We start from the raw sequence: 72,089 nt of genomic DNA on the forward strand, positions 1-72,089 counted from the left end.
CCCCCACCCTACCTGTTCTTCCATTTTACCTCTACTACTATCCTACTTCCACCCCACCCCCACCCTACCTGTTCTTCCATTTTACCTCTACTGCAATCCTTCCTCTACTACCATCCTACGTCAACCCCCACCCTACCCCTTCTTCCATTCTACCTCTACTACCATCCTACATCCACCCCACCCCCACCCTACCTGTTCTTCCATTCTACCTATACTACCACCCTACGGCTACCCCTACCTTACCCACTCTACCATCTTACCTCTACTACTATCCTACATCTACCCCATCCTATGTCTACCCTATCCTACGTCTACCTTCTACTTGTTTTCCCAGCCTACCTCTACTACCACCCTACCTGTTCTTCCATTCTACCTCTACTACCATCTTATGTCCACCCCCCACTCTACCCCCACCCTACCCGTTCTTCCATTCTACTCTACTACCATCCTTCCTCTACTACAATCCTACATCTACCCCACCCTCCCTGTTCTTCCATTTTACCTCTACTACCATCCTACATCCACCCCCACTCTACCCCACCCTACCCATTCTTCCATCCTACCTCTACTACCACCCTACCTGTTCTTTCATTCTACCTCTACTACCTCTACTAGATTCGTACATCCACCCCACCACCACCCTACCTGTTCTTCCATTTTACCTCTACTACCATCCTACCTCTACTACCTTCCTACATCCACCCCACCCCCCACCCTACCTGTTCTTCCATTTTACCTCTACTACAATCCTACCTCTACTACCATCCTACGTCCACCCCACTTTACCACCCTTCTTCCATTCTACCTCTACTACCATCCTACCTCTACTACCATCCTACCTCTACTACCATCCTACATCCACCCTACCCCACCCTACCTGTTCTTCCATTCTACCTCTACTACCATCCTACCTCTACTACCATCCTACATCCACCCTACCCCACCCTACCTGTTCTTCCATTTTACCTCTACTACTATCCTACTTCCACCCCACCCCCACCCTACCTGTTCTTCCATTTTACCTCTACTGCAATCCAGTCTACTACTATCCTACGTCCACCCCCACCCTACCCCTTCTTCCATTCTACCTCTACTACCATCCTACCTCTACTACCATCCTACATCCACCTGATTCCCACCCTACCTGTTCTTCCATTTTACCTCTACTACCATCCTACATCCACTCCACCCCCACCCTACCCATATACCCACCCTACGTCCACCCCCACCCTACCCATTCTACCATGATACCTCTACTACCATCCTACGTCCATCCCCCACTCTACCCCCACCCTACCCCTTCTTCCATTCTACTCTACTACCATCCTACCTCTACTACCACCCTACCTGTTCTTCCATTCTACCTCTACTATCATCCTTCCTCTACTACCATCCTACATCTACCCCACCCTCCCTGTTCTTCCATTTTACCTCTACTACCATCCTACGTCCACCCCCACTCTACCCCCACCCGACCCCTTCTTCCATTGTACCTCTACTGCCATCCTACCTCTACTACCATCCTACATCCACCCTTCCCCCACCCTACCTGTTCTTCCATTTTATCTCTACTACCATCCTACCTCTACTACCATCCTACATCCACCCCACCCCCACCCTACCTGTTCTTCCATTTTACCTCTACTACAATCCTATCTCTACTACCATCCTTCCCCCACCCTACCCCTTCTTCCATTGTACCTCTACTGCCATCCTACCTCTACTACCATCCTACTTCCACCCCACCCCCAACCTATACCTGTTCTTCCATTTTACCTCTACTGCAATCCTACCTCTACTACCATCCTACGTCCACCCCCACCCTACCCCTTCTTCCATTCTACCTCTACTACCATCCTACATCCACCCCACCCTACCTGTTCTTCCATTTTACCTCTACTACCATCCTACAGCTACCCCTACCTTACCCATTCTACCATCTTACCTCTACTACCATCCTACGTCCACCCCCCCCCCACTCTACCCCCACCTTACCCGTTCTACCTCCCTACGTCTACTACCACCCTTTCTGTTCTTCCATTCTACCTCTACTACCATCCTACATCCACCCCACCCCCACCCTACCCATTCACCCATCCTACGTCCACCCCCACCCTACCCATTCTACCATCCTACCTCTACTACCATCCTACATCCACCCCATTCCCACCCTACCTGTTCTTCCATTTTACCTCTACTACCATCCTACATCCACTCCACCGCCACCCTACCCATTCACCCATCCTACGTCCACCCCCACCCTACCCATTCTACCATGATACCTCTACTACCATCCTACGTCCATCCCCCACTCTACCCCCACCCTACCCCTTCTTCCATTCTACTCTACTACCATCCTACCTCTACTACCACCCTACCTGTTCTTCCATTCTACCTCTACTATCATCCTTCCTCTACTACCATCCTACATCTACCCCACCCTCCCTGTTCTTCCATTTTACCTCTACTACCATCCTACGTCCACCCCCACTCTACCCCCACCCGACCCCTTCTTCCATTGTACCTCTACTGCCATCCTACCTCTACTACCATCCTACATCCTACCTTCCCCCACCCTACCTGTTCTTCCATTTTATCTCTACTACCATCCTACCTCTACTACCATCCTACATCCACCCCACCCCCACCCTACCTGTTCTTCCATTTTACCTCTACTACAATCCTATCTCTACTACCATCCTACCCCCACCCTACCCCTTCTTCCATTGTACCTCTACTGCCATCCTACCTCTACTACCATCCTACTTCCACCCCACCCCCAACCTATACCTGTTCTTCCATTTTACCTCTACTGCAATCCTACCTCTACTACCATCCTACGTCCACCCCCACCCTACCCCTTCTTCCATTCTACCTCTACTACCATCCTACATCCACCCCACCCTACCTGTTCTTCCATTTTACCTCTACTACCATCCTACAGCTACCCCTACCTTACCCATTCTACCATCTTACCTCTACTACCATCCTACATCCACCCCACCCCCACCCTACCTGTTCTTCCATTTTACCTCTACTACAATCCTATCTCTACTACCATCCTTCCCCCACCCTACCCTTCTTCCATTGTACCTCTACTGCCATCCTACCTCTACTACCATCCTACTTCCACCCACCCCCAACCTATACCTGTTCTTCCATTTTACCTCTACTGCAATCCTACCTCTACTACCATCCTACGTCCACCCCCACCCTACCCCTTCTTCCATTCTACCTCTACTACCATCCTACATCCACCCCACCCTACCTGTTCTTCCATTTTACCTCTACTACCATCCTACAGCTACCCCTACCTTACCCATTCTACCATCTTACCTCTACTACCATCCTACGTCCACCCCCCCCCCCCACTCTACCCCCACCTTACCCGTTCTACCTCCCTACGTCTACTACCACCCTTTCTGTTCTTCCATTCTACCTCTACTACCATCCTACATCCACCCCACCCCCACCCTACCCATTCACCCATCCTACGTCCACCCCCACCCTACCCATTCTACCATCCTACCTCTACTACCATCCTACATCCACCCCATTCCCACCCTACCTGTTCTTCCATTTTACCTCTACTACCATCCTACATCCACTCCACCGCCACCCTACCCATTCACCCATCCTACGTCCACCCCCACCCTACCCATTCTACCATGATACCTCTACTACCATCCTACGTCCATCCCCCACTCTACCCCCACCCTACCCCTTCTTCCATTCTACTCTACTACCATCCTACCTCTACTACCACCCTACCTGTTCTTCCATTCTACCTCTACTATCATCCTTCCTCTACTACCATCCTACATCTACCCCACCCTCCCTGTTCTTCCATTTTACCTCTACTACCATCCTACGTCCACCCCCACTCTACCCCCACCCTACCCGTTCTTCCATTCTACTCTACTACCATCCTACCTCTACTACCATCCTACATCCACCCTACCCCTACCCTACCTGTTCTTCCATTTTACCTCTACTACTATCCTACTTCCACCCCACCCCCACCCTACCTGTTCTTCCATTTTACCTCTACTGCAATCCTTCCTCTACTACCATCCTACGTCAACCCCCACCCTACCCCTTCTTCCATTCTACCTCTACTACCATCCTACATCCACCCCACCCCCACCCTACCTGTTCTTCCATTCTACCTATACTACCACCCTACGGCTACCCCTACCTTACCCACTCTACCATCTTACCTCTACTACTATCCTACATCTACCCCATCCTATGTCTACCCTATCCTACGTCTACCTTCTACTTGTTTTCCCAGCCTACCTCTACTACCACCCTACCTGTTCTTCCATTCTACCTCTACTACCATCTTATGTCCACCCCCCACTCTACCCCCACCCTACCCGTTCTTCCATTCTACTCTACTACCATCCTTCCTCTACTACAATCCTACATCTACCCCACCCTCCCTGTTCTTCCATTTTACCTCTACTACCATCCTACATCCACCCCCACTCTACCCCACCCTACCCATTCTTCCATCCTACCTCTACTACCACCCTACCTGTTCTTTCATTCTACCTCTACTACCTCTACTAGATTCGTACATCCACCCCACCACCACCCTACCTGTTCTTCCATTTTACCTCTACTACCATCCTACCTCTACTACCTTCCTACATCCACCCCACCCCCCACCCTACCTGTTCTTCCATTTTACCTCTACTACAATCCTACCTCTACTACCATCCTACGTCCACCCCACTTTACCACCCTTCTTCCATTCTACCTCTACTACCATCCTACCTCTACTACCATCCTACCTCTACTACCATCCTACATCCACCCTACCCCACCCTACCTGTTCTTCCATTCTACCTCTACTACCATCCTACCTCTACTACCATCCTACATCCACCCTACCCCACCCTACCTGTTCTTCCATTTTACCTCTACTACTATCCTACTTCCACCCCACCCCCACCCTACCTGTTCTTCCATTTTACCTCTACTGCAATCCAGTCTACTACTATCCTACGTCCACCCCCACCCTACCCCTTCTTCCATTCTACCTCTACTACCATCCTACCTCTACTACCATCCTACATCCACCTGATTCCCACCCTACCTGTTCTTCCATTTTACCTCTACTACCATCCTACATCCACTCCACCCCCACCCTACCCATATACCCACCCTACGTCCACCCCCACCCTACCCATTCTACCATGATACCTCTACTACCATCCTACGTCCATCCCCCACTCTACCCCCACCCTACCCCTTCTTCCATTCTACTCTACTACCATCCTACCTACTACTACCCTACCTGTTCTTCCATTCTACCTCTTCTCCATCCTTACCTCTACTATCATCCTTACCTCTACCATCCACCCACCCTCCCTGTTCTTCCATTTTACCTCTACTACCATCCTACGTCCACCCCCACTCTACCCCCACCCGACCCCTTCTTCCATTGTACCTCTACTGCCATCCTACCTCTACTACCATCCTACATCCACCCTTCCCCCACCCTACCTGTTCTTCCATTTTATCTCTACTACCATCCTACCTCTACTACCATCCTACATCCACCCCACCCCCACCCTACCTGTTCTTCCATTTTACCTCTACTACAATCCTATCTCTACTACCATCCTTCCCCCACCCTACCCCTTCTTCCATTGTACCTCTACTGCCATCCTACCTCTACTACCATCCTACTTCCACCCCACCCCCAACCTATACCTGTTCTTCCATTTTACCTCTACTGCAATCCTACCTCTACTACCATCCTACGTCCACCCCCACCCTACCCCTTCTTCCATTCTACCTCTACTACCATCCTACATCCACCCCACCCTACCTGTTCTTCCATTTTACCTCTACTACCATCCTACAGCTACCCCTACCTTACCCATTCTACCATCTTACCTCTACTACCATCCTACGTCCACCCCCCCCCCCACTCTACCCCCACCTTACCCGTTCTACCTCCCTACGTCTACTACCACCCTTTCTGTTCTTCCATTCTACCTCTACTACCATCCTACATCCACCCCACCCCCACCCTACCCATTCACCCATCCTACGTCCACCCCCACCCTACCCATTCTACCATCCTACCTCTACTACCATCCTACATCCACCCCATTCCCACCCTACCTGTTCTTCCATTTTACCTCTACTACCATCCTACATCCACTCCACCGCCACCCTACCCATTCACCCATCCTACGTCCACCCCCACCCTACCCATTCTACCATGATACCTCTACTACCATCCTACGTCCATCCCCCACTCTACCCCCACCCTACCCCTTCTTCCATTCTACTCTACTACCATCCTACCTCTACTACCACCCTACCTGTTCTTCCATTCTACCTCTACTATCATCCTTCCTCTACTACCATCCTACATCTACCCCACCCTCCCTGTTCTTCCATTTTACCTCTACTACCATCCTACGTCCACCCCCACTCTACCCCCACCCGACCCCTTCTTCCATTGTACCTCTACTGCCATCCTACCTCTACTACCATCCTACATCCTACCTTCCCCCACCCTACCTGTTCTTCCATTTTATCTCTACTACCATCCTACCTCTACTACCATCCTACATCCACCCCACCCCCACCCTACCTGTTCTTCCATTTTACCTCTACTACAATCCTATCTCTACTACCATCCTACCCCCACCCTACCCCTTCTTCCATTGTACCTCTACTGCCATCCTACCTCTACTACCATCCTACTTCCACCCCACCCCCAACCTATACCTGTTCTTCCATTTTACCTCTACTGCAATCCTACCTCTACTACCATCCTACGTCCACCCCCACCCTACCCCTTCTTCCATTCTACCTCTACTACCATCCTACATCCACCCCACCCTACCTGTTCTTCCATTTTACCTCTACTACCATCCTACAGCTACCCCTACCTTACCCATTCTACCATCTTACCTCTACTACCATCCTACGTCCACCCCCCCCCCACTCTACCCCCACCTTACCCGTTCTACCTCCCTACGTCTACTACCACCCTTTCTGTTCTTCCATTCTACCTCTACTACCATCCTACATCCACCCCACCCCCACCCTACCCATTCACCCATCCTACGTCCACCCCCACCCTACCCATTCTACCATCCTACCTCTACTACCATCCTACATCCACCCCATTCCCACCCTACCTGTTCTTCCATTTTACCTCTACTACCATCCTACATCCACTCCACCGCCACCCTACCCATTCACCCATCCTACGTCCACCCCCACCCTACCCATTCTACCATGATACCTCTACTACCATCCTACGTCCATCCCCCACTCTACCCCCACCCTACCCCTTCTTCCATTCTACTCTACTACCATCCTACCTCTACTACCACCCTACCTGTTCTTCCATTCTACCTCTACTATCATCCTTCCTCTACTACCATCCTACATCTACCCCACCCTCCCTGTTCTTCCATTTTACCTCTACTACCATCCTACGTCCACCCCCACTCTACCCCTACCCGACCCCTTCTTCCATTGTACCTCTACTGCCATCCTACCTCTACTACCATCCTACATCCTACCTTCCCCCACCCTACCTGTTCTTCCATTTTATCTCTACTACCATCCTACCTCTACTACCATCCTACATCCACCCCACCCCCACCCTACCTGTTCTTCCATTTTACCTCTACTACAATCCTATCTCTACTACCATCCTACCCCCACCCTACCCCTTCTTCCATTGTACCTCTACTGCCATCCTACCTCTACTACCATCCTACTTCCACCCCACCCCCAACCTATACCTGTTCTTCCATTTTACCTCTACTGCAATCCTACCTCTACTACCATCCTACGTCCACCCCCACCCTACCCCTTCTTCCATTCTACCTCTACTACCATCCTACATCCACCCCACCCCACCCTACCTGTTCTTCCATTTTACCTCTACTACCATCCTACAGCTACCCCTACCTTACCCATTCTACCATCTTACCTCTACTACCATCCTACGTCCACCCCCCCCCCCACTCTACCCCCACCTTACCCGTTCTACCTCCCTACGTCTACTACCACCCTTTCTGTTCTTCCATTCTACCTCTACTACCATCCTACATCCACCCCACCCCCACCCTACCCATTCACCCATCCTACGTCCACCCCCACCCTACCCATTCTACCATCCTACCTCTACTACCATCCTACATCCACCCCATTCCCACCCTACCTGTTCTTCCATTTTACCTCTACTACCATCCTACATCCACTCCACTGCCACCCTACCCATTCACCCATCCTACGTCCACCCCCACCCTACCCATTCTACCATGATACCTCTACTACCATCCTACGTCCATCCCCCACTCTACCCCCACCCTACCCCTTCTTCCATTCTACTCTACTACCATCCTACCTCTACTACCACCCTACCTGTTCTTCCATTCTACCTCTACTATCATCCTTCCTCTACTACCATCCTACATCTACCCCACCCTCCCTGTTCTTCCATTTTACCTCTACTACCATCCTACGTCCACCCCCACTCTACCCCCACCCGACCCCTTCTTCCATTGTACCTCTACTGCCATCCTACCTCTACTACCATCCTACATCCTACCTTCCCCCACCCTACCTGTTCTTCCATTTTATCTCTACTACCATCCTACCTCTACTACCATCCTACATCCACCCCACCCCCACCCTACCTGTTCTTCCATTTTACCTCTACTACAATCCTATCTCTACTACCATCCTACCCCCACCCTACCCCTTCTTCCATTGTACCTCTACTGCCATCCTACCTCTACTACCATCCTACTTCCACTCCACCCCCAACCTATACCTGTTCTTCCATTTTATCTCTACTGCAATCCTACCTCTACTACCATCCTACGTCCACCCCCACCCTACCCCTTCTTCCATTCTACCTCTACTACCATCCTACATCCACCCCACCCCACCCTACCTGTTCTTCCATTTTACCTCTACTACCATCCTACAGCTACCCCTACCTTACCCATTCTACCATCTTACCTCTACTACCATCCTACGTCCACCCCCCCCCACTCTACCCCCACCTTACCCGTTCTACCTCCCTACGTCTACTACCACCCTTTCTGTTCTTCCATTCTACCTCTACTACCATCCTACATCCACCCCACCCCCACCCTACCCTTGATTTGTTTTCATTGGTTTGTTGGCAGCGGTGGGATATGATCAAATCATCCTCATCATTATCATGTCATTTTCATTGACACAGGAGGACTCGGTTTGAATGAGAAAGAGAGAGCAAGAGAGAGAAAGTGAGAGAAAGAGAGGGAGAAAGAGAGAAGAGCTAAAGAGAGAGAGAGAGAGAGAGGGGAAGTGCTTTTTAATGAGTTTTACCTCACCCAGTTTTAGAAGTTATTGTATTTTTTCCCCCATACATGTTATTCACAATATTATCAAGACCTCTATGGTGCGAGTTTAGTTTTTTTTTCATTGGTGAAGTGGCAGTAGTGGGATATGGCCACACTGTCAAAATGACTGGTGAATAAAAAATCCTTATCACCATGATAATCATCATCACTTTAACACATTTACTCTCCTCCTTTTCATGATCATGATCACCATCATATTTTCATCATCATTAGGATTACCACCATTGCTGCTAGATACCTCCTCCTCACCTTCTTGATCATATTCATCATCCTTTTCCTGCTTCTATTATCAGCATCACTTCAATCAACACCATCGTCATCATCTTCTTCCTCCTCCTACTCATCACCACCATCACCACCATTATCATAATCATCATCATCATCATAATCATTACCACCACACACATGATCACAATCATCATCATCATAATCATTACCACCACAACCATCATCCTCTTTATGTCCAAAGCTCACATCGCTCAAGCCATCCTCATCTCAACTCTTGACTTGCTTGTAGAAGACAAGGAAACCCTCGGACTCCAGTGATACAATGTTTATTATGTACATGACGTAACATTGTATCCTCACATGATAACTTTGGACTCCAGTTGAAATCACAGATAGCAGGTTTGCTATTAAAAAGGAAATAAAACACCAGCAAGGGGTGGATGGGGTGGAGCTAGCTCCATGAAACAAGAAAAGCCACATGTGAAGGAAGTTTCAATTCTTTAAGCTACCTTAAATAAAATTAAAACAAACTGGGCTATGAAAATTCCTGTAAATCACATTGCGAGAATGAATGTATTTTGGCAATTGAAATCAAGCTTACTCAACTAAGTCTTGACTGAATACTAAACTGGTATGTGTATATATCAGTGTCTAGAAACAATTAACGGCAAAGTATTTTTTTTTTACGGGCCAGTCATGTATTACTGATGATAACTGAAACTTTAAAATATTTTTTCGTAGAAAAGGTACTGGATCTGGGAAGAAGAAGAAAGAAAAAAACAGAATTGGAGGCATCATAGCATAAATCATTAAGCAACATCAATATCCAAAACCTTTTCTACATCAACAGATTTTAAAGTTAATATAATCATCTCCATTGTTATTGGCGACATATGACTGGCCCTTAAATTTGTACCCCACCCCCAACTTCATCTAGGGCGCCCTGTCCCGGAACTTCCTACTTACGTTTGGCACCTTAAATGGAGTCACATTAACAAAAACAAAATATTTATGAGCAGAAACAGAAGCAGTAACAATACATCACTGCTAATCATTTTTTTTTTCAGGATACAAAACATGATATTTTTTTTGTTTCAAAGCATGATGGATTTGTACAATGAAAGAGACACAATTAAGATGAATAAACGTTATTTCATATTTCTCACAAACCATCGTCAATATTTCGTCCGATACTTTACACCTTCTGTTTATAAAAAAAAATTGGCAAGGAGGTTATAAATAAAAAAATTGTTTAAGCCTTAAAATGTCCACTCTGTGAGGTCTTTCGAGCAACCAATGAATAGTCCTGGGGCTCAGTGACTTAAATAAGAATCCTCTTCAAAACATATATCCTGGTTTCTGAAATTTGTATGTACAATTGAAACCTGTCCAATAAAAGAACAGACAAAATTTCCTGAATTATTATTCTATAGTGAGAAAACATGGGAAAATAATCTAAATTAAAATAGCAACGATTTCCGCAAATTCGACAATTCCATGACCCCTTTTCTTGGTGCATTTTTACTTGAATTTGAATGTTCATTTCCTGATGCCCCTTAAGATTCAAAACAGGTTGAATAAATTAATAAAAAATATTTTCCCTGGTATGAAAGCCCAGAGAAATAAAATCCTGTCTTGATCTCGTTTAGAGGATCTAAAAAATAAAGAATATATTATCAATTCATCTTGCAACCAATGGTGAAAGATAAGAAATTCCTTTTAGCTACGAAAGGACTGAAATAAGATTAATGTTGTCTATTTAAAAAAAGATGGCGGAATGCCTTTACATACCCATTTTTTCGACATACACGATGTTGAGCTGAATATCTATTTACTTCGAAAGACATCATTGAAAACGAATGAAAGTCCATAACTCTTAGCTACAAATTCTTCACTTTGAAAGAAAATTAAATCATTTAAGATATTATGTACTACAAACAAAAAAAGGATTATGCTGCACATTTTAAAAGCTATTCATAAGTAGCTTTTGTGATATTGACTAATTGTTGCAAGGCTCCAACAAGCCTTCAGGAACTTCTGATACAAACAGTATTACATGATTTCAATAAATGGGTAAACTTGTCTAATACTGTCCAGTCTTGAAGTATTAGTATTTCTATTTTTTAAGTGAGTTTATTTTCTTTTACTTTAATAATTGCTTTTCAATTACATGTATCGTATTGTAGCATGGCGATGTGTATTTATTTGTCTATCAAGTACATCCCTTTCATGAAACATTGATTGATTTTTCTTTTGAATTATCAAAAATTCGGAAATGATGTATAGGTTATCTTGATGTTGACAGAAACTTACGACCATAGTTTCACTTTTCTGAAAAGAACATAATCAAAAGCAAATAATTGCTTGTCATTAGAAAAAGGCTCAATCTTGAAAACATTTTTAGGATCAGACAATGCATGATTTTTTTCTTTGCATTTTGGCACAGAAAAAGAAGCAAATGATGCTCCGTTAAAAAAAAATTGCGTAATATGTTTGAAGATCTGAATAAAATATCCAAATTGATTCTGACAAACAGCTGTAATCTGCATGCTACTTGAAAAAAAAAGAATAAATGAAGAAGTTAAGCTACCAAAGACTGAATACCAGGTACAGATTGTAATTGTTAAATTCAAAACATCCCTCGTAACATGTGGATATATGTCAAATAAAAACCTAGAAAGGGACACAGAGAGAGAGTGAAAGAGATACAAAAAAGAAAGTCCTCAAAATCTGTGGGTTTCACATTCTCTCCCAGTAGAGTCTCAGTGTTTACTACTGCTACGTGAATCCCGGCCGTCATCGAACGAAGCGCCCTCTATCGGCTGAATACTGAAGTCGAGGTTGGATTGTCCGCCAGCCCAGCTGGCACTCCCGTCCTCGTTGACGTTCCCGTTGCTGCTGCGGTCATCGCCCCCACCCCGGGGGGAGGTATGTTGGCTGTCGCTACCGCTACCCATACGGTCATGGGACCCGGTGTCCTGAGGGTGGGGAATGGGGGTAACGGAGTGGTATAGGGGTAGGGGATGGGGGCATCAGATTGGTATTGGGGGTGGGGTGGGATGTGTGGGTAAGGAACGTTTGAAAGGTGTGAGGTGGGGAGGGGGCGGGGGGCAAGAGAGGGGTGTAGAGTTGAAGAGGGGGCGTCAGAGTAGTAATGAGGGTGGGGAAGAGACATCAAAGTGGTATAGGGTGTGGGGGAAGAGGGTAAAAGAGTGGTAAAAGTAGTGGGGTGGGGTGAGATTAGGGTAGAAAAAAGGGAGTAACAAGTAAAGAAAGAGATGGGACAAGAATACAAGTTTAAAGCATTGGAGGCAAGATGATTGTGCGGGAGAGAGATATACATGAAGATTAAAGTTGGGAAGGGGGTATTGGTGTATAAAAAAAAGAAAAGAGCATTGTTGGGAAGGAAATGGTTGAGGGGTGTTTGGAAGGGGTAAATCAGAGGGATAGGGTAAGGGTCAGGGAGGGAGGGAGAGGTAGATATGATTAAGGTTATGCAGTAAGGGTGAAGAATGGAAAAAAAGTTCATATTGGACAGGGAGGCAGCAGAGTGAGAAAGGGAGGAGAAAGGGAGGAGGGGTGAGAAAGGGGGAGAAGGAGAAGGAGGAAGAGGAGAAGGAGGAGAAGGAGAAGGAGAAAGAGGAGAAGGAGGAGGAAGAGGAGGAGGAGAAGGAGGAGGAGGAAGAGGAGAAGGAGGAGAAGGAGAAGGAGAAAGAGGAGGAGGAGGAAGAGGAGAAGGAGGAGAAGGAGGAGGAGGAGGAGGAGGAGGAAAGGGTTGGAAAGGGGAGGATTGAGAGAACGAGAGAACAAGAGAAAACAGAGTAATGACATGTTTCAATAAATGAGCTCTTTTATCTTTTGAGGGCTACATACCGGTATAGGGGTATATCTAACCATACGATCCCATTTTAACAAAACAATACATGAAAATTAATTACCGTATGCTTGAGAATTGTACTACAAAATTAAAATTTCTTGACAAATTTCTCCCTCTTTACCTGAAAAAATAAGACCTAAAATTGAAAACAATTCCAAATTGAATTGATTTTCAATAGGGTGGATGGATGGATGGATGAATGATTAAATGATTGGTTGGGTAAATGGCACCAATTTCATGCATTTTAGGGGAAGAAAAGAACAAATTGTGTCCGTAAATAATGGACAGGATGGAACAAAAGCGGAGTGAACATGCAGTATAATTTGCAAAACATGCAGTCCTAAATTCTTTTAAAACTAATTCTTGAAAGAAGTCAGGGACTTAGAAACATCAATCCATGCATTGAATTGTGACTTCAGTATACCTCCGAAATATTGGAGGGGGCACATAGAAAGAAAAAAAAGGGGGGAGGGTTTTTAGAATGGGAGTGGTATCGTATCATGCAGACATGCAATATGAATGGAATGAGTGCTACTCGTATACAGTTAGAATCAAATGGGGATGGAGGTAAGAGCTCATTTATTGCATAACACATCATTACATCTATTCTCCTCCTCTCTCTACATCTCTCAAGAGGCCTATTTACATGATGATCAAAACATCACGATATTACTAACATCGCGATGTTACTTGCATAAAGGTTGCTAAGCAACTACACTTACTCTTCATTTTTTAAATATTTTTTTAATGTGTAGATGGATCTATTATTGTTTCCAAATCTTCTAACATGACAAGCTACCGGTAGCCTAAAGCTTTTCTTGGTTTATTATTAAACCTTCTTGATGAACAATTTGTTAACGACCACAATATTCTCATAGATGAATATTTTCAGTCTTTTCGGTTACTCGTTCCTGTATTTTCTTGTACTGTTGAGAATACTTTCATTCATAATTTCATTTTTTTGTTTTTGGTAATGAACTATCGAATATCATCTGTTGAAACCCAGAAGGGCATTGACGCATATTTTTGTTTACAGTCAATGTAAACAAACAATATATACACAAAGAATTGACTGCTAAAGAGAATTAAAGTGCAGGTAGTATAAAAAGAGAGAGGGAATAGTTTTGAAAAGGGGGAAAGAGGTTAGGGCATTAGTCAGGCCGTGGGAGTTAGAACACCATGCATAGAATATCGAAGCAGAAGTTTGGTTTCTTTTCTATCTTTAAAGAAATATTAACAGCAAATCATGTTCTGTGATGACTTGAATACAGAAAAATATTTAGTTGTAAATTGGAGGAAAAAAATTGACTGGAGAGCTAATTAAACATTTACTAGTTTGATGTGGAAAATAAAATCAATCTGATTATTATCATGAAAAAGGTTTTTAAATGATGTAATTGCTGTGTGTAGTGTAATTATTTCATATGTTGATAACTGGGAGGAATGTTATATATCAAGGATATTACTGCTATCTATATTAGAGGCAAACTACATGTTAATGACTGCATTAATCTGTTAAGGCAATGCTAGGTTATAATTCTAAATCTGTCTTAATGTAGGACGTTATAATGACACTTTTCTCCTTTCTAGGAATTTTTTTTCTAGTGAATCCAACTCCCGAGGGAGTATGGAAACACTGGGTATGAAAGCATTTCATTAATCAGGTTTCCATTTCTCCTCAGGATCTAGACATACATAATTAACTAGCGGTAAAGATCATTCTATGACAGCTATGATGATGATGATTGATGATAATGATGATGACGGTAAAATATTGATAAGCAGGTCAAAGGGCAACTCCCTCCTATTTAATATCAAGTTATTTCTAATGAAAGCAGAAAATAAAAGAAACGGATCATGTCATCCTGCTGAGAAAAAGCAAATAAATAATTAAGTAACTGATCTCTTTTTCCATGGAGGAAGATCATCGACAAACTGGCAACTTGGTTCCGCTAAAAAAAAGTTTTTTTTTTTTTTGAAGTCATAAAAATAAAGCAGTAAATTACAACTTAGTTGAAGTAACTTCATGTGTCACCCAATATCCACTTCTTCTTTCCGTAAAATGAGGAGAGAAAAAAAAGAACATTAATGTGGACAAACAAAATGGATATATTTGCCAGTTTGTCTCTGATATTCACAACATGAATTTTTTTTGGTGAAATCTTTTAACTAATTTTTCTCCAAAACTATTTAATTTCTTCTTATATTTTTTGCTTTCAATGAAATAACATTGATCTTACTGAAGGGATTTTATTATCAACAATTAACTGGTTTGGTAAACAATGTGTTGTGTTTTCAGGAGGGTTCCCCAAAACTTAAACGTTAGAATATATTTGACACAACGTGCTACTACTTGTATGACAATGAACACATTGTATGTTTTAAAGGAATTATTGCAAACAATCACATGTTTGTTAGCTACGAATCCATCACTGAATTAAAAATATGACGAGGGCTAGGCATCGTGTAAGAAGCACAAATCAAAAATGGCAGAGATTTTTCTTGGCACTGATTTTTGTTTTTATTTTTTTAGTTACATGTGCTGACCATTTACTATACAATATACATGTACACGGCATAAATACAAGTCAAAATCAAGAAAGAGAGAGAGAGAGAAAAAAAAGGAAAACAGGAATCACATATACAACAGCTGGAGGAGGGAAATCATAGTCCAATTACCAAGGAATAATCTTCATTTCTCGCAATATTTGATATTCACATATAGAATTATCGTCTGAAGCCCATCACATACCGGTACTTTACGATCCTAGTTTAATCTGATTTATTTGGAAAGAAATTGCAATATGACATATAAGAATTAAAACGTAAGATCTTCCAAATTTAGATTCCTAGTGGTCATATCAAAAGTGAAATTATAATCATGAGGAACTGTACTATTGTAGACCTTAAATATGGAGAAAAAAAATTATTGGCTTCTATTAAAGCGGTCTGATGTCAATATGATTTGCATCCAATAATTTTTGTTGTTCTCCTTCCAGAAGGCCCGCAATAACCCTGAATGTTTAAATTCCACTTTTATTCAAGTATTAAGAACCTCAAACTTCAAGGACATAACACATTTGAATTTTCATATTTAATGATATCGCAATTTCATTTCAACATCGAATTGTAATGGGATCGTGCAGTGTGTGATGGGCTTCATGATTAACATGTTGCAATGACAGGCATTGTCTTTCTCCACCAATAATTGCATAATGAAAAGAATGATACTGTTTTAGATATATATTATACAATTCATTTTCAAATTGACTTCATTGGAAGATACCACAACATTGCCTTTATCTTTTAATCAATTTTCTAATCCCTAAATTATTGGGATCAACGCTGATTAATAGGAATGTGCAGGTAATTTTAATTTTAAAAAGCTATAAATTACATTCCTAATAAAGATCTTGATAGATTATTTATCCAATAAAATAACAATGTCATAGGGCTCTAACAATGCATCAGGCATTGTTTGGGCTTGCTATATCGATAGTTATATCAAGAGTAAAATTGAGTTTATAAGTTAAATTTTCAAAATTGTAAATATTATGCATAAAGGTATAAGCTTTTAATTTGCAAAACTCATAGCTTGATAGAATCATCCAAATTCGATAATACTAATAATCAAGTCTTCCCTCTCAAAATTCATACATACTGTCATGATGATGGAGAAACTGTTCAATCAACGGTTTAATTTGTAGCACTTTCATGATTCCAATAGTGATCAAAATAATTGTCTATGCATCTTGACTAATTATGAAATCATCGTTACCATTTCTTTATGTTTACTCTTTCTCTATACCAAAAGGTATTTTGATATCTTATGATTAGTTCATGCATTAAAAATATGTTTTGGAATCCTATTACAACAAACTTCAGCCTGGTACAATGTTACACAAACCTAACTTCCTATCAAAGATCATAAAGTATAACTATAAACTATTCTCTTGAGAATCAAAGTTCTTTTTATTTTCTCTATGACAACAGCTATCTTTATGTCTTAAGTTGAAGTCATTACAAATAGGCAATTTTGTTATTCCCCTAAAGACAAATAAATAAATTTAAAAAGCGAGTTTCATAACTGAATTCCTAAGCTACATGCTGTACTGTTGTATAGCATAACTATAAATAGAGCAATAAAATATAATTATTCAAAATCTAATATGATGTTTAAAAAAACAAAAGAAGCTTCATTTCTCACTTGGAAGTCACCTGTGGACCCAGTTTCCAAATAAATATGGCAAAATAAAAGTAAAAATAAAAACATATTTTGAAAAAGTTTGAAAAATTGCCTAGTATTCATGCACCATTGATAAAATCAATCTGTTTGGCACAAATGCCTTACAAGGATATTTTGTGTGGACATACAAATGAATCTACCACAGTTATATATTTACATACATGTAAGACAAATTGTTGCTTTGAATCGTGGTGAACTCATTGGCACAAGAAGTTAAAAACAACAAATGAAATAATTCAATTATCGTTACTTTGCCTGGTTTTGCATTGCTTAAAGCCAGCATAAAAATAAGTAATGTGGGACTGCATTTAAAAAAAATGGCTGAGATAATCTAACTGGCATCTTTTTGGAATGGTAAAGACAGTTTGTTGGAAATCACTAGATTTTGGCTACAGGAGAAACAAAATTGTCTCATTCAAATAAAACTTATTCAAATTTAATTGGCACCAACTTTGCATTGCTGAAAATTAAAGTGGCTTTAAAAAAAAGGGACTTAAAAAAAAAAAAAAATTAATGCCATCAACCTAAAAACAAAAACAACACTTGTGCCAATGATTTCACTGATTATTTCTTGGCACTCTAAAAAAAACTGTGCCTCTTTCCCTTTTAAAGATTTACACTAAACTCTAGATCATTTGCGTCAAGATATCGGTGGTTAATATTTCCTATTGTACATGGTCTTGGGTTTGGCATAATTTACAATGGATTCAATGTTGCGTATGTATGACAGGAGCGGAATGGACCTCCTGGCACCCAATGTGTGGTATGAAGGGGTGGGGACTTGGGAGGGAGGGAATGCAGCGTTTAACAAAAGAGAAAGACAAAACAGCCCCGGGATGTTGATGGTTCTCAAGGAAATTGTGGAAGAGTGCTTCTCACAGAGATCCTCTATAGATTCGAATCATTCTCAATATTTCCATATTTTGGTAAACTGAAATTAGCAGTAAAATTGAACATCCCTAGCTTTTTTCTAGCTCACATTTGGTTCAAGCTTCCTGCCGATTTTTTTGCAGGGTCTTTGAAGTTCTGGCCTGACTATGACTTGAAGTTTTGTTTCCTTCACCCACATGATAGTGGGCCTGAGGTCTATTTTCTGATCAAATCATATGCTGAGGGCAAGAAGGGCATTACCTCCTATATATATCTACTTCAAAATAGAGTCGATGCCTTTCTTATTCTCATCAGACAATTAGAAGAAGAAAAATTTTATAGGTGGCAGGGGGAAAAACTTATTGTGGTCCTTACCCTTAAGATCCCTTGCAAGTGTCCACACATACAGGGAAACGTTCCATTGATACGATGCGTGCTAAAGGGATGGCACACAACGCAAACGGTATAAACGTTATTCAACTTGTCAGTGTTAACGAGACATAAACTGCTGCATCCCCTCCGACTTAAATCCCAACCCCTTTTGAAAGGTATCTGAAGTGTCATAGTAAGGGAGAGAGGTGGTGTCGTGAGGTTGCTGATGATGATGATGATGATGGTGGTGGTTATGATGACGATTACGATTGGGGGAAGGGGGAGAGAGAGGGGGGTCATGTTGCACCTACCATGTCCCCGCTTGCCCTCCCCGAGGGGTACTGCCCCAGGGATGAGGGGTTGTAGATGGACGGTGGCTGGGAGTGAGGGGGCAGGCTGTCGCTGTTGTAACTACCTGTCTGTGATATGACCTGTCTTAAGCTCGCCACCTGTAGGGGGTAGTGGAGGTGAGAGAGAGGGAGGGAGGGAAGGTGAAATAGGAAAGAGGTGTAAGAGGAAAAGGGAGGAAAAACAGAAGGGGTGAGAGAGAGAGAGAGAGAGAGAGAGAGAGAGAGAGAGAGAGAGAGAGAAAGGGGAGGGGAGGGGAGAAGAGATTAGAGTAGGGCAAGATAGGAGGCAGAAGAAGAGAGGGGAAGAAAGTGGGAGAGAACGAGAGTGAAAATGAAATTAGAAATGATTACCAAATGCTCATTAGGCATATATCATGATATCATATTTTAACAGATTTCAGCATTGTATCCCAGGCAGAGAGCCATTAGCAAGGGCATTCATAAGAATTTATTGTATTTTGAAACCCCAGCCAATGCCCTTCCTCTTCAGTTCATCTAGTCGTGTGTGAACGAGCCTTCAATGTGGGAGCAGACCCAAAGTCTTGACAAGTAGACCAACTAATTTGTAAAATTGTCTCAATTATTTTGCATGATAGAAATCAAAGGAAAGGTGAATATATATGTTGTACTCTCCTAAAAAAAAAAATCTTGTGAACGAATCTGTTAACTGTACAAGCAAGTTTATGAAATGATCAGTTTAAACTTCAGAGCTTCCACTGAAAGCAAGCAGTAAGAGTACATCCAATGAAACAACTTTTATAGTAAATAACAATGGTACAAGCCACAGTAAATTAGCTTGGGCATCTTTATCGTTGCCCGACTATTAAATTAAGTAACGGTTTATTTGTTACCATTCACAATGTACTACAAGAATTTTTAATTCAAATTACAAACATATTCAATGCATTCAATGAATTCAATGAAATACAAATAATAATTGTTCACTCATTCACACCACTCCATGCACACTTCAGAGAAATATCCCTTGCTAATTAGAATAAAATCTAGATCCTACGATTTCTATCCTAGACTTCCAATAAGATTAATTTTGTCTTTTTTTCATTCTATCCCCACATCAAGCAGCACACTTCCATTCACCCACCATCCAGCACTCTCAGTCCACCAAAAAAAATGATTAAGTTACCCCCCCCCCCAAAAAAAAAAAATAAATAAATAAAAATATGCCCCTCAATCCCAAGTCCCATCCTTAAATCTTTAGCTTAGAAATAAAGAAAACTCACTGCCTTGTAAGACAGAAAATATTTTGATGCCATAAGGAAATGCTTCACCTAATATTTCTGTCTGTAAGGATATAAAAGCATTTAGTATATTCTTTTCAAGGTAACATTGGTAGTGTCTTTGCACTCGAGTCTTTGGCTAATTGTACCCATAACCTTAAGAAGTTTGATAAAAAAGGGATAAAAAAAACTACCATATTAACCCCCCCCCCCCCCCCCACCCTTTTAAAATAAATTAATCTATCCTACCATCACCGCACACATCTCAATACCTGGGACTGAACGTTGGCACCCACTTGATTTGGCAGCTGGTAACTGTCGCCGTTCTGCATCCCCATGTACTCCCCTCCGCTCCCCATCATGCCCCCGCCCGATGACATGCCGTAGCCGCCGCCCCCGCCGCCCCCTCCCGAGCCCGAGGTGGGCGTGCCCGGTGACTGCCCCTCCTGGGAGCCGGCCGAGGCTTGTGATTGGCTGGACGGGTTGACACTGGAGACGGCCGAGGCGGCGTTCTTTGCAGCATAGAGGTTGGCCTCCTCCTGGGCCTTGCCGATGTTCTTCTTGTAGCGGATCCTCTTATTACCAAACCAATTGGATACCTAAAGAAACACATAATGTACATGTTAAAGGCATCATTTAACAATGTTAAATCTGAGATACATGGCCCTACGTGTTATCAGTGTTTGTGATATGGTGTAATATTGAAGCCCTAAAAAAAATTGCGCTTTAAAATGATCATGAAGTGCCTCAAAAACATAAAAATATTTGAGTGACCGGTTTTACCATATTCATTTTCCCCAGTAGACTGTAGTGTTCTATAAACCGTTAAGAAAACAAATTTTGGAATTTTGATTTCCAATCATAAATATCTTGATAATCAGACAGGCGATCGGCTTGTGAAAGTCATGGGGTTCCTGACTGACCTACAGGATTTTAATTATCATTGCAGCAGGTGTTAAATCGGTACCTGGTAGGATGCGATAGCTAATATGCTTAGTTTAGCAAGTGTGCGCTTGTAAAAATGATGCCTGGCTGGAATGCTCTCCAGGGAGTGGATTGTCCACTTATGCAAAGATACGATTACGCTAAATTTACAGCTTGAACAGTCCATACCTGTGCTACTGTGATGGCGCACTTTCTTGCTAGTTCTTCTTTTGCTTCTTCACTTGGGTATGGATTACTAAGATGGGAGTAGAAGTATTCGTTGAGGATCTCTGTTGCTTGCTTACTGAAGTTTCTTCGTTTTCTCCTGCAAAGACAAAGAGAGAAGATAAGACGAATTTATGAATGGTGGTCCTGGAACCTAGAGGTCTTGATTTATATGGAAGGGTAGTGAACCAAATGAAATAAATCCATGAATACATTAGTTGTTATTGACTATGTTGTATAGCCAGAAATTAAAAAAACTTTTCCAAAGTCTGAAATTCATCTTTAGAGTTTGAACAATGGTGTTATCCAAAGAAAAGAATATAAACTGAACCCTTGAAAAGTTGTGTGTGATAATAATCAAGCCCATTTTTAATAATGGTCCATCTTCTAAGATTTGATATAATGGCCAGTACAGTACAGCTGATTTCAATTAAAAACAAAAACAGGGTATCCTTGTACTTATGAGTTGATACTGACATATTTTTAATTTCTGGAAACAACTTTTAATGTGAAGACTTCATGGTCTCTGCGGTTTCAGCGTAGTGTCAAAATGGTGACTCCCATTTGAAAATGGCTAACAAGGACAATTTGGATAGTTTAATTTTGTTGCTATCTAATCAAACAGAAGTGGTTCAAAGTCTACTGCTCTTTCTTCTGAACCATTAAGTCTCAACATGCTGTTTTTCATAACTCAGAACCTTGAGGTTTGGGAATCTCTCAGATGACCTTACCTGGCATCAAGAAAACAAGATCGAGTCATGAAGGCCTCCTGGTTCAAAGACATCTCCTCATCGCTCTCACCTATTCAGTCTCAATAGAGTGACACACTGTCATTCTGAACACTGAACCCTGAGGTCTGAGATTCTTGAAGATGATCTTACCTGGCTTCTAAGGACCAAGAGAGAGTCACAGAGGTCTTCTGGTTTTAGGACATCTCTTTATTCCTCTGAACTATCGACTTTCAATAGAGTGACCCACTAGCATTCTAAGCACAAAACCCTGAGGTTTTGGAATCTCAAAGATGATCTTACCTGGCATCCAGAGACCAAGAGTGAGTTGTGAAGACCTTCTGGTTCAAAGACATCTTTTCATCCCTCTCACCAACTGAGTCTTAATAGAGTGGACATACTGTCATTCAAACACTAATCCCTGAGGTTTGGGATCTCACAGATGATCTTACCTGGCATCAAAGAGACAAGACTGAGCCATTAAGGCCTTCTGGCTCAAAGACATCTCTTCTTTCCTCTGATCTATTGAGTCTCGATAGAGTGACATACCATCATTCTCAACAAAAACCCCAGAGGTTTGAGAATCTCAAAGATGATCTTACCTGGCATCAAGAGACCAAGAGAGTTGTGAAGGCCTACTGGTTCAAAGACATCTCTTCATCCCTTTGGCCCATTGAGTCTCAACAGAGTGACGATAACATAACGTCATTCTCGACACAAAACCCTGAGATTCGGGAATCTTGAAGATGATCTTACCTGGCGTCCAGGAACCGTGAGCGTAGGATCATGGTTTAAAGAATCTCTTCATTCCGCTGAGTCTCTGACCCATTGAGTCTCAATATTGCAACAAATACTATCATTCTCAACACAAAACCCTGAGGTTTTGGAAACTTTAAGATGATCTTACCTGGCGTCCAAGAACCGTGAGCGTAGGATCATGACAGCCTCGCAAGTGCTCTGCTTCAGCTGAACCTGGATGGCGTTGAATTTGCGGTGGATGATACTGACCATGCGCTCGATCTCCTTGGGCGCGATGGGTCGCGTCCTGCTCTGTTCGCGGAGAAGGTTCATGACGTGCGTTGTGAACTCATTACAGGCCTGCTTGGGAGTCAGAAGAGGAGGGCATAAGTTGGTATGATAAATGTTACATAGTGTTCTTGTAAGAACAGTCATAGACCTACAAATGTACAACTCCAGAACCTTGTAAGTTGGTATGATATATGTTGGGTAGTGTTCTTGTGAGAACAGTCATAGACCTTTTACTCCAGAACCTTGTAAGCTGTTATGATAAATGTTGCGTAGTGTTCTGGTGAGAACACTCATAGACCTTTAACTCCAGAACCTTGTAAGTTGGTATGATACATGTTGCGTCATGTTCTGGTGAGAACATTACAGATAAGATGTTAAGAATAGCCAGTATGGGAACAATTCTGACTTGGCTACTTTGCAGACAACATGGATTATATCATCTGCTGAGTGCCAGAACGCTTGTTCATATTATTTTATGAATAGTTTAATGCCCTTCTAGCTGTCAGCATACGTCATCTTTTTTCCTTCCTATTTCTTCCGCTTTATCACATCTTTAAGCTGTGAACAAAGAAAATTAAGAAACGTCATGTCTTCTTGCTTTTTGCTACTGATAAGTTCTGCATCTTTGCTTCCAAGAGTAAAAAACAGTTACTTTTGCCATCTTTATTGGATGGTCGTTTCTGCGGGAAGAAACTTTCTTGAAATGCAAAGCTACAGTACTGAAATTTACACTATGTATCTTTAGATTATTGTGACCTCTCACAAAGTTCATATCCATTTTATCCACTTGGAAAGTTTGGTTTTCAAGGGGGGTGTTTCACAAAGGTCCTAAGTTTAACTCATCTCTAAGTTGGACTTAACATTATGGAGAACCATTTGTAGCCTTAAAATAAAATATTTTCAAAATAAAATATTTTCAAAAGCAAATATTGAAGTATTTTAGACTTTTCATAAATTCCACATCAAGAATATGAAATCTCCTTGATAATGGAAAATGTGAATGATTTGAATCAACATTTTATGCCTTTTAAAATAATTTTTACAAAATATTTTCAAAGATGCTAACGGCTTTCCATAATTGTTACGTCTAACTTAGAGTTAAGTTTAACTTAGGATCTTTGTGAAACACCCCCCTGGAACTGTAACCCAGAGACGGACAGCCCTGAAAGGATGAAGCCATTGGCTCCTCTTCATGATGTCTCACCTGCTCGTATTTCTCCAGCTCTGTGTGATAGATCTGCCTGATCTGAGCCAGCTTGGCCCTGTAGTCCGAGTGTTCAATGGCGTTCTCAGGTTGACCCAGTCCTCCGCCCGATGCCGCTGCCGCTGCTGCTGCCGCCGCTGATCCTCCGCCCTTCTCAGGCCCGGCCACACCCTCGGCTATGAGCATGTTGTCCAACCGCATCAGCTGTGGATCTGGTGGTTCCTCTTCTTGTGCACCCCTGATACTCAGAACTAGAGAAAACAAAACAAAAACAAACAAAAATAAGATTATATAGGATGAATATCTATTTACCGTTTTATAGTACATAAATATAATAATCCATATTTGTACAGAATGCAATATTTTCTGTGAAAGCCAGAAGATTGTTATGACAGAAAGACAGAAGAACAGTATATCTGGTCAAGAAAATGAAAAATAATGAATATCAATACCCAAGACTAGGAAATTGGAAGGAAGAGAGAGGAAAGGAAAAGGATGAAAGGAAGAGGAAAGGACAAGGATGAAAGGAAGAGGAGGAAGAGAGAAGGGGTGAATCTGGGAGAGATGATAAAGTAAAAATGTAAATTATGCAAGAGCATGGTGAAAGAGCCTCACCGCATCATTATAGTCTGGCTGGCGCAACGTGATGGATCACGCCTCATCAAGGCAAATCTTTATCCACTATATTATACAATCCCTCAAGAAGAAAAAAAGCCAACAATAAAAGAAACTCAAACAAATTAGGGGACGGGGAGAGAGGGGAAGAGAGAGAATCCCGCGAACACGAATGCAAGTCATTGGCGTCACCACTCTTCCCAAACTCGGCATTTTGAGCGATATCATGTAAGCAGTTTCTTCAGCTTTAGGGGATTGATAAAAGAAGGGGAAAAAATCAACCATGGGAAAAATATTTGAATATTTCGAGAGGGGTGAAGTGGGAGAGACTGGGGGAGATGGAGAGAGAGAATGGGGAAGAAATTGGAACGGTCCACAAATGGTTGCTATAACGATTGAGGGTTTAATTGATAGTGACAGGGGCTCTGAAAGCAGCCCCTTCCCCCCTCCCTTCTCAATAAGTGGGGTCCAATACAGAGAAGGGTCAATGCCCTACATTTCCATAAAAAAGTATCCATCAAGAAAAAAAAGGGGGGGGGGGTTTAATTGAATCATCGCCACAAGGTATGGGTTTTACATCAAAACTAGTCAAGTTTAATCCATCATAATACTCTAGCGATTTGATTTTGTTTCTCTCTTTCTCTCTCTTTTAGCAGTCTCCAACAATTTACTACAGTAACAAGCATTGGTTTTAAAAGCCACATGAACATTATAAAACACTAGAATTGATGAGGATAGGTCGTAGCTGCATTCAGAAATGAATGAATATAGCACTGATATTCTTAATTTAGGATGGATATGATGATAATGCTGACTGTTTAATTGACATTTATAAAAATGCAGCATCCCCCTCCTCTGTATCACCCATTCTCTCAATCTCTGTATAATAGCCCTCTTTTTACTTATTTCTCTCCTTCTCTCTCTCTCTCTCTCTCTCTCTCCAATCTCTCTCTCTCTCTCTCTCTTTCTGTCTTTCTCTATTACTCCCTCTATTCACCTCTCTCTCTCTCTCTCTCTTTTCACCTATTTATCTCCAAGACTGAATCTCTCATATCTTTCCATTTCATTCTCTCTCTCTCTCTCTCTCTCTCTCTCTCTCTCTCCAATCTCTCTCTCTCTCTCTCTCTTTCTGTCTTTCTCTATTACTCCCTCTATTCACCTCTCTCCCTCTCTCTCTCTCTCCCTCTCTCTCTCTTTTCACCTATTTATCTCCAAGACTGAATCTCTCATATCTTTCCATTTCATTCTCTCTCCCACTCTCTCTCTCTCTTCTACTCATTCCTTCTCTTCATCTCTTTCCTCATCCTCCCAAATCCCGACAGATAATCCAAGCAAAATTTAAAAGGGTCAAAATACCAAATGCTTTTACATCAGACCTTTTAATTCTGAAAATTCATAGAAAGAAGTCAGGAAGCAAACAGCAAATTTCATTAATACGACTCCCAACTCCTCTCCTCTTAACGACTCTGCTGACATATATCCCTGAGAAGCCAGCTTAATCAAGTGTAGCCCAAAGGGTCATCTAAACCGGAATCAAAAATCTGGGGGAGCTTCACCCAACACGCAAACAAAATTCAAATAAATAGACAGGAAAATGAACAGCAATCAAGAAAAAACCCTCTAAGATTATCAACAGGGATTTGCAACTTGTCAAAAATCATCTCCAAGTTGTCTGATTGTAGGACTTCATTTTTTTTTCCTTTTCTGTTTACTGATGAAGTTGTTTAATACAGAGATTAGGGTTGTGACACAAATAAGTCTACTTGGGGAATATGACAGCCAAATTTGAAATATTTGTATGAATATACAAAGATTTACCCTCCGGTATCTTAAAAACGTTTTACAGGATATTTATGATGCTTTGAGATGATGAAAGTATTACCGGTACTTTCTTTTTTTCTAACACAATTTTTTTAATAAGAAGAAACCCATTTCAGAGTCTTTTCCCCTATCAATGCAAATTCAGTATTGTAATGTATTCATATAGCCTGCCTATGGTTTATATAATAATATTTAAATCCTATTCATTTAATCATTCGCTACTCTCACCACATCTCTCTTTTTGCAAAAATCATCCTAAAATCATGAGAGGGGGGGGGGGGGGGGGTTCAGGACAGCCACATTAATGTGTGTATGCTTCAGTATGTACATATACATCATCATGAAAACAGACACATTACAAGGATATATCTGCCACAGGCATTTTACTCATAGCCCCCTCTAGTGACAAAAGAGGGAAAGCCTAAATAATTTGATGTGATGGCAAATTAGATATTACATGAGAAGTCGATATGGTACTAAGGACCTGCATGGAGCTACAAGTACAGAGTGTGTGAGAGTGTCTGAGTTACCAAAGAAGTATATTTTCACCTTCTTCAAACTCCTTTTTATTTACACAATTTACACATAAGTGAAATATATTCTAAAAAAACAGATTTTCCAAAATTCTACTTTATTCTTCATTACTGTCTCACGTACATAATTGGATACAAATTTAATAGTGTTTCAGAACAGTATAAGAAACATGTGCCTTTAACATATTACATCTATAAAGAGATGTTACAAGTGCTTTTTTTAAAGTAAACCCTCTTAATAAAAGCAATCTGTAAGGGAATAAAACACTTATAAGAGTCAAGAGAGGAAAATGGTCAAAAACAATCGAAGAAAGGGAACAAGATAAGAGACGACATGTGGAGAAGAAGGAACAAGAGATGATCAGAGAAGAAGAAAGAGAATAGAGAAATATAGAAGGAAGAGAGAAAAGAAGAGAGAAAAGGAAGAGAGATGAAAAAGGAATGGAACATAAATGATCACAGCAGAAGAAGGAGAAGAAAAAGGGGAGAAGAAGAAGAAGAAGAAGAAGAAGAAGAAGAGAAGAAGAAGAAGAAGAAGAAGAAGAAGAAGAAGAAGAAGAAGAAGAAGAAGAAGAAGAAGAAGAAGAAGAAGAAGAAGGGAAGAAGAAGAAGAAGAAGAAGAAGAAGAAGAAGAAGAAGAAGAAGAAGAAGAAGAAGAAGAAGAAGAAGAAGAAGAAGAAGAAGAAGAAGAAAGAAGAAGAAGAAGAAGAAGAAGAAGAAGAAGAAGAAGAAGAAGAAGAAGAAGAAGAAGAAGAAGAAGAGAAGAAGAAGAAGAAGAAGAAGAAGAAGAAGAAGAAGAAGAAGAAGAAGAAGAAGAAGAAGAAGAAGAAGAAGAAGAAGAAGAAGAAGAAGAAGAAGAAGAAGAAGAAGAAGAAGAAGAAGAAGAAGAAGAAGAAGAAGAAGAAGAAGAAGAAGAGAAGAAGAAGAAGAAGAAGAAGAAGAAGAAGAAGAAGAAGAAGAAGAAGAAGAAGAAGAAGAAGAAGAAGAAGAAGAAGAAGAAGAAGAAGAAGAAGAAGAAGAAGAAGAAGAGAAGAAGAAGAAGAAGAAAGCATGAAGTGAAAGAAAAGGAGGCAATCAGAGAAAGGGAAAAGGAAGAAAATTAGTTAATTAGAGAATAGGAGGGAAGATAAGATAGAAGAGAAGAAGAGGAGAGGAGGGAGCATTGGGATTTCTCTATTTATGCTCCAATAACCCTGAGATGAAGCAAGAGGCTAATGAGAGAGGACTACAGGCAGCTGGCTGGGGGTATCCTGCGACACCCAACCCCTCCATGCCTCGGAACCAGTCCAGCCAATCAACGATCATAAACTCAAGATCACAAACGGGAGGAGAACAAAACAACCTGAAGATTTTTAATAACTTATCACCTTCTTTCATTCATCAATGCCTAATTGTTAATTTACATATATTTATACAGATAACAGGAGATTAACTTAATGAAATGAGAATAACATTATGTTTTGACACTTGACACCAATACCTCCTAAAAGTACCTACCAAAGATCACAAACAGGAGAACATGGATACAGAATATGACATCAACCTGAAGATTTGTAATAACCTTTCAATGTCATCTTATCCCTTCATATTATCATAAATTTCAAATAGTTATGGGAATGAAGGAAATGATGATTGAGCAAATAAGAGTAAGACAATGTTCTAAAAATGAAAGTGTTTGAATATGGAAACCTACAATATACAAGAACCCATCTAAGCTGATTATCGATTGTAACCATATATCTGTACAATATATTGTAATCATCCTTTCCTCAGAAATTGTACCCTTCCTTTCACAATGAACTGTTATCACGATTTCCAAAGAAAATTGTAGAAGCGAATGGAAGACATGTCAATCATCATTCATGCCCCCTATCATGGAATCACCAAATCCTTTGATGACCTTGGTAAACCCAATTCCCTCCCTAAATGACCTCTTTGGTATTCCAAACTACAATAATATAAATATCCACTCTGTCCAATACCCCCTTTTCTTCTACCCTTCTTTGCATACCCTTCCCCACTATTCCTGTTGATGCAGTAGTTCGAAGTCCTATTCCCAACCATATCTACATGCCCTGTCCCACCTAAGCCCCTATGAGTAATTTTGAATTTTGGGAGACATTAAGAGATATTCCATCTACCATACCCCCCCCCCCAACATGACCTCTATCAATCTCACAACACAGCAATATAAAAACCCTGCCCCAACTCCTCAAGGATTCATTTTAAGAGGTACTGTATATCCCTGTCTTCTATCTTCCACACCCCCCCCCCCATTCAGATCAAAGGACCCATTCTTTTACATGCATTTACCTGCCCCCCCCCCCCCCCGGGTCCTCAACCCTCTCCCACCATACCCCCTTGTTGTCCCCTCATTTGTTTCACTGCTCTATTATTTCATGCCACAAATTCAAAGCCCTTCTTTCTTTGCCCACTTTATGACATCATATCAGCAAGAATGCTTATCTGGTTCCAATCAAGAAAACTCCTGGCCAATGAGGTTAACTATGCCCTCAGGCGCATTGACCCTCCACAGGGGTTTGTATTAGGACCTCTATTCTTCAAGCCTCCCCTCTTTTCCCCTTCTCCCTTCTTCTTCTTCTTCCCCAATTAGATTAAAGCTAAATACCACAGATTACTCACGATATATGAATTAATTTGCCCTGTGTATGACCAATTAGATTTTTTGTTTGCATCATTGTAATACCAAGAAAAGATAACAGCCACAACTGCAGAATGACTGATTTATTTTATGGATAAATAGGAAATTATATAAAATGAGAATGAATATTATCTGCATTAACAAGTTTTACAAAACTTTGTAACATGTTTAATTAAAACCTGCAAATATCAATGCTTGATGACACAGATGACATAGACTAATAAAACATGATTTCCAGGCAGAGATTTGAGTATATTAATTAAGATCCTCCTACCCTTGGACTCAAGCCAGGAAAAGGTTATCAAAGGCTCCTTTTTTTGAATGTCTTAACTTGAGCAGTCAAAAAAGGACATCTCATGAATCAATGAAATATTCTATACCACGGCATCCAAGTGAGTTTTCTTTTACAAACTGAACTTGATGCCGGCCCTTCTCCCTCTCTCCCTCTCTCCAGCCCCACTGAGTAATGGGATCGGTTTCATCTGTGTTATACCTTGGAATAATTCTCCATTATTCATCCACAGCTCATACAACCCCTCTCCCACAATCTTCTTCATTCCGCTATTTTACTTAATAATTAATAATCCCCTCACCAGCTCCCTATACCCCAGCGATATTTGTGTGTTAATCTCTGGCATTAGACATCAAATATTGCGATGGTTATATTTCCGCAAACGGGGCCTAGGGTTTTGGAGGGGGAGGACGGGCGTATCGGATTTCCAAGCTTTTGCGATATTGATATTCGCATCCCAAACGACTGCCTCGTGGCGATGAATATTAGGATGAATCCTTCTTTGACCCCCTGTGTATCTTTCCCCTTTGAAATCCTATCTTCCCCGCTTGTCAATACGTCAACGTAATACCGCTAATCATACGGGCCAATCGGATTTCCCGATGTATCGACTCTTCCGAAAAGATGACATCAACGTCTGACTCGAGCGGGGATCCCATCCACAAGAACACACATCATTTCTTCAAACATATTATGCGTAAATTTTTTATTTTGCGGGCTCACGGGGGACGGGTTGGCTTCGCGCCGGCTCCGAGCGCCGTGGCGACAAGAAATAACGTCGATAAACGACCCAAGGAGGGCGACGTTCGTGGCTGCAGCTTGTGCGTGAAATTCTAGCCCTCCCTTGATACTAATGTTACAGCACTGGGACCAATTACCACGGTAAGGTAACACATGACGGGGACATCCACACAGACTAAGGGTGCGGAAAGTAAGACGGTCGCGTGAGAAACGACACGGGGCGCCGCCGCAGCGCTGGGACGCATGCAGTATTGAAATCCTCTTTGGACGCGTACACCAAATTAACTCCAATGCTATACTATACCTTCAGGATAAACACTCTAATAACAAAGGAAGCCATATTATAGAGGGGAAGGAGAGTGGGCCAAGGCTGAACTTGAAACAATTATTAATCCTGGCAACCCTGTAATAATACATCTTACAAGGAATTAATAGATTTCCTCTCTTTGAATCTTAAACCTCAATTTATGCTTTTAACAGAGAAATGTCTCTGCTTTAAATAAGCCAAATAACAATTTTGGCTTACACTATTTAAGATTAAAGTCATAGCCAACACAAAAAGAATTTCTACAGTAGCTATGGCTTGGAAACACCATCATTCAGAAGTGCAATAAGGAAGGAGGACTTTATTTAAAATTGGCAAAGAGGAAGGAAAAATTGCTTGAAAATAGTCAAATAAGACTTTTGCCCTGCGATTGTTGTGATTCAAATGATGGTTGACAAAACAGCTTTGCGAAAAGCAATGACTGCAAAGATCATATTTCACATGTGCATTCAGGGTGGGGAACTTTCTTGAAGATATTTATAGGGACTCTGCTCTCAAAATGTTATCCATAACTCTATCGTTTCTATCATTTTCATTTCAGTGTTTGAATACTCCAGAACTGTTATAATTTTAATCTCCATAGAGATACATAATAAACACAATATTCCTCAAGTAATGTTCTATGTGCCCTGCCTACTACTGCCAGACAACTACTTGCCGTTTTTTTCCTGCTCTTAAAAATGTGAAATTTCTGGCCAATTATTTGCAGTCCCACTTTTAGCTGCAGTAATGATTAACCAAAGTCAAATATTGGCAGAGTAGAAAAGGCTGGCGTGCCTTGTCAGCTCGATAATGAACTGGATGAAGAAAAGAAAAAGGAAATGGTTTGAAGAAGAAAAGGAGAAAGGAGAGAGGGAGTAAGAGGCATACAGAGAAAGAGGGGGAGAAAGAGGATGAAGGGACAAAGAAGGGAGACAGAGGGAGGATTGAGAATGAGAGAGACAGAGAGAGGGGGAGAGGGAGGGAGAGAGAAACATGAGATAGAGGGAAACAGAGAAAGATTGAGAGATGGGGAAGAGATATAGAGTAATGGGGAAAATATCATATTTTGCCTGATGGGGGGAGGGGGGGGGGGGCTTAATTAATTCAAATGCTCCAGTAATAACACACTGGTTAGGTAATATAATATTTAGAATTTTCATTCATTTGTTTTCTCTCTATTCCATAGGCTAACACAAACATTAATTGTATATTAATAAATCCCATTGGTACAATGTACATTGTGATGAAATAATAACATTACAAATATTATATCCTATGACGTAAATATATGATTGATGAATGGAATATAACTCATTCATGTGTTTTAATACCATCATAAAATTGATCGATACAACCAACTCTTAACTGTGCACGTATGCCGGGTAATATCACTTTACTGTGTTTCAAAAGCTTAAGAAATGGAGTAAATTTCTTACAAGAAAAACGTTGTCATGAGAGAATGGTATTTACTGACAGAGGGATAAAGGCAGTAACTCCACGATAACTATTAAAGATAAACTCCAGTACTGGTAAAAAAAAAAAAAAAATTCTCACAGAATCAAACGAAACTTATGAGTAATGAGCATAGAAAGACAAGGAAATCAAGGTAGTACTAGCCCCGACACCATGTGTGTTGTCCCATGTATAGCTTTCTATGTGAGTGCTTGTTCCATTACCAAGGCTCGGTTAAATTTATTATGATTTTGATGACTCCAGAACCTTGTAGTGCACACCAATACTTACATGCTACATGATCAACTGTTTCTGATCCTTTCCACACCTTTTCTTTCACAATGCAATCGCATTACCAGTACTCAAGTTTATCTTTAATGTCTTTCTGGCTCTCTCTCATAATGCAGATATTTATTTGTTTAAAGTAAAAAGGGGAGCATTGTAATCATTTTCAAAGCCCATAAAGAAATAATCCCATAAAATATAGAGAGAAAAAAAACCTTACTGTTATCAGTAAGTTTATTTTCACTGAGTCAATTGTAAAACAATCTTATCACAAAAGAATAATATTGACTTGAACCAGTAGATAAAGATGTATTTACCCAGATATCAAATTAAAGGGGTATGCTTGAATGGGATCAGGATCTTGGACAGCATTTTTTGTTACATTTGGGAACAGTTAGGTCTGTAAGACTGTAATTAACTGAAATTAAACTGATGTTACTTTTTAGAAAAATCTTATACTACATTAAAAAATATAGACCAGAGATTTTTTTACGATGCTCTTAATTGAACATTTGACATGGCTATAACTTAAAGATAAAGGTAAGTTCTGGTCATCCGATTGCATTGTGAAAGAAAAGGTGTGGAATGGATCAGAAAAAGTTGATCATGTAGCATGTAAGTATTGGTGTGTACTGCAAGGTTCTGGAGTCATCAAAATCATAATAAATTTGGCCCAGTCTTGGTAAAGTAACAATCACTGTACATAGAAAGATGTATATGGGACTACACAAATGGTGTCGGGGCTACTAACCTTGATTTCCTAATTTTTCTATGCTCATTACTTAGCCAGTATACATTTTCTACCAAAATTGATTGGCAAATGACATTTATTTGTAATCTTGAACATTCAGTGTAAGTTTTGTTTGATACTGTGAGAATTCATTTTTTTTTTTTTTTACCAGAACTCACCTTTTATCTTTAAATAAAATTATTGATTGATAAATCTTAAAATTCAAGATGAAGGTGCTACGAAAAATTCACAATAAAGGTAAAAATAACTTTCAATATGAATAAGAGAACTTATATTTGTGCTAAGAATTAAATCATGTCCAATTTTAGATATATATTTCCTATAATCATTTGACAATTGTCCATGTCTTTGCAAATTTTGTAATGTGACTTGAAGGCCTATTTGCATTAGCAGCTTGTGCTTATTCTGCGATGAATCTGCAGTTAGTCAGCACCAAACCAAAACAAATAAAGATATAGGGCACACAAATGGTGACGGTTTCTATCAGTAAATGACGATTAAAAGTGTAAATTTTATTCACATTTCATGCTGACAAGTTTGATATATTTGATGGCTACATTATGATGCATCAGATGAAAATGAAGGCATGATAGGGCTTCTAATGGGACAGATTCTTCGTCCTCAAAAACGAGGGTAAAGGAGGGTGAACAAGAGAGAGATACAGAGTGGCAGACAGAGGGGAGATAGAGACAGAGACACAGAGAGAGAGAGAGAGAGAGAGGGGAGAGGGGGGAGAGGGGGGAGGGGTGGAACAGACAGCACTATCCAGACAGAGTGAGAGAGAAGAGGGAGGAAATAATGTGGATAAAAAGAAAGAGAAAGAGAGAACAAATAAACTCAGAGAAAACGATGCTGTGGAAGACAGGAACCATTATAAATACATACAAAAAAGCTCGTCTTGTGTTCCATGGTAGAATTTGAAAATCACAGAACAAGGACTGTCACTGACATAAGAAGTTCATTTTAAGCAGGCTTAATATCCTCATGAAAAAAAAACCAACTCTTTTTAATGCATTTAGATAATGAGTATGGCAAGGAACAACAACAAATGCACAATGTGCCTCCCCCCCCCCCACTCCTATCACTACCATAAACTTTGTTTCCAGAACACCAGAGACTTGATGCGATCTGTAAAATATACCATTGGCTTGAACTAGCCTGCCTGTCTGAGCACAGGGCTATTAGTACATTCCACGAAGCCGACGGCCCACTGATTTGTAAAAGTTGCCTTCGTTGCCCAGCTGTGCGGGGGAAAATACTCGCTCCCTGCCAAGCGATATTCCGCCATAAATTGAACCCCCACTGCAACAGGGTTGCAGTCAGGAGCCAAGGGCCAAGGTCAAAGGTCAATGCTCGGTAGAGTAAATGGAGGTGGGGGAGCTAGCCATTACTTGTACAGTTTGCGCAATGCATTTGGCTTAGCTCTAGACTGTATAATAATCATAGGGCTATCTATGGTCTCGTTATGTTGTGTTATTTATCGTTTCCACGTAGCCTGTATACATGAACATATTCCCAATGAATCATATTGATAGACTATCATCAAGCATATAGCTCTATGCTACTGCATTTGATCTTGAAATGGGGTCTGTTAAGTCAACTCTCATGGCATTATTGAAGTTCAAATATTATTTGGAAATATTTAGAAAAGATTTTGAGGAACTTCAACAACAACATAATTTGAATGCTTATTCATGAATCACAGAGAGTACAAACAAAATGATATTTAGGTCAATTAATATCTGGGCTATGATAAGAGTAAGAAGCAAGAGGGTTTTTCACTGTTTTTCTATTAAATTTCATAATTCATAATAGATTCAGGCCCTAAAGATACGTAACTCTTCACCGATCCTTCAGTGCTTATAGATGTATCATAATCAAATCCACTTTACTCTCAGCATCTAAAAATTAAAACCATACTTATTCTACCCTAAGCCACAAAAAATGCTGTTCCTGGTTTTTATAAACCTCATAAGGAACTTACTTCAGCGATTTGGTAAATACTTGATAAATACGGACCAGATGTGCGTGCGGTTCCCAATCCCATCGATGAAATTAACTGATAAAAACTTGAAATTTGGAAGTCATGTTAGCGATAATTGGCTTGCAAACTGATACAGGGAAAGACACAGAACTAGATTTCGTGAAAGTTGAAATTTCAGTCATTTCGTGTTGAAGCAAATTGAAAAGTTGTCTGCCACTATATCATAGAGGCATTAATACCCACTCAGCCATTTGGAAGAGCCCATACCTGTAGTAATTGCAAAATTCAAAAATTCATATAACCTTCTCATTTTTTGTCCAATTTCATTCAAACTTTAACCAGTCTACTTCTCTGATTTGTCTGCTTTCTTCTAGGTTACTTTGCGATCAAGGTAGGATATCCCTTTAATCCAAGTAGTTCAGTTTACATATTTTGAAAAACAAAGCTGTGATTTACTTCGTACATGCCCCATCCCCCTTGCATATCCCTGCTACTCATTAATTTTCATTGTGATCAATTCTCGAGTGTTTATCACGGCAATTCTCTGTCAGGGCTATAAAAAATTAACCTGTATTTTGCTCATTTGGTAGGTTCCAAACCACCCGGCTTGCATGCACGGACAGGGGCGAGGGAGGAAGTCGCGGAGAAGCGGAGGAGGGAGGGCAGGCAGGTCGGCGTATTTGTTTTGGCGAGTGGAGGTAACGTTTCTGAAAGCGTTTTGCCTACTGCCATCACCAACACTGAAAGGCCGAGTAATCAGACTGATGAGACTAAATGGAATCCAAGATAAACACTGCCCTCCCTCCCGCTTGCCACCGCCGCCACCGCGGACCTTGTCTCACTCACTCTCAGTCTGTTTTACCGTGACCTCCTGGGGTCATGCAGGGGTTGATGGGAAGGGCCATTTTCGGAATGACTAATGAGGTGGGCGGTATGATTTCTTCGCTAGTTACAGGACCCTGTTTCATAAAAATTGTTTATCAACAAGTTACAACAACTGTAATAAGCTACGGAAATCAAAGCATCCGATTGGCTGAGAGCAAGATTTATCATCCAAATTAAGCATTCATTGTTGATAACAAGGGCCCTGACTCAATGGTTCCATTATTTTATATAATATTAAATACCAGTTCAAACTATCTACAAGTCTGAAGATCTAATGATTTTTACACACCTTTTTTTCACAAGTATTAACCCCCCCCCCCCCCCCCTGCAAAAACAACAAACAAAAACAGTGGCTAATCACTAATTTCAATATATATTCCTTTACAGAATGTTTTGAAGGTGACAACCATAGCATTTGTATATGTGGTGATCATCTTAGAAAAAACATGTTTCATAAAAACTTAGGACTAGCTCTGTGAGGCCCACAGGGAAAAAAATTAACATGAAAAATCAATGGCATTGGGGAATTGAAGTAAACAAGAGCATTGAATCTGAAAATCAAGCTACCTAGAATGAGTTCCCTGCTAAATGTAAATCAATTTTATTCAGACTTTTTGAAAAACTACCTTCCTGACATATGACATAATTTCCTAGATCACTTCCTATGCTGACAGCAAATGGCTCGGTGAGGGGAGGGGGGGGGGGTGAAGCTTGTTTCGTCTAACAGGTATAGGTACTATCCCTCCTAATCCTAGGTCATCTACAAATTTACCCTACTTAGACTTTCAAGGAGATTGTTGGTGCCCCCAACACAGGGTTCCACAGTATTTTGTTGTCTCCCCCCCCCCCCCCCACCCCCTTTTTTATTTTTTATATATATATATTTTTATTTTATTTTTTTTTTTTTTGGGGGGGGGGGGGGGGTGGTCCAGACTGAAAGTTTAAGGTGTGTATGGGGGCCCTTGTTCAAAATTCCATCTTCTTACCCATTGGGAAGGGGGTAAGACCCCCATTAGTGTCGAACCCTGCACGACAGCAATGGGAACATGCCGAGTGGACAAGCGATGGGGGTACCTATACCCCTATAACTCGATGAAAAATGAGAACAGGAAAAGGCAAATTATGGGAGCAACTGCGAAATTCAAGGTGAACAGAATGAAACATTTCCTGTCGGAATTTGCACCCCTGTCGATGACGGCTAAGTTCATGGAGATTGGAAATAAAATCATAACATTTCATCCGATGAGAGTTAGAAGGGCGTTAACTCGTTTACTTTCACGCAGAGTTACGGCTCTTTTGCCTCTAAGCACACAATTTCAAAAGCTTTGGGCAAGTTTCCTACTCCGGGAGGAGAACTCATAGGGGTCATATCTAGGATCACTCTGTTTTCAGTGCAATCTACTCTTTCAAAAAAAGAACTTGGTTAAAGTTGAAAATTATTTCTACACATCTATTAATCGGGGAGCATTTTATGTTATTCTTTTCATGTAATATTCCAACTCATATTCATCCACACAGGATTAAAACAGAACAAAACAAAACGATGCTGGCTCACAACTTTTTGTTCAACCCTCTCCCATACTTGATACTCTTTTTATCTTCATTTCTCCCTGAATGCCCTTTTAAAAATCAATTTGACTGCATAGAAAAGAAATATTAAAGAAAATACATATCAAAGACAGGATATTCATAGCGTAATACAGGGACTTCATGATCAAGACTATGAACAGCCCAATTTTGGAGCTACTTGGCATTTAGTATTAATCATAATCTAAAAGGTCACGATCAAATTTTCAAAATCATGACTGTATAGATACTTAATTCCGACATAGACACAAAGACACAGAGACACAGATAGCTTTCTGTCTCCAGTAATCATTGTCACAGTGAAACATAGTTTGTTCAGAGCGAGGGAATTTTTACGCAATCTGAAATAATTTGTAACGACTAACAAAACAAAAGCCATGCAAATCTAGCTTTGCAATCGTATTAACAGATTATAGTGATATTCATCTTTTCTTCCTATCCGAAAGGGAAATTTATTACCAGAGTCTGAATTAGTAAATCAAATATACATGTAGAAAGAAAAGGTAAAATATATCTGGATTACAAAGCCAATTTTGTTGGGTGCTAGGCAGAACTCTAAGAGATCTATATTCTTTTCATGAGATACAATGGAATCTGATTTGAAATGGAAATCTTTTAAAATGATATGAATTGCACTTTCTAATGAAAATACAACTTGGAACATGACTAAAATGTGAAGATGAGAATCATGAAAAACAAGTACATTATCTACGTTAACATGCAAAATGAGCATCCCATAAGTAGTATGTTAGGAGGTCTACCCACTGTATATGGACTTAAATCTTTAGCTGGAAAAGAATGTGGTTTTCTATCCAATATTCTCATAGCGTCCCAAGTTGGCTGATACTGGTTCTTTATCAAGTTCTAGTCTAAAACAACGCTCAGAATGTGTTTCACTGCATCAATTTTTGTTAAAAATAGATTATTCTAAGTCACTATTTTCTAGTTAAAAAGTGCTTTCCTGTACAATACCCATATTGGAAAAATGAGTCAATAACATCTTAAAATGTATACAGCTATCAATTCAAAACATCATACTTTTTTCCAAGTCTGAATGGGGGGGGGGGGGTGTAGGACTTGATGTGTGAACACAACTGCTGACTTTTAGGAAGATCTCCTCTAACCCATCTTCATTTTCACTATCTCTATGTCTTTCTTCTTCTCTCACTCGCTATTCTGTCAACTTTTTCCCCGGCAAGTGAGAAGTTGGAGATAGAATCTCAGATTCCAACAAGTGTCAATTTCCCAATCCGGGATAATGTTAGCGTTCACATTCCTGACACTAAATCTATATACACTTCTCTTTTCGTCTGACGCGAGATGGAACGAAAGAAGAATCATTTTTGCAAACATACATCTGTAACTTTCTTTAGTATACAAAGTACATTATTAAAGTGCATGTATAATCCTAATTAAAAACATTTTTCCGGAAGGGCAGCGAGTGGAATTTTGGCAATTTTTTCTTGATAGAATTGTGAATGTGAGCTCAAGACAATTGCCCCCGTCAGATAATAAAGGCTCAAAGATAAGCAGAAGATGCTTGACAGATCCTGTGAGGAGTTGAGCGTCATTTAGCTTGGGTTATCCCCCGACGCTTGCAATGAAATTTGATAAAAATCCCTTGAAACAGAAGGGTAATCCTCCAGGACTCCGGCGTGAAAATGTGTGCATATTTCTATGAATGCTTCCAGGATGGTTCCTCTCTGTCGCCCTCTCCCTTTGACGCTCTTACATGCTTGGGGACGGGTAGAAAATAATGGAGAGGGACAAGTGGAGAAGATCTCCGCTGGGATGAGAGAGAGAGATCCAAGCCCGCCAGCTGAAAATGTCAATGTTGTTTTTCTGAGATTACCCCAACTTTCTGTGTTCATCCCACGACGGCCACGCCGTGAATATTAAGCAGGATGGGGAGGGTCTCATGAATTCACTTTTTATCCTGCCTTCTGCCGATCAATGTCACCAAAGGATACCCCAGGATTTAACCCACTCTACTTTCTAAAAAAAAAAAGCAAAGAGTCCAATTTCTCATGACTTTATCTAAGGGGATTTGTAGCCTTATACCCCTTCTATGTTATTTGTTCTAAACCTATTCAAAATGTTAGTCCAGAGACCAATACCCAACCAGTTATTCTTCCAACATCTGAAATTCAAGAGATCATTTTGCAGGCATTACAGTCAGCCTCGCGATCAAGATTGGTGTCGATGTCAAAGTCAATGTCGAACTCAATGTCAGACGCAATGATCTTTGACGACTTAAATACTAGTCATGTTCAAGTCTTTCTCAGCCGGCCCTAGCTGGCAAATCTTGTGTACAGCAATGATAAAATCACTATTCCATCTTTGTTTTTATTGTTGTTATCGTTATTATCATTATCATCATTGTTTTCATCATCATCATCACTATCATTATCATCATTGTTTTCATCATCGTCATTACAATCATCTTCTAATATTTTAATCACCTTCCTCATCAAGCCAAACATCAGTAATCATGCTATCAACATGCCCCAAAACAGCAACTGCATTAATCTTAATGGACTGTATAATGCTTTTACAATCAACTATCGCTTTGTAATCAAAACTGTACTGAATGCAATTTTAAAATCAACTATTCATTTTCATGTTAATAACTTTTAGGATTGTGATTTTTGTTTTCTTCCATCAAGTTTCTCATAACCAGTGAAAATGATGACAGTGATCGCTCATAAAGCTTGCCTAATTAATGAAGTCCTGAATCGAAATGACTAAAGCAAGGCGTAGGGACCCACCTAATGACTAATTACCATGGAAACAGCCTCTGCATAACACTGACTAAACATCAACAATGTACGGTGAAGAATAGAAATAGACAACTCTAATTTACTCAGCCCCAATAACATACCTTTTAATTTTAAGTGGATTATCAAACATCATATGATTTTATTAACAGGTAATATATCAGTATATTCCAAAAGCAATATACTTTGATCCTACAACTGCCAGTTAATTACATAACTACATTGACCAATTATATTCCTGCAATAACAAGTTATATTATCATATGTATTACTGTTACTGTTTCCCAAATGCACATACATATTATCTGTTGAATGTCAGAGGGGTGTTCACTATTATAGACTTATACTTCACAATTTTTAGCGCCCTTCTGGCTCTCGGCAAAAAAATTTCTTCTCAATCATATATCTAGCCGGACAGATGTTCGCTCTTGTTTTATAGGGTCCTTCTGGCACTCAGAAGACAATACAGTATCAGAACCATGTTCAGTTCCACAGCAAATATTATCTTTCGTTCAGTGCCAAAAGGGCATTAAGTCTGTGTTACTGTTAAACTACCTGTCTACGAGTTATCGCTCTATGGCTCTCAACAGAATGTATTTTTGTCACTTCTCCTTAATTCAAGCTGATGCAGAACAATGTGACCTACATCTCTACAACTCCATGAAAACCACACTGTCTTTTAGTCAATGAATTACAACTCTCCACCTCATAAAGCCACATACTATTCCCAACCCACAAACAAAATCTCAAGATATATTTTTAGCCATGACGTACACTTCCATTTAAATTTTGAATTAAAACCGTCCTACTCATCGTGCCAGGTACAATCTTTAACCAAAGAAACAAACTTTCCTCGATACATTTTTGGACATGATCTGTTCTTGGATTTGCACATAACCATGCATCCAAGGACACCATGTTTCCCCATCCTCCAATTAATAACACACCTCCACTCACGAATGTCTGTGGACCCTAGCAACGCTGGTATAACCATCCTAAAGCAAGTGGAGCGTAGAGCGTCAGCAAAGCGTTTCCCCCGTACCCAAGGGAAAAAAAAGAAACGGGAGAATGCAGCTGCTTTTGGAAAGCGATATATAAATTTGTAGCATCTTGTTCTGAAGGTTAGGGTAATGTCATAAGAGAGGACTACCGTTTTGATGCTCAATACTTGAACCGGCCTAGTATAGTGAAGATGTAGAGCAAAAGTCAAAAACATCTATAAAAAAAAACTATTGGGTATGCATGGACAAGAATGAGATTATCTCTATCAGGGTTCTATGCATAGTCTAGTCTAATATAGTCTACAACATACGAGTTGCCATGGCAATGTGCTTTGTAGCTATGTCCAAAATGTCTTACTATATACCGGTAGCCTACATATCATCTGCTGGGAGATAGAACAGCGTTAACTCTCCTCTCCATGTATGTAAAAATGATACAAGTTAAAATCCTTCTGGCTCTCAGCTTTCAATAAGGAGTGACAAGTGTGTGCCACATCCATAACACCAAAGAAACACAACAGTGATGAGCGCCAGAAGGGCCCTTAACTCATATTATTTGCCACAGTGTGGCTCACAGCAAAAGAGATGCTGTTTTCATGACAGTACAAGCTTAGGAATAGACAGAACACAGAATATCAATTCAACGAGACTGGGCAACACTTTTAGTGGGTTTTTCCCTGTCAAATAATTTTACTTGGTTCTTACACAAATTCAAGTAAGTAACAAAAAAAATACAAAAACAACAAAAACAAATGTGTGATAATAATTGGAATGTCAAATATGACACAGCGGGCAGAGATAGGAATCAATAGTTAAAAACCAATGCATACTAATCTTGTACAACATTAATTCAAAAATCTTCAACCAATTTTATTCCCTCATGATGATCATCTCATATTAATTGAAACATTAACACCTCAAATGTGGCCTGATAGCTTGAGCATGAAGCAATCAAATAAATCATACTTTATCCCGATTCATAATCCAATCTGTAATCGCTGCCATTAAGCTGCTGCAGTTTACCGATTTCCCTCGCTCATGGGGCCAATAAACGACATTTACCTCGGCCGTATAACCCTCATTTCGATATCATCCCCATTTACTTATAATAATTTCATAATTTCGATCACAAGCACTTGGAAATGGGGAATTACTGAGCAAGTGGAGGGTGTCGTAGAGACGAAAATGAAGTCGCCAAATGGAATTGTCATCTAAAATAATTTCTCTGGGCAGCGTTCTAGAGTGTGGAGATGTAATGAGGATAAGGGTCGTTAGTGGGGAGATCGGAAGAGAACTGGGAGAGATGGGAAATTAAGGACTAGAGAGAGTAAAAATTGGAGACAGAGAGAAAGAACGAATGAAGATTAATGTCCAAGAGCGTGAATTGCACTAATTTTTCATCGCAAATTAAAGCTGATTAAATTATCATTTGATTCTTTGACTTTGCCCATTGGACTTGTGAAAATGAACATAAAGAATAAGGGAGATCTAAAGAGAGTTGAAGAGATATTGGTTGGGATCAACTAACTAAAAGATGGGGAAAGAGAGACAGAGCAAGAGAAACAGACCTAGATGCACATAAAATGAAAGAGGAAGGGGAAAAATTAAGGAAGGAAGATGGATGGAGAGAGACATAACCATGATAGAGAAAGGGAGAGAAAGGGAGAGAAAGGGAAAGAGAGAGAGAGAGAGAGAGAGAGAGAGGGAGACAGAGACAGAGAGGCAGAGGTTAAAAGAGGACAGAGAGGCATAGTGAAGGGGTAGAGATGGAGATATAGACAAAGAGATACAGAAAAAGAGGTACAGTACAAGAAGAGAAAAAGACATACATGTAGGAAGAGAAAGTGAGAGAAAAACAGAGAGAGAGAGAGAGAGAGAGAACACAAAATATAAAGAGAGAAAGAATCATAAAGATGGATAGAAAGAAAGAAAAGATGAAAGGAGAGTGACAGAGAGATGGGCCGATGGAGGTTACAAGGTGGTATAAAAAGGCTGAATCCTCATCACGCTGGGCTGGGCTGGGACGGGACGGATACGGCCCAATTCTTCTGCTCACTGGCTGGCTATTAATGAAGAAGCCTCGGAGCGAAACCAAGCTTGGTCGAGCCAAAACCCTACCTGGTCTGCTTGGTGGTGGGGTAAGGACCCCGTTCAGACTATACAAAAAATCGTACAGAGGAGCGTCATATAGAGAATCATCATATAGCTAAAGAAGCAAACGGACTCTAGGAAATAAAAACTGTACACAGATACGTTGTATCAAGAAAAAAAATTAAAGATGTCAACGGAAACGGGTCTCTGCATGATCAAAATAAGCCCCGCTCATTCATACTATTTCAGTACAATAAGGCATTCATAGTACTATAATGTACAGTGGGACCCTGATTTTTAACAGAGTTCATGTTCAAAGTGACGTTTCATTATTTGACATTTCTGTCTTGAACGTCCAGACTAGAGACAAAGGTAGTGACTTATTGCATAGCTGTAAGATTCTTGTGTACAATGAATTCTGGTAGTGTGAATGAAGGGTGAAGCCAATGGAATCGACAGCCCTCCAGAGGCAAAACAGACCCATAACCAGAAAGGAAGAAAAGAGGAGAAATGCTACTTGCTTGGCTGCTGGCGTGAAATCAAGGTCAACTGAGGACATGCCATAGTTTCTACGATTAAACCCTTTCTATTCTTTGTAAGAATTGATTTTTCACCTTGTCTTTTCTTTGATAAAGCAAGAACATCTGAATCCTAACTCCTAGCAAAATACTTAATTTATTTTTTATTTATGTTGCCCAATCCGACTACGGTTTCATTTATTGAGAGCCAGGAGGATGTTGACCCTTGTCCTACAACACAGAGTTAATGCCCTTTTGGCTCTCAGGTCAGCATATGACTTTATTGATTATTATGCATGCTTCATGTTCGCATACCCATATTAAGGTTGAATTAATGGCGGAGCAAAGGGAAGGGGGTAAAGGAGAGAGGTTGGGTCGGGGGCACAAATATAGCGAATTTGATAATTCAATTCAATCCTAAAAGTATTATGGTATCTCTCCCATGCAAGTGGCTAGTGCCCTTTTAGCTCTCAGCGGACCATATTACAAGCAAAGAAATGGTTTAAATATAATCAAGTAAATTAATGGAGATCAGTAGCAAAGGGCCTTTTCAAGAGAACTTCACCTTAGTCGTGGTTGTTTATGGGACAAAACTAGGTCACTGTGACCCACGATAAAAATCTTGACTTTCTATTTGCTTTTAAAGTATTCTGTTTCAATACAAATTACAAGGTAGCAAGAGATTCAGAAGAAAGTTGTGCAAGTCCTAAAAGGCTAGAAACACAAACGGATGACAGGATTTATTTCTATTTTCTAGTGGGGAGAAAGGTTGAAAGCCAAAGGTAAAACAAAAAGTGATAACAGATGATTTCATGTGATGTCACATAATTAATTGCAAAATAGCAGATATGTCACACGAGGAGGAAGAGAGATGGAGAGAGAAATGGAGAAAGAGAGAGAGAGATGGAGAAAGAGAGAGAGAGATGGAGACAGAGAGAGAGAGATGGAGAAATAGAGAGATGGAGATGGAGAGAGATGGTGAGAGAGAGAGAGAGAAATGGAGAAAGAGAGAAATGGAGAAAGAGAGAGAGAGAGAGATGGAGAAAGAGAGATGGAGAAAGAGAGAGATGGAGAAAGATAGAGAGAGAGAGATGGAGAAAAACAGAGAAGGGAAAGGGTCCGATTAGAAAAGTGAGAGAGAGAAAGAGAGAAGAGAAAATGGAAGAATATAGACTGGGAAAGAGCAGGAAGAAGGGGAGAGAGATCAAAATACGAAAGCAAACAGAAAGGGAAGAGAGTGTGAGGGTGAGAAAGGGAGAGAAAGAGAAAAAGAAGGTTGCCAAAGAAAAAAAAGGAGACAGGAAATGTTGGAGAGTGAAGGAGAAGAACAGAGAGAAGGATGAGAAGGGGAGAGAGAGAGAGAGAGAGAGAAGGATAAGAAGAGGAACACAGAGAAGGATAAGAGGGGAGAGAGAGAAAAGGATAAGGGGAGAGAGAGAGAAGGATAAGGGGAGAGAGGATAGGGGAGAGAGAGAGAGAGAAGGATAAGAAGAGGAAAAGAGAAGGATAAGAAGGGAAGAGAGAGAAGGATAAGAAGGAGAAAGAGAAGAAAGCATCACTTTATATGGCTGCAATATTTTTTCCTACAGCAGCTGCTGGCTCTTGTCGTGCCTTGTACATGGAATACAATGCCATGGCGTTGCCCACGGACATACCCGTAAATCCAATATCGGGCTTCATTTGCCTGAACAAACCTGAAATCCAACGGTCTCACCAAAATTGAATTTGAGCTTACCATTTGCCACATGCTATCTCCTTCTTTCACTTTCTCTGGCCGTTTCACTGCATCTCTCTCTCCTCTCTCGTCATTTTCTTCTACTATAACCAATTCTTTCTGAATCTGAATGTGATAATCTGTAACCTTTTGTGATTTACCCAGTTTTATCCTTATTGCACAAAAGATCTAACGTTTGCTATAGTTTCACTTACACTCCAGGCACTGTTCCTTCACACAAAATACTTGTACCTTTATCTCAAAAATAAGAAATGTCCCAATCACCTGTTTGGAGCCAGAAGGGCGTTAATTCAGGTGCTGTTAAACAGAGTTAACTAACAACCTTTTGGTTCTGAACAGATAATATATGAACAAATTATATGGATTAATAAACATCCGAACTTATACAGACCTTCCACTTTGGAGGTATAGAGGGCCTACCATTCCCTTTTAACATATTCTTTTTCTGAACCATTTTGTGATGCATATGGGTTGGTAAATGGTGGTCAAAAGGATCTATTACCTTTGTACATAAATACCAATATAACCTCATTTGAGCAATATTGAGGAAATATATATGGGGATCTATTTCATACCTTCATTCATCTATACGTTTGCTTTAAATACACTTTAACCTTATGACTACTTTAAATCTCCTTGTTTCAAGCTTCTCTTCTTTCTCCCTCCATCCTCCCTTAACCTCGCTCCCTTACGTCTACGTCTCTCTGGCTCTCCCCCCCCCCTCCTAAAATTGCCGTCAAAGGGCCGTAAGCGGTGTTAACCCCTCTCGGAGATAAGCTGGATTGCATTGTCAAGTTCATAAAGGAGAAGGCGAGAATATGAAAAGGAGAGCGGGAGAAAATGGGAGGAGTGCATTGTGCGGAGGGGTTAAAAATGGGTTTGCCCCTTAGCTAGTAGCTGGCACTCTTTTGTGATGGTCTCGGTGCAACCTTTGTGCCGGCCAGAGGGCCATGCAGCCGTGTAAAAACGTTTATTGTTCGCACTCTGGATTTCTTAACTCGGCCTCTCTTCTTTCCATTTAATTTGCGGGGTTCTCTTTCAGCGGGGCAGCCCGGTCGGCGCATGGCCGGTTGCATGTCTTGTAATCCAAAGCTTAGCCTGCCAGATTACAGCGGGCATTATAACATACATGCCTTGATTATGATTTACGGCAATTTTTATTTTCTCTCCCTCTCTCTCTCTCTCTCTCTCTCTCTCTCTCTCTCTCTTTCCAAGCATTTCTACAGAATCGATCAGACTAAGAGAAGAGCTTAAAAAGTCAATATTCAGCCTTGGGATGCGGCCATGAGATGGGGACATCCCACGATGACGTCGTCGTCGTGGCGATTGGAGGAGAAGATGTTTGAAAACAGTACAAAACAAGAAACAGGGGGAGATAATTTGATAATTCTGATGCCTTGTGGACGTTCCTCTACCTGGGGCAAGCGAGGATTACGGGATGGGAGGTTAATTTTCCCCTTCTTTTCACACGGCATGAAGAAAGGCAAATATTATCACAGGGCGGGATCAATAAATCCATACCAAGACAACCAAAAGGCGGGCACCTCGCTAGAGATAGGCTCTCTCTCTCTCTCCGTCTCCATCTCATCTTATCTGCTCCACAAAGCCAGCGACAATATTCCTACTCCAAACATGATTTCGTGGCGATGAGCGGCATTTTCTCGGTCGTGTTGTTCAGAATTACAGGTCGCATGATCTCATCCTACCCCCCACTCCCCTTCACATGAATAGTCTCCTCCCCATACCTGTTTTGACAAGCATTATCCTCTTCAGACAAGCCACATTGTGTAGATCTATGTAATAATGCAATATGGCAGGGAATTATAGTCTCTACTCCAGGCGAGAAACTTTCTAAAGATTTAAAGGTTTTCATTAAATAAGCCTCAATTCCTAAAAGAAGATCTACAATCTCTGTCTCAGAGGACATAAAAAGAACCTTTAATACTTGGTACCAAAGACATGCTATTCATATATACTACATGCCCTTGGTTTGCCCAAAACTTGACAAATCGATAATTTCTTAATTAGTGAAAAATTATAGTCAATACATGCCTGGTTGCCAAATTTTAACCCATGCTGCCAAAATTTAACCCATAATGCTAACAATTTAATCAGCATTCACAAAACCATTATATCATGTTCTATAGTTCAATTGAAATTATGGTGGAGGATTGTTAGAAGATGAAGCACTGAATTTTCAGTAAACACATTGTGTATTGTGAGATGATCTACAACTGACACCAGAATCTATGATTACATTACATTCAGCCTTCGTGTGGGATGATCATGAGGCAAAAGGTCTGAAATGCCCAAGACTACGAGAAAGTAGTAATATATGAAATAAATGAACATAACGCGCAACATATCATGCCTGAAGTGACATGATCGCCCAAGCAATCAATGAAACTCTAGCGGGTCGGGCGGCCATAATACGATAACCGGGGACGCTACACATCAATTATGAGATTACCGAAAAACACAGGCCCTCACGACCCTTTACATTCAGCTCTCGACGAGATTAAAAAATACACCTCCAAATATATTACATCCTGTTCAGCTCAACCTTCGTATTTAGACTTTTTTTTTCCCTGATGTATTTCTGCCAAGCCCTCCCAATTCTTGCTCTCTCTCGATCTTCTATCCCAGTTTCGTGACTTCGAACAGAAAAATCAGGGAGGAGGGATTAATGGCGTAATCCGCGTCAGGCCTGCTTTTGTGCAGATACCAGATCGGGATGTTAAATTAAACTTCCTCTCCGCATTGAGCTCGACCCGTTCGTTCGTTCATCAGGCAGACGAGGAGGTGATGGGTCTGCACACATAATAGCACATGTCAGTGTGATTAGTGGAGCTGCGACGGAAGACTGTCATCCAGATATGATTATGGTTCATGGATGCAATATATAATCAAACTCATGTCAATGAAAATTAGACATAATACTAATAATACCTTTCACAATTTACAATCCGACTATGGACAACTGTGACCTACATTAAACAGTTTTGTCGCTAGAGCTGTATCCAAAAATGTAGTTTTTTGTATCCGACAAATCTGCTGTTAACATAATTCTTCATTTCTCAGGTATAAGCCTAATTAAATTAAAAGAACACTAAAGAAACCAGTAATAAGCATTTTTTTTTAAATCTCTTTCATGACTCTTTTTTCAACATCAAAATTTTAAAATCACTGCCTTTCATTGAAGTTTTCAAAACTTCTACTGCTTCCTGTTTTTAATCGATTCCTTTCTCATCCCCTTTAAATATGTATTGAATTCTTTCTGTTAAATATGCCAAAAATTGAAAACTGACTCTATGATATACATGTGATGCTAAAAAAAAGAAGAGAGAAAAACTTGCCAATAAAATTCAAAACCAATTAGCATAAAGGACGTCACTCCTAATTTGTATCATCTTATCCAAAATTTGTGATACAATGGAATTTAGAATTTTTCTTTTGATGGCAATAAAAAAAATCCATTTTCATATTGACCGCAAGGCTGCTTCCACTCCGAGGTATGGTGGCTTTGAAATGATAATACTAAATTATGCGAGAGGGTCAGTAACCCTCTTCGGGAGCCCAGTTCAAAGACTCATGCAAGCAAATCACTACTTTGATTACCAAAATGAAAGAAAATGCAACAGTATTACTTCATTGCATTAGCTGCGTGGACAGTGCGATTCCCATCCAATGCATCGCCCCACTTTAGTCGTAATGGCCAATATCGCGCTCCAAGGTTATAAACGAAGGCATTCACCACCGAACGAAGGCAAGAAAGCGGGTAGAAGGAATGGGTTTCGGTCGTGATTTACAAGCGCAGCGACGAATCCAGCATGCAGGATGGGGAGAAATATAATCAGTAAATGGATAAGGGAGAAATTTAGGCATTTAGGTTGAAATGAAGATTGACTTGGGACACAGCATTGCGTCTGCCATTGGAGTAATTAAGGGAGCTTCTTGCAAGAAGGGTTCCGGAAGTAGCTAATAATGTGATGTCTGAATTTCACCAAAATATGGGATATTGAACTAAGCCTGAATTTTCACCAGAATATGGCATATTATTGATAATGGTTCATCATATAATTTGCTAAAAAATGCAGATACAATGCTGAATGTATTACATCTAGCTGGCCACATAGAATGCACCTCTGATATAAAAAAGAGAGTCTACATACTCAACAATATCATATTACATTAAAAAAAAAAACATATTATAAGCCTTTACAACACTTTAGTATACCGGTACCTAACAATTGCTTTAATGAAAATAAAGTGTGTTAATTCCCCCTTTAACTTTTAATAAAAAATATGTAAATTATATTTTATGACATTGTCAAGATATTGCTGTTGTCATATTTTATGTTCCTTGAAAATACATAAATATATGAATAGAATGTCTGTTCTTGAAATGTTGCTATCGAGCAAATATTAATCTGGTTAATAATCACTTTCTCACTCGGCCCTCGCACTATTTGACTACTTTTCCTTTATACAATCATAAACAAACGTTCCATGAAAATCTTATAAAAATACATCATACAATTTAACATAATCTCTTCATTTGTCTAGTCCATTTAAATATCGAGGATTATGAAGACTGGAACGAGGATTTTGTTAACTGGATCACGAAAACCATATCAATATTATTTTCTTCTTTCATATACCACGCATTAATTATTAAGCAAAATCATATATACCAAGAAAAACTGAATAATTTCATAATCCCTTGTGCATAAAACACGCAATCAACGAGATCAAAACCCGTGTTCTACCATAAATTGACATCCAAGTGTAAACAATGCAGATCAGAAAGTCAATCTAAATTACTCGCCGCAATTTCATTTCTGACAAGTATTTCACTTAATGATCCCGGCAATTTCTGCCCTAATTAGGCAAGAGTAAATAGCCATCTTGAATCGCTGCTCATTTATGAAATTGGACTTTCGGCGGTGAGCGGGCGGCGGACGCTGGACACAGCCTTCGAATGACCTGGTTCGTGCCTGTGTATACAACAGCAGCCAGCCAGGAGAGAGGATTTGGAGTGGTACAACCACCAAAATGCCACTATTAGCGAAATGAAATCAGAGCAGCCGTAACTTGAGAGGGTCTCTGTATATAGAAATCGCGAATTACAGGATTTCATTCAGGCCTCGCTCAAGAGGACTTGTTTTTTTTTCTTCACCGAAAGAGCTAAGTCGTTGGGGGTATCAACGACTGGGGTCTTTTAGCCGATTTGTTTACAGAAGGCAAAGAGAAGGAGCGAGCGTTGCTGGTCGATCGGCTTTACCAGCCAGCCCCGTTGCATGCCTCTATTCCACCCACCTAAATCTCTTGTTTTTACATCTCCATTTTTAGTTTTCATTATCATTAAGCTTTACTCATTTCTGCGAGGATCAATTTCAATTCTCCCTCCCTCCTTCCTTCGAGCGCACCCGTCTCGACATTCTGCTTGCCTTTGTCTGCGATCGAAGCCCGATTGCTTTACAAAAATAACCCCTTTGACTGCACCACTTTCACTGACGTTATCCGTAATGCACGATTAGAGCATTACATCTGTAGACATAAGTGAATTGCATACCATTTGCAGAAATAAGAACAATATTGTGGTATTCAGACGGGATGAATTGTATTTTCACAACAAACATTGGTTTAGTTACACCTACATCTAGGAGACATATGCCTGATAATCTGGTTACAAATGCACTTACCCGATGATCCCCCATTAATTGTATTCATACAGCAGAATAAGCAAAAGTTATTGAAGTTCCAAAAAGACAGAATTCATGTTAATCTATCACCATATGCTGTTAACAACTAAATTATTCATACCCTTACCAAATTTTGTAATTTTTAAGTACCCCGGTAGGTGAAAAAATGATTTGTCCCAAATAATGTTTCTTGAGAATGTGACATATTAAAGCTTACATTTAAAAGTATTCAACAAAGGCCCCAATTCAAACAGCCCACCTTCAATTGCATTCTTGAGTTACGACAAACGCAAAAAACATCATATTTTTAGAAGGGGTATAAATAATTGAGTTGTTAACTGTAGCATAGAAAAATCAACACATCTGTCATCCTCCATAAGGATATGATATCATCTATGAGAACCAGAAGGGTGATATGATGATATCTCTCTGTCCAAATATATGAGTTAATGTCGTTCTGGCTCTCAGCATATGACACCCTAGAGAGAATCAAATGTTCCATCATTTGCTACAATGCATAGTATACCAAGCATTCAAGATATGGTTTGATAAGAGAGTAGAGTATGGGGAAAAAAAGCACCGTATTATATTCCTTTATAATGGGGAAAGATGCAATGTTCTATACACGGAAGATGATGCTTGATTTTTAGTGCCATCTTTCGACCCCTACCGCGCTGATAAGTGCCTCAATTCTTTGCCGGTTTTGGCCCAATTTCGACGAGAGCGAGTTAATCAAGTCTCGAAATCCATCCCGCACACGATTCCCCCCCTATGGCCTACTTACGACTGTATCATAATAATCTCGCGTTCTCCGTGCTTGCGTTTATCAACCACTTAGAGATGCGCGAAGGAAAGCGATAAGGCGCACATGTCCCCAAATATTCATAACGGAGTAGCCAATTTGCAGTGGGCCAGGCTCTTTTCAGTTCAGAGAGAGATGTGGAGTGGATGGAGGAGCCAGCGCTTGAATGGAAACAGTTTAGAGTGGCAATGAATTCACATTTGTCCGTTTTGGGGCAAATTGTTGGAAAAGATTTCCATTTTTCTGCATAGGCTCTTAGGCAGGAACGGAGAATCAACAGTTGAGAGGGGGTGGGGATGGGGGGGGGGGGTTAGGAGCTTAAGGGTGGGGTGGGGGGTTAGGGGATTAAGGGGATGGATGGGGGGGGGTCTTGTCATGAGGATCAGATACAGACAATGGCCTGATTCAAGACTCAACTCGTGCAGAATGTCTAAACTCTAAAGCGACAATAATCTTCTTCTTTTTCTTCCTTCCCAAAGAAAAAAAAATCCTTCCAAGAAAGAATAAAAGGATAAGAATTATAAAACAGGGCAATGCATAGGAACTAGATGTAAATACATTTCCATTTTCAAAGAATATCCCAATCGGTCTGTATTCTCTATCATTCTATTTGGGTTACGCTATTCCATATAATCTAGACATTAAGGCATTTAGATCAATAGCCTGTATAGCTTATTCTAAAATGCAAATGGAAACAAAAATTCATTGGATTCGAGATTAGAGTATAAATCTTGACTCAACATCAGATTTCGATACCCTCAACCCATACACTACCAAGTGTGAGGTTAAAGATAAACTTGAGTTCTGGTAAAAAAAGAAAATGAATTCTCACGGAATCTAACGAAACTTACACTGAATGTTCAAGATTACAAATAAATGTCATGTGCCAAACAATTTTGGAAGAAAATGTATACTGGCTGAGTAATGAGCATAGAAAGATAAGGAAATCAGGGTAGTACTAGCCCCGACACCATGTGTGTGTCCCATATACATATTTCTGTGTAAGTGATTGTTACTTTACCAAGACTGCCAAATTTATGATGTTGATGACTCCAGAACCTTGCATTACACACCATTACTTACATGCTATATGATCAACTTTTCTGATCCATTCCACACCTTTTCTTTCACAATGCAATCGCATTACCAGAACTCAAGTTTATCTTTAAGTGGGTCAAAAATGTTAGGGATACATGTACATCTTCAAGAGAAATATAACAGTCCCCAAGAGATTTAGTGAATTTCTATTTTGCATAATTTCTCTTTCTCTTTTAGTGCCCTCTGAATAGTAATACAAAAGCATTTATTAATCAACCTGTACATCTATTAAAGATAATACATGTAGCATATCCTGTATTTGTGCCAGCTCTTAACATTTCCCATTCAAATATTCTTAAAATCCATGATCTATAATTGAAACATGAGAAAAGAAATAATGTTAAGTTGTAAGATCTTTGACTGAAAAAAATCCAAATTTTTAAACCTATACCTCAGTTTAATAAAAATCAAGAAAAGAGTTTTTAAAGTTCTGTCTTTGTATCCACTCAGTCATAATGAAGCACCTCAATTTGTATAAAAGTACTATTTCATAGTTTCAGGTAGAAATAAGTGGATGTTTTGTCCAAAGATCAATCCTAAAGTGCTTGAAAAGACAAATTAAATTCTGAAGGCAAACAAGTTTTAATTAGTCAGTTCTAAGATGAAATTACATTCTTTGTTTCTCTTCATGTCTCTCCATAAAGTGCACTCATGAAATGCACAATCACAAAAATGGCTACAATAGTAATGAAATTCCTTGTTCTCTTAAACAAATTTATTTGGCACTTGTTTGCTTGGTTATTATGCTATTCATACCACTTCAGAGTAAATCTGCATGATGATCCAAATTGAATTGAATAATATTGAGGGTCCGTCCTCGCACTGAGTCATCTCTAAATTCATTACAATCTACTTCATCACTGCAAGACCAGGAGGATGTTTCACAAAGATCCTAAGTTGAAGTTATCTCTAAGTTGGACTTAAAAATTATGGAAAGCCGTTAGCACCTATGAAAATATTTTGTAAAAGTTATTTTAAAAGGCATAAAATGTTGATTCAAATCATTCATATTTTCTATTATCAAGGATGTTTCATGTTCTTGATGTGGAATTTATAAAGTCTAAAATACTGCAATTTTCGCTTTTGAATTTGTTGTATTTTAAGGCTGCAAATGGCTCTCCATAATATTTAGGTCCAACTTAGAGTTAAGTTTGACTTGAGATCTTTGTGAAACACCCCCCTGGAGTACATATTAGGCTGATGAAGGGACAGCGTTACAATCACTGGCATCATGGAGGCAAGTTTGGTGGTAATCTGTAAACGAGGAGCACTTCTTGACCTGGCTAAGGACCTGCTCATCCTCTGTTTGACGCATCAATTGTTTTTCGGCCGGGCGTCGACTCTTGGTCGTCGTCGGTAACGTATTCAGAGGGGTGAGCGGCCTGTCTGGCCCCGGTTACGCGTGTGTCCCGCTTGCTCATATGCATAATACCTTCTGACAAATAGGCCACCACTCGGCGCTGACAAATTGTCTTTTGACAACGACAATTTGAGGTGTCAGCTCGACTCTTCCTTTCTATCAATGTGTGCGTGTGCTCCGTCCTAAATTCACTTTGCTCTCCTAGTCTGTATCTCTCTTTCTCTATTTCATTCTCTCTCTCTTTCTCTCTCTCTCTTTCTCTCTCTCTCTCTCTCTCTTTCTCTCTCTCTCTCTCTTTCTCTCTCTCTCTCTCTCTTTCTCTCTCTCTCTTTCTCTCTCTCTTTTTTTTTCTCTCTCTCTCTATCTTTCACTTTCCCTCTCTCCCTTTTTAACTCAAAACTGACAGTTGTGGAAAAACATTGAAAGCAAGAATGATCTAATTATTCAACTTCCTCCATTTTCCTACTTCGCTGTTCTACTAAAGCTGTTCTTTTGTTTCCTCCTTTTTTGTATGCATATTTCTTTTCTTATTGTATATACTGTTACTTATTGTACGTATCACTCACCTGTTAAATGATGGCACAAGATGGTGGGTGCAAAATATGTGGAGAAAGAAAAAGAGAAGAAAAAGAGATTATTAGATTATGATGATGAACAAATACTGCTTAAGTAGAATTCAAAACATGTGCTTGTATAAATAATTCCTCTATTAGGTATTATACAACACCTACGTGGATCCTTGTCATTTGATTGGACGGTTGTTGATCACATGATATTCAATAGATGGTATATTGCACGGTCGTGCATTTTTGGTTATATGCGCCGTGCATTTTTGGTTATATGCAGACTGCGTACCTCTCTGCTGCATGTGCGCGTATCCCTGCGTGTATCTGACGCGAAGGCAATCTGCATGTAATCGGGAAGGCTTGACTCGAACTTTAATTTATCTTTATAAGGAGTAAAGCATAATTTGTTGATTAACGTTCTATTAGGTCTTCTTCGATGTTGTATAAAACAAATAATGAATGTTTTTCATTCGTTTAATAGTGCAAATATGTTCATTCGTTGAAAGATTAACGTTAATTCTATTCAACTCGGCTGACGCCTCGTTGAATAGAATGTTAATCTTTCAACTCATGAACATATTCGCACTATTGAACTCATAACCATTCATTATTTGTATAATAGGTCCTTTAGAAATCTTTATCAAAATGATTCATCAATATCCATTTTGTTTTAATTACCTCAAAAATAGAAAACATTATGAATGTAACCAACACAACAAGAAATAATTTAATTTAATTAAATACTGATATTCATGTATAATTTTTAAAAATCTGAACATACATACAGGATAAATTTATATAATGTATTAATTCCTCTCTCTTATAGCTTTATATCATCTTCACATCGACTAGCTTACTGTCATTCTCTTAATCTCTCTACCTATTTCTCTTTCTTATCCATCTCTTATTCTTCCTCTCTCTCTCTCTCTCTCTCTCTCTCTCTCTCTCTCTCTCTCTCTCTCTCTCTCTCCTCTTTGCCACCTTCTCCTTCTATATATCTCTTTCTCTCTTCCTCAGCTAGTAGTAGCTAGATCCCCAGATCTGTATGGCCCAAGCAAGCCCGGCAACTAATTACAACACATGCGCCTGCAAATAACCTGTCTTGCAACATCAGACTCAAGAGCTATATTTTAGAGTAAATCATTTCTGAATCGTGGTGGATTCAGGGTGATGCGGAGTGCCGACAAATTGGCAATACTCGAGCTGAATATAACGACTGACATGACACTCCTGTCCTAGACTAGTCTCGATCTAGTCTCCCAAATGAGTCGCTTTCATTCCCAATTACATCACAATTCCATCAGATATTGCACACAGATGTATCTACTTCATGAATCAAATAGAAAATGGTGAAGTTCTATCAAAGTTGACACTCGAAATTATCAATTTTGAAAAAGAAGTTCTAGCGTCTTTTACAAAAGAATAACATGCTGTCAAAATTGTATCATGGAATAATTATTTGCTTTACATTAACAACCGTATTACACATTAAAAATGTGCATGTTAACAATTTACTTCCCTGCAATCATAAAATAGATGCACAAATTGCAATATCTTGTTTGATCTTTCAGTTTTAACCACCACAAGTCAAAAGGCAAGAAATCAAGCTCTTATGAGATTTTCTGAAAAGTAATCTCCACCTCTAAGAAAAAGGAAATTCATCTTCGCTGCAAAAGTCCAATGACAAATGTGACGAGGCATCATCTGAATAAAGACTATTCATTTTGACCATTGACATGGGGGGGGGGGGAATTGAAATTCATTGAAATACATTCATTCACTTCTTTTATCCTAAATGTCTGATATTTCATCATACCACAAAGAAATAATTATGATAAAGGAACACAATGTAGGAATAAGTGAAAAATTAAAGATGATCAGATTTAACTGAAAAAGTGTCAAAGAAGAGTCCACATAAACAACTAGCCATTATAATTATTCCGATATGTGACGAGCACAAGTTTGTTAAAACCTTATCACGAAAGGGCCAAGACCGAGTTTGGATAAAAGACTATCCATTCTAATTATTCATATAAATGGCGAGTACAAGTTCAGTGCCAGAGAGGATTGTTTATAATATTTGAATGTACTTGGTGCTGTGATGCATAAAACATATGACAATTAGCGAGCATTCAGGGGTCATGGCTAGACCCCCATCACAATTATTAGACAGAGAGGGGGTAATTGGGGGAAAGCGCAAATGATAGCTCGAGGATCTTTTAATTAAAAGTTTTGGGGAGGGGTGGGCGGTTGCAAAATGAAGGTGAGGATGGAAGGCAGAGAATCACAAAACATGAGCTGATGGTAGTATGGTAACTTCATTCTCTAAGGTAGACCTACATATTAAAAGGGTGCTACTGCCTTTAATATATCTTAAAATCAAATTATCAAAACAACCATCCGGTGTACCAACAGCGCATGTCATTCAAAGAAACAGACACCCATTTTTATTTTTAAATTTTTCATTTTCTCCACATCCTAAGATCAGAGAACAAAGGGATTTCCTCAAAGTTACCTGATTGTGGTGGAAATGGGATTAAGGGGATTAAGAGGATTAGGATCAGAATTATTTTAGCCATGGAGATTTCGCCTGCTAAGCCTAGAAGTGTGATCAAAACTGAATCACTCCGAAGTCACAGCAAAGGGAGTCATCGTTCCTGATATACATGTACACCAAAAACAGACTCGCTTTCTACCCAAAACAGAGATTTTAATTTTAGCATTCTGTATCGATGAGTAAATGAAAAGGGAGGGGAGAGTTCAACTTTTTTTTTGATAATACACAAATACAATCATCTGCTATAGCTAGTGATTGCCATTATTTGGAGAAAAAATCATATTATACAGGCAGCAAATACCAACTAAAAGAAAATTAAAACTAAAGGATAAATGTAATACAATATATGAACTGGTTGCAAGTTTTAAATTCAACTTGAAACCATCAGTTAATAGCCAGAAGGAATTTAAATCTTTGTAAAAGTTCATGTACCAGTTAACACACTTCTGACTCTCATTAGACAAAATTATCTTTAAACTTATAAAGGCCTTTGTATAAAAACAATTTTTAAGAAGTATCTGCCACCTTCAGAAATAGAATAACACTATGAAACAACAACTTTTCATCTCTGCACTCTTAAATAATTGCATACATGTTCGTTCACAATGTGAACTAAAACTTTCTCAAAGACCGCATGAAATATTCAAGAAAACAGATAAACTGCTCATCAGGGGTTGGCAATGAAATATTAGTCTCTGATCTGTTTGTTTCTCTGTTATAACCCTACATAAAATGCCAAATGTTTTAAACCACGTGAATGAAGAAACAAAATTCATAAAACATCAAATGAAACCGAGTGATTCATAAAATAAACATCTATCATTCTACCCCGTGTCCCTGTCCAAGTGCGAATAAATACCAATGAATAATTTTCGCATGAATTTTGAGCTTTTATTTGAGCTGTCAAGGATACCATAAAATGAGAGCTGTCCTCTTCAGGGTCCAATAATGAAAGCTAATTTCAGTTGACATGGCTCAACTTTGACCCAAGGGGACCAGATGATAAATGGCCTACACTGAGACATGCAGATTTTTATGACCCTATCTTGCGATATTTCTCCCCATTCTACCATTCAAAAATCGAAGCCGATTCCAATTTGATCTCTGTCACGGTTTCTTCTCCGCTCCCGATGCACTTTTTGCATGACCTTTTCTTTTTCTTAAAAAATAAGTACCAAAAGAAAAACGTTTCTTGATCCTTTTTTTAATACTTTATGTATTAGATAGCAAACAAGAAATATGTCAATTATGGAATATTAAACTACTTTCAACACGACAGCAACATGGACTATGGGATGACGATAAAGTACAACTACAACTTTTACCACTACTAGTACTATTGTCCGAATTAATACAATTTTCACAAGAGCTCATAATTAAATGTTCTTGCTTCTTCTTTTTCACATGCTCCATTAAAAATACCATAACTTAACAAATTTCTATTTGCCACTCATCAATAAATTAACAAATGTTGTAAGCTGTCGCAGTTATATTTTCTGATAAAGTTTGCAAAGTTAGAGATTACTAACATTCATACAAAATCAAGATTAAACAAAGAATGTTTTCACAGATCTGAAGAAAGACAAAAAAAAAGTTAGAAGTATGTAAAACTTGAGTTTCCAACACATCTCACTCCCCCCCCCCCCAAACTTTATCAATCCATGTTTTCACAGATCTGAAGAAAGACCAAAAAAAAGTTAGAAGTATGTAAAACTTGAGTTTCCAACACATCTCACTCCCCCCCCCCTCTACCCAACATCAAAGTGAAATAGAAATTTTGTAAATTTGTAAATTATTATATGTCACACTTGAGTTTTCTTACAAGTCCATCTCATGAAAGAAAATAAACATTGATTGTTATAAAAAAGAAAATTTTGCTTCAAGGTTTTGAGATTGAACTAAAAGTATCCTCGGACAAAACCAATCAAATCAATACGTCAATATGAGCTTTCAACAAATCCATCTCATTAAAGGAATTCATCACATTTACAACTTCAAAATGACATTAAACAAAATACTTCTTTAAACAAATTATTGGACATAAAAAGTCAGCAAAATTTGTCAAACTTGGGTTTCGTACATGGTCATCCCATCAAAGAATAAATCATGTTTACAACATCAAAATAGAATTTTTAAAATTAAGATTTTGAGATTCAGTAAAACAGTCAAAGGAATTATGTCCAACTTGAGCTTTGCTACAAGTCCATCTCATCAAAGGTATAAATCACATTTCCATCCAAGCCTTTTAGTCTAGAAGTAACACTGAATAAACAAATCTAAAAAGTCCTTTCAAGATTTATGGGTCGACATAGCATCTTCTTGTTTGACTTGACAAATTCTTGCCCGGGACAGAACTCTGTGGCGCACACACATGGTTCCCATCAACAAGACTCGTGCATTTGCCTAGTTTTAAAGGCGAAATCGTTCTGGTCCCGATTTCATAAAAAAAATTGTTATCGTTATGATATGCTAGAATTCTATGACAAATTTGCTCTCAGCCAATCAAATGCAACAATTTCAGTAGCTTGTATTGTAACAGTTATCGCAACTTGTTATTGACAATAAGTTTCATGAAACAGGGCCTTGGTCAAAAGAGTACACAGTGAAAGAAAGTGTAAAAAAACAGTTGGAATTTTTTTATGTATGTGGTACATGAGAATAAGTGTTATCTGTTGTATATTAGAATCATCAAAATGATGAAAATTTGATTTCTCGCTGAAAATTATATGCAGTACAACACAGAAAGGGATTTATGGGACTACACACATTATGTAGCATGAAAGTAAGGTCCAAACATTCGAGCTATTTCAAGTCATATCTCGAAAATGATGACATTTGAAGAGCATTCCTGTACAGCGGGCATTTCTACTACTATATATTTCTGGACTGTCATACACAAAATAATAGAGCTCACAAATTATGTTTCCAACTTGACCAGAACTCAACCTTCTCTTTAAGAATTCAGGGAGGGTGAACCCTGAATAGGAAACCATTGAGGTAAACAATCTTCCTGTATGAGCTAGGGTCCTGTCTGCTTTCCTCAAGCTTTTCCTCTCGCTCTTCCTCCATCTCTCTCTCTCTCTCGCTCTTCTTCCATCTTTGCCTCTCTCTCTCTCTCTCCAAAACTCCTAACTTCTCTGTTATCCTCTTTCTGATTCACCCTCTCTGTCCTTCTATCTCTCGATGTCGGCTTGTTTGTATCTTTAACAAATCATTCACTTTCCTTTCATCTCTCCTTCTTTTTTTTCTCTCTCTCTCTCTCTCTCTCTCTCTAAAACTCCTTTCTTCTGTTATCCTCTTTCTGATTCACCCTCTCTGTCCTTCTATCTCTCCATGTTGGCTTGTGTGCATCTTCGTCAAATGATTCCCTCTACTCTTCCTTTTCTCAGAATCATACTGTTCTATCTGAAGAATTTTTTTTTTTTTTCCAATCCTCTCACAATATAACGTTCTTATTTCCCTATCTTTCAAATAGTCAATAATCTTTCACCTAACCTACCTTTCTTTTCTATATCATCTCACAAGTTAGATGTCATTTTCTCTTTATCCTCTCTTTCTCTATCAATCTCTCTCAATAACTATCTCTCATGTCATTTATTCTGTCCCATAAATACCCTCTCCTTCTCATCATATTCCTTATTTTTCTATTACCTTCTTCTTTTCTCCCCTCCTTATGACAGTTCTATCCCTCTCTCTTTTCCCTATTTCTCTCTCTCTCCCTCTCTTCTACCTATTTCTCTCTCTCTCTCTCTCTCTCTCTCTCCCACTCTTTCCTTTCATTCTATCTCTCTTTCTCCATCCAGCTTTCAAAAATAGACTCCATGCTTTCAGGGAGATGAGGAAAAGTCTGTATATTTACACATAAGCTGCATGTGTACACACAGAGCCTATCTGGAATTCTTGGGTCGGCTGCGGAAAACCAGGGATAGCATAGGGCAGCTCATCGGGCGAGGGCAAACGGGGGCATAAACACAAGCTATGTACGGCAGAGCCACAGAGTCAGGAGGTTTGCAAACGCTCCTTCTTCGCTTACCCAGATGACTGTTTGGTTTCCCGTCGCAGAAAAATAATCAGTAATAATTGGAGAACTGGGGGAGTTGCTAAAGGCAGTTATAGTTTGAAATCACAGCTTCAATTGTTTCATTTCAATGTTGTCATCAACAATAATCAGTACTAATATTAAGTTGCAATATTTGAAGTTTCGACTAATAAACCTTTCTTCACTAATTTTTGAAAAGTGGAATGATTTTCAAATGAAATTAAGCATCAATGTTCAAAAAGTGAAAGAAATTTGATAAAAAACAGTGGTTTATCGAGTCTGTTGGCAAACATCTCTTGAGTGGCTTTAGTACTAATCATAATTATAATAATAATGATGATAATAACAACGATAATATTCTGGATTTATATATATAATGCCACATACATCTACAGTGCCTTTAAACGTTATTACCCCGGTCATCGGATCACTGTAATCACTATCTCTAGCCATTAAATTTGAAGATAATCCCTGTATTCATGTGAACACTGTTTTTTGTTTCCTGTGAATAGCAGTTTCCTCTGCAAAAGATTAGAATCATCACATTATATAGATAATATAAGCTAGTAGAATATCATGCCATTAACTGCTGGGGAATCCTCATTAATTAGAACTCTTTCCTCTATATGGTTGTTACAAATGGCCTTTTTTAAAGAACAATTATTGGTATATATAAATAATTTAGTAGTTTACAACCAAAATATCAAGTTTACTTTAAAAACATAAAGAAGGGTTTATATAAGAAATTAGTTGTCTCTATATTCTCTCTGTATTCAAAACTGTCATTGAAAATTGAATTTGATTTCACCCCCCCCCCCTTCCATATGAAGTCAGCAAATGAAAATAGCATGACAACTTTATAATAGCAATATGGATCTGTATTAAGAAAGGTTTTAGGAAACTAACAGAATTTAGAATAAACAACTTTGTTTTAACAGCACTAGTGCAACATGATGCTCAAGAAGAAAAAAATTCTTGAATATTGAATGAATGAATGGTTATTTTACCCGACTACTAAGAAAGCATAACCTGACTGAAGGGGAAGAGAAAGAATACACCTCTCAATCTCTTCCTATTTTTCAGCCTACCTTCCAAATAAACGCAAGAAATGAAAATGGTATTAGAACTATACCATGGGATCCATACTATAATTAAATATCTAAACCTCAGCATGTATAAACTCAATCTATAATTGAAAAAGTATTTCTCATGTATACACAATTCCTTCATAAAATACAAAAGTTATCCCCCCCCCCCCTCCTCCCTTCTCACTGTCTACCTCCAAATACAAGTTCAATCTTATGGAAAGAGGTAAAAATAATATTAAAACTATACCAGAGGGATGCAAATGCGAGAAAGGCAATCTTAATTTACGTGGTCTGCACCGAAACATTAAACCAATGTGACCTCAAGCTCGGGCCATAACTACAGAACTCTGGAGCCACCATACCAACTACACCCAGCTTCTGAAAAGCTATACTCCGAAAGAACAAGAAAAAAAGGACAAGTCCTATTACTAGAAGATTGTTTGGGGTATGTTGCTTTTATAGACTTGACAAAAGAACTAAATAATAGTTTGAGTATTTGAAAAAAGAAAATGGAAAATACTTTCCCTTTCTTAATCTTAGTTGCCTTGGTCTTTTTGACTTTGCCCATAGAAATGGGGGGGGGGGGGGGTGTAGTCCTATTTTAAAACTGTTTTTGTCACTTGCATGTATTTGACAAAAGATCTGAAAATTACTTTCGCTTTTCAGAGTTATTTTGGTCTTTTTACTTGTGGGGGAAAAGTCCCATTCACAATTTGTGTAGGAATGTAGCTTTTAAATACTTGAGAAAAGAACTGAAACTCAAATTCATGGCCTTTATAAGTAAGGAAGAATTGTTTTGGTGAAGAGTTGAAGACACTGAAATGTTTTCTACCCGTGGTTGTAGATATTACATGGAATTAGATTTTTTAATGAATATTTCTAAGTAACAAACAAGCAAAACATGAATTATGATTCACTAATATAATAGTTCTATACAGTTTTCAAAGCATCACCTACTACAATGTCACTCATAAAGTCATTACAGATTTCAATAGCACTGGCCTGGTCTACATTTTTTTCTCTCTTTCGCAACTCCAGTGAACTAGACTTTGGTCATTTGATCATAAATCATCTTGGACATGTAATCCCCTATTATGCTTGTGGCCTTGGAGCAGACAGCAAAAATGAACTCCATAAGGCGCGTCTTCATCATCTCGAGATTGCCAAATATCCAGCTATTTGAACTATCCCGATCGCAAACTATCCAGCTAATTTGCGTCTTCACTAGACCGATATGCTCATCACCAACTAGCTCAAAAAATAATCTCGAGATTGACGCATGCGCACTTCAGCGACCGACTGTACGACAAGCGCGCAGATTTAAGATTTTACCCGCGCTATAGAACGTAAACAAGTACGGAAAAACGGAAATCGTTGTGCATGATGGGATCGGGATATTTGACTCCGTACTTCGGTCTAATGAAGACGGTCGCAAACTATCCCGCTATTTGGGAAATAGTGGGATATTTTTAAAACTAGACCGAGATATCGTGGGATATTATCCCGACCAAATATCCAGCTAATTGCTACTTCGGTCTGATGAAGACGCAAATTAGCTGGATAGTTTGCGATCGGAATAGTTCAAATAGCTGGATATTTGGCAATCTCGAGATAGTGAAGACAGGCCTCATGAAAAAGATGGAAGGGGGGGGGGGGTGCTGACGACTACACAGTCATTAAAATAGCCTTGAATTAGACAGCAGAGATGGGAACAGTTCATGGCCACCCACCAAAATAGACTTGAATCAGACAGCAAAAAGAGCACATTGTAAATGTGATGGGGGGGGGGGCGACAAGGCCGATTAGTAATATTTCACTTGTCTTATTATCAACGTCAAGTCTAACCCATAGGGCCATAGGCTGAGGAGAAGACAGACCTGTTCTGAGCTGTCCCCTTCAAAGCATACATGATCAGCCCATGTATGAACATATCCATTCAGTATTCCCTGTCTGCATGAACGAAGAATGCATGAACAGTAAACTAATTTTTCAAAATGGAGGTTTTAGCTTGAACTCCTTATTTTTCATATTCTCTGGTTTAAAACACTGATTGCCTGTTTCTTCAATCCAATCTAAAAAGTATTTCAAACATTACATTTTCCCTTGCAGTTACATAGCACTGCACTCATTGCTCCTCAAGTTTGGACCACTTCAATATATTACCTAAGCTTTAGATCTTAGATCCTTAAAGCTCTTCCCTTCTCCTTTTTTTCAACCTGGCAATCATAAAACAAATTATAAAATACTATTGCCAACCCGTCACAAGTTCAATTAATACAAAGGACTATGGTAAAATAATGCATGCCTTTTATTAAACATTAAAATAAATGTGTGCTTAAAAGAGACTCAAATTCATCCATTTAAATAAATCTCTCTTTTAATGAATTAATCCATCCATGGATACCATTTTCTATGCTTCACCTGTCCTCATCCAATTGACAACCTTCTCTCTCTCTCTCTCTCTCTGGGACCTCTATCTCCCCCGTCTCCGGTTAGGAATGATGTTGATTAGAGTGAGCTGTGACAGTGTGCAATGGATGATATGCTTCATAAAGCTACATCAACTCCATGACCATCTCCTTAATCCTTATGCCCCCCTCATCCACTCATACCCTTACCCCCTCCACTCACCCCCCCCCCCCCCACCTTCCCCTCACCCCCTCTTTTATCCACCCTATCCCATCTTTCCATCTCTTGTCCCCCCCCCCCCTCCTCCAAGTCCCATCCTAATCTTTCCCACCCCTCCCCTATCCCATCTTCTATCCCCATCTCCCCTCCAAGTTTCCACTCCAATTCTCTCCTCCATACCCCCTATATTATCTCATAGATGAAATAGTTATGTAACAATATAAAATTGAAGGCTAAAAAACATGTAAATCTAATATTCTTTATAAGCAGATAATGTTAAACCCTCTTAGGAAAATACATTTATGGGTAGCAACATGAAATTTGCACAAGACCATACAAGACATTGCAATTAAGACCTTTTTTTCCCCGCAAACTCCTAATCATCACTTTTCACTTTCGCCCATAACCATGACCATGACTTTTGAAACCTGAAAGTGCCAATGAATACATGCTCATTCACTTTGGAAACTAAACAGATACTACCTACTAAAACAAATTGATCTTAAAAACCATACAAATTGTTATTACTTTTTAGGTGAGAGTTCAAAAGATTAGTTTATAATTAAAGCCACTGAATGTGGTTACTCAGTTTGAAAGGAGTTGAAAGGGTGATGAATCTCATTAAAACATAATAAGCTTATAAGCAAATTTGAGAATTACAGTAACTTAATGATATCATAATATATAATAGTCAAACTGGTAATGATATATGCTAGATTGCCTACTTGAAAGCTTACAGCAAGGACTACATATGAGATAAAAGAGTCATTTTATGGAAATTACTTACTGCAAAAGGTTTTTCAAATGAAAACAAAAAATGACGAGAATATCATATCACAAAAATGCAAAATGTGTAATCAAACAATTCATTATTATATCCAATGGACTAAGCTTTTCGTGGAACATAATTACAAGATAAATATACATGTAATATTACATTCGCCTAAGCTTCACATGGGTGCATACATTTATATATGGTGTATTGACGTTTATATATGATAGCGCATTGAGCATTCATTCAACCACAGTCCCCCTACCCTATGCTATTGTAAGACACTTTGAGGATAGTAACATGAGAAAGAACTAGCACATCTTGCAGCATGAATTCCCCTATGCCCAAATACAAGCTAAATGCATGACACATCGCTGGCTACATCCTTCTGTATATAAGCAGCCCTTCATCTCGGCTTTAGACGACTAAACCAGCTACCAGTGGCGGACGAGCCGCAAGACTCGAGTTGCCATTTTGACGTCTGACGGACGTATCGATGGTGTCAGCTGCAAATTTGCTCGCTTAGCCCTTAATGGAAAATGTAATGAATTGTTTATTCCGAGCCTGCATCATGCCATCCACTACACGGGGTTTGCCCGGCCGTGTGCAGCGGTGTCGACGGTGGTCGCGGTCGGGCCAACAGACCGTCACACCGGGATCCCCCTTTTCCTTTCTTCCTCTCTCGAGTATCTATCCCCAATTATTGTCCGTGTCCAGGCCCCGTGTAGCATCGCTGGCGAGCATTTACTAGCAAGCAAGAGTGGTTGGCATTAGTAATTCTTAGACGCTACTATGTGATCGGGATGCATGCATGGCTGTACCTGCCTTTTCATTGGAGGATTTACGAAGTAGCAAATTTGATTTGACGTCCCTCCAGACTGACTTGGTTATACTCCCCGATGAACCCGGCTTGCCGTTAACTTTTCAAGAAACGACCATTTCCAAGGATTTTTAAAGTCTTTCCATGTTTTTTTGTTGTTGTTCAATCAGTGTTTTCTCTTTCAAGAAATAAAAATTTCCCAATATTTTTATAGTCTTTCCATGATTATCATTCTATCATAAAGAGAAATTTTGAAGAAAGACCAAGATTCACCTCTTCCTTCCCCTCCCTTATATCAAATATGATATAAATCAGTCATAATCCATAATTACTGTAAAACATTTTACTTTCATAAAATATACAACAAAATAAAATAAATAATATCTGTTTCAACTTTGAATATTTAGAAGTCTGCTATTTTGAATCTGCATGTGTTATCTTTTTTTAAAATCCGTATATCATAATTCTGAAACAACTGATGTCAAAAGGTCTCCAGGTACTTCAAGCATCCTGACAAACGTAAAGAAATTAGCAGCAATTACCGGGACTGCTCTTTTTTTTTGCACGTCCACAAAACTTAGGAAGGAAATTGTTGCATGCAAATTATATCACAAGCCTTTCCTGGATACAAACCACTTTCCTTTTGCTAGCTCTTAACAATTCCTTGGACATTTCCTCTTATTTCAAACAGTCTTCCCACCGTTAAAACCACTTAACCAAGGCACTTGATCCAAATAAGGAATTGGTAGCGCATCATAAATCATAATTCAGCCGGTCCTGCGAAACAAAAAGTAGACCGGCAAGTCATGCAAGCCCCTCGTTAAGGGCATTCGAGAAATCAATTAGGACTTCACGCGGTGAGAGATGCGTGTAGAACATGATTAAACGAAAAGCTAATTGATGGAAAATGAAAACATTCATCAACGGCACATGATCGTCGTTTTCTTTTCTTTTCCAAGCCATTGTTCTAAAACTTCTGGCTAATTAAAACGACCACTTCCCACCAGTACGCAGTTTTGATTGTAACCGAAAGAGGGAGAGAAAAAGTAATGGATTCATTAGAAGTGACTTCTTGAGATGTTGTTGTGAGAACAAAGGCTATGCAAGCTAATTAGACTTCAATGGGATGTACTTAACGGATATGTTTATAATCGAAGTAGATTCATCAGGGCATATCATTTTTATTTTCCTCATAAATGCGTAATGGTAAGAACCCAACCATAATCCTTTGGACAAATGTGTTAATACAGTGTAGTATGAAGTTCAATGGGTGGTTTAAAGCCAAATTTAAAACATAAACAGAAAGTTAACACAGTAATACTGTGAAATCAAATGAAAAAACTGATAGGAAATTAAAGATCACATATTGATGTTAATACTCTTAACAGGAATATAATTTGAAGCAGCACCATATTTGTGAATACACTAATAACCATAGAAAAAGAGTGTGAAAGAAAGACATGAAAAAGGAGAACGACATTGAGAAAATAAGAATATTATATACCTGCCAACCTCTTGCATCAAAAATTAGTAATCCCTTAAGGCAGAATTATGAATACCATCTATTTTGTACCCTTTTTACATAGAATTTTCCCCCCAAAATAGAGGTTATAGTATGAAAGAGAGAGAGAGAGAGAGAGAGAAAGAAAGAAAATAAATTTATAAACATAGAAAGTTAATGGGAGATATAACATGGTTCTCCTTAGTAATAAATTCACATCACAGATGACTGACAGCAGATATCGCAAGCACTCATATTATTTTCTACCTCAGCCTACATACAAATGAACACACCACTCCAAATTCGTATCAAAGTCAACTCCTTGCAAAATCACTTAATCTTTCGGCCTATTGTCAAAAATGAAGTCACTACACATGAAGGGGAGAGTAATGAGAAGTAAAATATGATAGGATTGCAAAAATAAACCCTTCTGCCCCTACGCCTGGGTGCCCGCTGCACGCCATGCATGCGGTATAATTTGATAAATTATGGAGATGAGGGACTCCAAATGAGCGAGGCAACACAGGACATAAAGGAATTGGTCTCTACTAAACTCCCCCAACAAACGGTTAAATTCAATTCATTTATGCATTTTGACTGTGGGATACTGTTAATGCTATTGTGGAGAAGAGAGGGGGGGGTGAAAGGGTCGTGAGGAGAGAGAGGGATGAAAGGGAAGGAGACAGAGAGAAAGAGAGAGAGAGAGACATAAAAGAGACAGGGAGGGAGAGAAAGAGAAAGAAAGAGGGGAATAGAGACAGTAGAGTGACAGAGAAGAAAACGGACAGAAAGAGAAGAAGACAATGGGAAGAATAAGAAAAAGAGCGAAAAAAGAATGGAAAAGGAGAATGGTACAGGGCAGATAGAAAGAAAAAATATGAAGAATGAGAGAAAGAGTAAGAGAAAGAGAGCACATGAGACAGAAAGAGCAAAGGAGAGAGAGATACATGTCATATAGAGAGAAGAGAGAGAGAGAGAAGGAAAGAGAGAGAGAGGGGAGAGAGAGAAGGAAAGAGAGAGAGAGAAGGGAGAGCGAGAAGGAAAGAGAGAGAGAGAAGGAAAGAGAGCTAGAGAGAAGGAAAGAGAGCTAGAGAGAAGGAAAGAGAGCTAGAGAGAAGGAAAGAGAGCTAGAGAGAAGGAAAGAGAGATAGAGAGAAGGAAAGAGAGCTAGAGAGAAGGAAAGAGAGCTAGAGAGAAGGAAAGAGAGCTAGAGAGAAGGAAAGAGAGATAGAGAGAAGGAAAGAGAGCTAGAGAGAAGGAAAGAAAGCTAGAGAGAAGGAAAGAAAGCTAGAGAGAAGGAAAGAGAGAGAGAGGGGAGAGACAGAAGGAAAGAGAGAGAGAGAGAAGGGAGAGCGAGAAGGAAAGAGAGAGAGAGAAGGAAAGAGAGCTAGAGAGAAGGAAAGAGAGCTAGAGAGAAGGAAAGAGAGCTAGAGAGAAGGAAAGAGAGATAGAGAGAAGGAAAGAGAGATAGAGAGAAGGAAAGAGAGCTAGAGAGAAGGAAAGAGAGCTAGAGAGAAGGAAAGAGAGCTAGAGAGAAGGAAAGAAAGCTAGAGAGAAGGAAAGAAAGCTAGAGAGAAGGAAAGAGAGCTAGAGAGAAGGAAAGAGAGCTAGAGAGAAGGAAAGAGAGATAGAGAGAAGGAAAGAGAGATAGAGAGAAGGAAAGAGAGAGAGGGAAAGAGAACCTTCTTAACCTAAGAACTTGAAGAGATATGAATCACGTGCGGTAATCAATTCTAATACATTAGACATGGTAGGAACGTACAGTGGGTTTCTACATTGATTTCATCACTACCGCATCACACATCATATCCCTGGCTATCACCATCATACAATTCCCATTATATCTCAACTCTTCTCCCCCTCAAAGTGGCAGAACTGTCTTCCATTTTAACTTCCTTCAAGAAAAATGTGGTTTTCAATCTGAAGATCCTCGCCTTCTTCCAGCATCATATCATTTCTTCCTTCTCCCTTTTGTGGGGAAGGGGTGTAGTGAAATGCTGACAATTATTTACACGCGTCTCTGCACAAACGAAAACGCTAATTGCTTGTAATAGACTCTCACAATCCAATCGTAGCCCACTTAATACGGAAAGGCCCTGTTGTGATAGCCCGAGAGCCTGGCTTCTAATGAATGGAAAATCTTATTTCGTCCTAGCTCCAGGGATTTGTAGTTCCCAATTTTCTGGGAGGGGATTTGCCTCCTGACTTGTAAAAAAGATGAAGAAGAAAAAAGAGCGCTTAGCCACGACATCCATTACTTGATTGTTGTGCTGGCTCAAACCCCGAATACTCTCTCTCTCTCTCTCTCTCTCTCTCTCTATTCACTCTCTCTTGCATTGGTTTGACCTCCCGTGGCTAGGCACAAACCACGCGCCAGAGACTTCAGCACCGCCAGCTAGCCTCGTAATTAACCCGACTTCACAG

The 72,089-nt window shown here is 39.5% G+C and overlaps 1 protein-coding gene across 3 annotated transcripts; it reads right to left on the minus strand.

Moving 5' to 3' along the window:
• Positions 1–9,939: 9,939 nt before the first annotated feature.
• LOC580181 (pre-B-cell leukemia transcription factor 3) lies at positions 9,940–24,940 on the minus strand. 3 transcript variants are annotated; one of them, XM_030997377.1, is made up of 6 exons: positions 24,693–24,940; positions 23,367–23,557; positions 21,696–21,831; positions 20,855–21,181; positions 19,306–19,443; positions 9,940–12,607 (listed from the first exon to the last, which is right to left on the minus strand). In XM_030997377.1, the coding sequence occupies exons 1-6, from the start codon at positions 24,891–24,893 to the stop codon at positions 12,392–12,394; spliced, it is 1,209 nt and encodes a 402-aa protein (XP_030853237.1). In that variant the 5' UTR covers positions 24,894–24,940; the 3' UTR covers positions 9,940–12,391. The 3 variants fall into 3 exon arrangements, with proteins under 3 accessions (XP_030853237.1, XP_030853239.1, XP_030853236.1); XM_030997379.1 differs by having other exon boundaries at positions 20,879–21,181; positions 23,367–23,560; XM_030997376.1 differs by having other exon boundaries at positions 23,367–23,560.
• Between the last annotated feature and the right edge of the window lie 47,149 nt (positions 24,941–72,089).

The sequence above is a fragment of the Strongylocentrotus purpuratus genome, unplaced genomic scaffold, assembly GCF_000002235.5.
Source record: "Strongylocentrotus purpuratus isolate Spur 01 unplaced genomic scaffold, Spur_5.0 spur5_scaffold_4, whole genome shotgun sequence".
NCBI classification, from domain to species: domain Eukaryota; kingdom Metazoa; phylum Echinodermata; class Echinoidea; order Camarodonta; family Strongylocentrotidae; genus Strongylocentrotus; species Strongylocentrotus purpuratus.

Excerpts from the sequence above, each read along its gene's own strand:
- LOC580181 (XM_030997376.1), bottom strand. The coding sequence starts at position 24,893 with ATGCGGTTGGACAACATGCTCATAGCCGAGGGTGTGGCCGGGCCTGAG. Across the intron at positions 23,561-24,692 it reads AGCTGGAGAAATACGAGCAG|CAGGCCTGTAATGAGTTCAC; the intron begins GTGAGACATCAT and ends CTGACTCCCAAG. Across the intron at positions 21,182-21,695 it reads GCGCCATCACAGTAGCACAG|GTATCCAATTGGTTTGGTAA; the intron begins GTATGGACTGTT and ends GTGTTTCTTTAG.